The 72,089-nt window shown below is 38.2% G+C and overlaps 1 protein-coding gene across 1 annotated transcript; it reads left to right on the top strand.

Moving 5' to 3' along the window:
• Positions 1–18,292: 18,292 nt before the first annotated feature.
• LOC110696055 (proteasome subunit alpha type-2-A) lies at positions 18,293–38,106 on the top strand. The gene is made up of 11 exons (XM_021873328.1): positions 18,293–18,504; positions 18,667–18,743; positions 19,899–19,963; positions 20,279–20,325; positions 21,136–21,211; positions 21,838–21,905; positions 25,411–25,480; positions 26,233–26,318; positions 28,018–28,080; positions 36,018–36,083; positions 37,748–38,106. The coding sequence occupies exons 1-11, from the start codon at positions 18,464–18,466 to the stop codon at positions 37,794–37,796; spliced, it is 708 nt and encodes a 235-aa protein (XP_021729020.1). The 5' UTR covers positions 18,293–18,463; the 3' UTR covers positions 37,797–38,106.
• Positions 38,107–72,089: the final 33,983 nt, after the last annotated feature.

Raw genomic sequence — 72,089 nt, 5'->3', positions numbered from 1 at the left:
TGTGCTTGGGCAAAGGATTGACAAGAGACTTCATGTGATCTATTATATGTCAAAAACTTTAAATGAAGCACAACGCAACTATATAACAACGGAGAAGGAATTTCTAGCCGTAGTCTATGCTTTTGAGAAGTTTTGGAACTACCTCATTGGTTCCAAAACTATTGTTTACACCGACCATGCGGCTATTAAGTATCTTGTAGCCAAGAAGGAATCCAAACCACGCCTCCTCCGTTGGGTGTTGTCTTTACAACAATTTGATCTTGAAATTCGGGATAAGAAGGGGGCGGAAAATGTTGTAGCGGATCACCTCTCCTGGTTGGAGAACATGCTAGATAATGATGATGGGGTCCCAATTTGTGATAAGTTGAAAGATGATGTGCTTTACTTGTTGACCATGAAAGATTTTCCTTGGTTTACGGATTTGGTGAACTATTTGGCTTGTGGGGAGTTTCCTCCAAATGCTTCAAGGAACCAAAAGAAGAAGTTGAAAAGGGAAGCAAGGCACTACATATGGGATGATCCGGTCCTTTTCAAAAGTGGAGTAGATGGTTTACTCCGTACATGTGTGTCAAACGATGAAGTAAAGAGTGTTTTGAAGATGTGCCACTCCGATCCTTGTGGAGGACACATGGGTGCCAACAAAACAGCCTTGAAAGTGCTACAAAGCGGGTTATGGTGGCCTCATATCTTCAAAGATTCATGGGGTTTTGTGAAAACGTGTGACTCTTACCAAAGAACCGGTAATATTTTGAAGAGAAATGAAATGCCTCAACAACCGATTCTTGAGCTTGAGGTGTTTGATGTGTGGGGCATTGATTTCATGGGGCCTTTTCCCTCATCTAATGGGAACCAATATATACTTGTGGCGGTCAATTATGTTTCAAAGTGGGTGGAAGCAATTTCCTCTCTAACAAATGACCACAAAGTTGTGATGAAATTATTCAATAAGGTCATATTTCCTAGATTTGGGGTCCCAAGAGCGGTTGTAAGTGACAATGGTTCTCATTTGTTCACAATGTTTTCAAAAGATGTTGAGAAGGAATGGGGTCCATCAACGCTTCGGTACGACTTATCACCCACAAACAAGTGGGAAAGCGGAGGTTTTCAATCGCCAAATCAAGGTGATTCTTGAGAAAACAGTGGCTAAAAATAGGAAAGATTGGTTGGACAAGCTAAATGATGCCTTCTGGGCCTATAGAACCGCTTTCAAAACCCCCATCGGCACTACCCCCTACCGACTTGTATATGGTAAGTCTTGTCACCTTCCAGTTGAACTTGAAAACCGTGCTCAATGGGCTATCAAAAAGATCAACTTTGTTTTGGCGAGTGCTGGTGAACAAAGGTGGCTAGATTTGCAGGAGTTAGAGGAACTAAGGATGGATGCATATGATTGTGCAAGCTTGTACAAAACCCTGTCAAAGGAGTGGCATGACCGACAAATTGAAAAGAAGACCTTCAACGTTGGTGATAAGGTGTTACTTTACAATTCAAGGATGAAACTATTTCCCGGTAAACTCATGTCTAGATGAAGTGGACCTTTCACCATAAAAGAGGTCTTTCCTCATGGAGTCGTTGAACTCAATGATTTGGATGGAACGAGGTCATTCAAGGTCAATGGGCATCGCCTCAAGCTTTACCATGAAGGTGCTCATGTTGGTTTGATTGAGTTAATGCAATGTAATCACACCTTTTAAGTGTGAAGTACGTCAAGCTAGTGACGTTAAAGAAGCGCTTCTAGGAGGAAACCCGTGTATTTTGCTTTGATTGAGAAAAAAAAATGGGAGAAAAGAGAGAGGAGAAAAGATTAGAAAAGGTAGTCATCTGTGCAGGCTGCTCGGACGTGCAAATTTTGGCACGGCCGTGCTTAAGGCTGCACGGTCGTGCAACTTGTGGCACGGCCATGTAAATATGTGAGAATTTGTTAAAAGTCTTTTGTGAAGATTGCACGGACGTGCAACTTTTGGCACAACTGTGCTTAAGGCTGCACGACCGTGCTACTTTTGGCACGTCCGTGTGTGGTGTGCGAAGGCATTCTGGGCTAGCCTGCACGCCCGTGCAGAATTCAGCACGCCCATGCAAGGCTTTCTGGGCAGATAGCACGTTAGTGCAAGATCCTGCACGTCCGTGCCATATGAGCAGTTTGCTATTTCACCCCCTTTTATTTCACTTCTCCCTCTTACTCCTTTTTCACACTCACTCACACACTCTCTCTCTCTCCCCATTGGATACCCCCTTTGAAAACTTCAAACCTCCACAAAACTCCACAAATCTTCAACCTTTCTGCTTCTAATCTCCTTCTATAATCATTCCCATCAATATTCATCAATCTACTTCACCCTTTTCCTCTCAAATTCGAATTTCTAGCCATCTCCATCAAACCCTAACTTTCAAGAATCAAAATTGGGGGTTTTCAAAGATTGAATCTTTAAGTGGAATTGGTGAAGCACAAAGGTTTAGCAAGTGCAAATAAGTGTTGATTGAGTTCATTTGCGGGTTTTACACCCACATAAAGCATTGGTATACTCACTTCAATCTCCTTACTTACTTTGATTTTTGATATTCATTTATATTTGCTAACCTTGTTTCAAATTGTTGAATTATTGGTGTTTGTGATAGTAATGATTATTGTCTCGGGTTTTTTGTGATTTATTTGGTGTTTGTGTTGATTATTGTTGGAATTTGTTTTCTTTTGGCCTTAGTTTTTCACCGAACTCATCATGTCTCGTCGAAAGAATGTCTCTAACGCTAACAAAAGAACCCGTACCCAACCTACCCCTTCCGTTGCTCCACCACGGGTGGATACCCTAGGGATTGAATTTAATAATCCGGAATTTATGACCAATTTTCCTAGGATAAGCATATGACCCTTCGATAGGAAATGCTCTAGGGGTTGAAGGGGATATGAGGCAACTATTTTCATATGCTAGGATGGAGAGTTGGTTAGACTTACATGCAAGCACATATAGAAGACTTACACTTGAGTTTTTATCCTCTTTATATGTGCACCGTGACACCAACCACTCCCCGCGTTATATGACTTTTCAATTGATGAACCAACCCCATAAAATGACTATAGAGCAAATGAGCACGGCTTTTGGGTGGCGATCGGGTAGCAAGTTTGGGCCTAAGGATAAGACATCCAAAAACTTCTTTCCCGGTGCCTTTTAGCAAAAGATCACCGATAAAACCAATAAGAATCCTAGGTCGGATAAGGCCACTTCAATTGTAAACCCCGTTTTCCGCCTTGCTCAAAGGCTGATAGCCCTTACCATCTTCGCTTAGGGGGGTAGTTCCAGAGTTGTCTCTAGTAGGGAGCTTCTTTTCTTGTGGCACCTTAGTGAGGGGGATGAGAGGCTTGACTTAGGGGCTTGGTTGGTTGACCACCTAGAGGATGTTGCCAAGGGAGGTGGGGTGATCACTATTGGGGGAATGATTACCATTATTGTTGTTTTCTTTGACCTTGACTTTTCACGTGAAGAAATCTACCGGGGCCAACCCGGCTTGACATGAGGGATCTCAAAGCCATGCATTGGTTGGAGGAGACCCAGGAGGAGGATTGTTTCTTGTGGCTGATGGGAGGCAAGTCCTATGCATATCTCCCAAATCCCGAGAAGACAGTCGTCTACGAGCACGAAAATTGGCTCTTTGCTCCTAATTTTGAAGGTAACAGCGATGATGGTGATGACGATGATGATGATGGTGGTGGTGGTGGTGGTGATGAACAGGGTCAAGGGGAGGAGCAACCCCAACAACAGCAAGGCGAGCAACAATTTAGGCAAGGGTTTGATGTCCCAATGCCGGAGGCCGAGAGTAGCTCATTTAATTATGAGCAGCGCTTGATGAGTTACAACAAGGTTTTCAAGGCCTTCGCGCAGATTTTGAGGGACTATGGTTGTCCAACGAGAGCGTTAGTAGGTCTAATGAAGACATGACGGTTACCTTCACTACCATGAGGGATAGCTTCGATCGTCTTCATGGTGAGCTCACAGAATTCCGTTCCGTTTACCGCCAATTCTACCCGGGACCGAGCTCCCAAGGCGGTGGCCCTAGCCATTGAGGTATAACCCTCTTTACCTCTCCTTATCCTTTATTAGTCCTTGATGTCTAACATTAAGGACAATGTTTATACTAGCTTGGGGGGGTGAATTGTTGCTCCATAGTTGTTGTTTCTTGTAGGAAAAAAAAAAAAAAAAAAGAAAAAAGAAGAAGAAGAAGAAGAAAAGAGAAAAAGCAAAAAAATAGAGTGTTAGCTTTTATTTTTCTTTTCCCTTTCTAACCTTTTTCTTTGTCTAGTGTTTGTTTTGGTTTGTTTTCATCTCACTTGTGTAGATTTGAAGATTCATAAAAGCAACATTCGGAGAATCGTCAAATGATATGGTTACTTGGTTGTGCCTTCAAGAGCATTTGGTTAGATCTTTCTTTTAGTTTTTATTTCTTTGGTGTGCTTAGCCTAGGACAGTTTTAGGATCGAGTTGAATGGTTCGAGGATGTTTAATTGGTTCTAAGGAACCTGGGATCGTTGATGTTGATATCAACGATCATTGTTTGTCGATTGGGATTTATTTGGATTTATATTCCTTTTTTGTGAACCGTTTGATTTCTTCCTATTTTCCTTTGTTTTGATTTTCCTTAGTTTTGAGCATGATAAGGCAAGATGATGTATTTGGTTTTGGATTTTTGCTCATGTATTTGGACTCGGTTCTTGCGATGATTGTGCCTTAAAATGCTTGTTGTTTCTTGTGTCAATGATGGATTGCACGGGTTGAGAGTGCCCTTGGTTGAAATAGACGAGATTTAGCTAAGGTAGCTAGGTTAGAACTTTTGAGATCATTTGAATCCTTAGTCCACGGGTTTGTGGTAAGATGGAGTTGCTCCCTATAGTGGATTTGACCCCTTTGGTTGGTAATTGCTTAACTTTCTTCATCCCTTGTGAGGTTTTAATTGTTCTAACCTTCATCATTCTTGTTGTGTGGCACTTTTGGATCCTTGATTACGCATGTATTGATCTTTATGTTGACTTTTAGCCCCCAAGACCGTGACTTAACACCTTTAGAGGAGGAAAAGGGCATTTTCTCATCTTCGTTTTACTTCTTTTTATTTAGTTACAAATTGATTTTCTATCTTGCATCAACCTACTTGCTAGCCAATTTGAGCCTTATATTTCCCATTCTTGTTTACCCACATTACAACCCTAATGACCAAAGTTTTACCAACCCTTTAATTAGTGAAGCGTTTGGCTCGTGAGGCTGTTGTTTGAGCGAATTGCTTATAAGCAAGAATTGTGTTTTGATGTTTTGGAACTAGCAAAAAGTTGAAAGCTGGATTTGAATGTGAAAATGCAATGTAAGAAAGCTTTGAAAAAGAAAAGAAAAGAAAGATTGCAATGTGAACGTCGATTTGTATTTCTTTGAAAAAAAAAAGGTCGTCCAAAGTTTAAAAAGGCAAGGACATCAAATAAAGTTTTTTAAAAAAGAAAGATATATATATAAGTATATATATATATAAAGTGGGGTTTGTTTTGAGTTTTGATTAAATAAAGTTGGTAGTGTGACCTATTCAAGGTTAAGGTTATTCAATTGAGATTTGGTGCGTTTTTGAGTTTTGTTTTGAGGGTGACGATTCTTTTTCTTCACTTAGGATATGCCTCCAATGTTTTAAATTGAATTCTCCTACCTTTACCCATTGCCAACTCATTTCAACCTTTGAAAGACCCTTAGATTTTAGAGGTGTGTGGTCAATAGACCGGTGGAGGGAGATGAATTTCAACCCTATAGAGAGATCATGTGTAATTGAGATGTCGGGATATCTTCGTTATTTCCTCAAAATGTTTGAATCTTTTTCCGGTTCCTTCGTGAAATCATGAGGAGCTAACTAAAGGGATGATTTGATACTATGGGGGAGAACGCCGACCGTTTTAGATGGGGCTAGGGGGTGGAGAATGAATCACTAGTTCTCTATGCTTTGTCTAGATTTGTTTCTTTCAACCATGGGCATCTTAGGTCGTGCTTTCCTTCGTTTATTTGAGAAAAGGGGTTAGTATTCTTTGGTGTTTATCTATTCTTGTGAGTCCGAATCGAGCATTCTTCCCGTTTTTTAGATTTGATGTGATTCTAATGCCTTACCATGTTATGTGTTCTTCGTAGTGCTTGCATCATCTCTACTATCTATGTTTTGCTCGAGGACTGGCAAAAGTCCAGCTTGGGGGGATTTGACAACGTACTTTAGTGCGCGGTTTTAGGGTGAGTTAGTGCTCACTTATTGCCATATTCTAGCTATTTTGCTCACTTATCGCTCTGTTTCCGCACTTTCTTCATATTTGTCATGCTTCACGGGTTTTGTTAGTGTTTTGATGCATTTTCAGGTATGCTTAGACCCTTACGAGACATCCCGATGGTTGGGTAAGAAGCCAAGGCCTTGAGGTATCTTTTGCTAGGCTTGAATTTCATTTAAAGGCCTCCTGGAACTCTGCATGGTCGTGCAATGCTTGGCACGGTCGTGCAAAGAAGTTTGAAGATTGGCATAACCTTCTGTGAAGGTTGCACGGACGTGCAGAAATTGGCACGCCTGTGCAAGATAGCTGCTGAGCACGTCGAAGCTACTACCTTGGCAACACGCTCGTCCCACTATGTGGCACGCCCGTGCTATATGTGACACGTCCATGCCACTTTGTGTGTAACACCCCAATAATTCTCTCTTAAAAACCTAAGAGAATTACTGACGTGCTTCCGCCACGTGTTCAAACGTTAAGGCTAGTTCAGAATTTAGCAGCGGAAAAACTAACTCAGTTATAAATAAGTTTCAAAACCAAATTTAGTCTTACAAGTCGGAACCATTAAGGCGCTTATTCAAAACCCAATAAAAGTAGTAAATAAATCAAACCAGAGTTAAAATAAATCCAAACTTATGAAATGAAATATACTGTGGAAATATCCAACACTCCACTCAAAATCCCACCACCTTGATGCAAGTTCTGATTATGTATAAATCTGTGATTAATCTGCTCCCCAATATTACAAGTGTAAAAATTGGATCATTACAGGGTCATTGAAAAGGCGAAGGCCATGACCAGGAAAAAGACATACAAAAGCACGCAATCAGCAACGCTGAGTACATACAAGCTACGAAATATAACAAAGAATCCCTAACATGTTACTAAAAATCAATCAGCACACACAATCTAATTTTTGACTCAAACACACACGCCTCAACTGTTAACATTACTAAGACTTCACTAATTACTAACAATAATTCATTTCATTCCATTTGTTGATTGGATTAAGCAATAGACAAGGTTGTCTCCCCATGCTCCATTCCGGAACATCAATAAAAGAAACACCCCATGCCTCCTTTCGGAAACATCAATAAACATCCAATGGCAGACGGGCGCGACTCTGTGGCCATAACTAGTATGGGATCTCGTCTAACTCCTTATAGTTTAGAAAAACATTTGAAAACAAGAGACTCGTAGATCAGACGGCCTCTAGAAAGTACACGGCTAATACCCCGTGTACCCCAACCCCTGTTTGTCATTACTCTAGATGTGCACAAATCCAGAGTTTTATTGCTCATCCTTCTTGCACTTTACATGATTTACCAGTTTAAACTTGATGATGACTCAAATGCAAGACAATACAACCAATCATACATCCATCATTCAAACAATTCAAATTTCCAATTCAATTCTTGATTTATTAGTGACAAACAATATTTATTATTAAATCCTTTAACTACCTCGGTGTATAAACACCTTAAGTGCATAGGGCACCTCAATCCTCAACCTCGTATTATAAGACTTTAAATCTCCCTTTACTCATTCCAATTCATAAACATGAACGAGTAATAAGATAAATCATACCATATATTTATGTACCTTAGCCTCTTAGCTTATCTTGCAAGTTATTTCATAAATAACACTTACAAAAATAAAATCAATACGCGTTTCTCATACATAAATCAAACCAATCATCACATTAATCATCAATCAAACTCACTACCAAATAATTTCATCCAATCTACAATTTTCCTAACACGATTCTAAGTTTTTCCCATTCCTTAAACATGCTCCTAAAGTCAAGGTTTTCATATCCTTGTACTTACCTTGAGTAAACGAGCTGGTTGGCTACTTTAGGAACTAGAAATCGCCTTCTACAAAGCCCCTCCTAAACCAAATAATAATAATTCAATCAATACCCAAGCAATATAATTTACAACAATACTAACTTACTTTAAAACCTTCGAAATTCAATTAAACAACACTTTAAAACCTTCCTTTTTACTAGAATTAAAAGCTTATATATATATATTGTTCTTTAAGTTTCCTACATAAAAACCTTAAAATACATACTTACTCATGAAATTATAGCAAGTTTAGAGCTTTATAAAAATCTGAAAATTTATTTTAAACATTAAACCTTCGTTAAAAATCAAAAACTGCCCGAAAACCATATTTAGAGGCTGAATTTAGCCACGAGAGGGTGGTGCTCACTATCAAAGGTAGTGAATTTTGATTAAAACGTTGTTTACACACGAAAAACACTATTTTTTTGTAAAAATCGGACGAGTTAGAATCTAAACGTGATTAAAACATGATTAAAAAAAATTAAGAACAGAGATAAAAGTTGATTACGGAAAACTGAAAATTTGTTTTTATGCTTAATTAATCATTAGAAATTCAATAGGAACAAAATCCCCAAATTAATTGATCATTAGAACCCTAAAATCCCAATTTAACTAAATTAAAACCCTAGGTTTAAAATTACAAAATCTGAAATTAAAACAACAATTATAATCTGAAATTATTAGTTAAAACATCAAAAACATGATTTTGATACTAAATAAACTAATTTCAAGCAATAAAAACCAAAACCCAAAAATCAATTACATAAGCTTTATGAAAATAATAAGAAATAAAGGAGGAAGAAAATAAGACTAACCTTTTTGTGTGGGGGAAAATTTGGGGATTCATGGGGTATTTATAGGAGAGAATTGTAGGGTAGAATTGGGCCTCATGAAAATAATGGGTCAATTAAATAAACAAACGGGTTAGGCTTTGTTTTTATAATAATGGATTGTAGGATATAGGTTCGTAAAATATTTTAGCCTAAAATAATTTTTGACCCAAATTAATAATTTGAAAATTAAATTCTGAAAAAATACAAATAAATATTATAAATAAAATAAAATTTCATGAATAAAATATTTAAAAATACAGGGGATTACAGTGTGGCACGCCCGTGCCATATGTGACACGTCCGTGTCGTATGTGGCACGTCCGTGCTAGCCCCTGCTCCAGTTTCAAGCTCTTCTGACCATGCTGCACGGCCGTGCAGTGTTTGGCACGTCCGTGCCGATCTGATTCAGAGCAGTTTCTTGTTCTCTCCACCCCCTTTGTTTCAAACTAATTTTAAGTAGATTGATTGCCTCATTTATGAGGAGAGATGGTAGAGAGAGAAAGGCTTAGTAATAGTGCCTTAGGGTTTAAACATTTTTTCTTAGGTTTTGTTTAGTTCCTAATCAAATTTAAACACTTTGTAATTGATTTGAAGATTATTCCAAGTTTGAAAAGCATTGCAATCAAGATTATTGAAGTTTCTCATTTAATAACATTTTCTTATCTCTCTTTACTCTTAATCTCTTGTTTGTTTTATTTTGCATGGTTATTTGAATCTCTTAGTCCCTATTTATGTTTAGTTGAATGTTTAGCACTATTTTTGGTGAATTTCTCTTTGATGATTGTTGAGCAAGATTAGAACCCTAGATTTTGATTTTGTGCTTTTCAATATGATGTGTGAGTAGTTCCTTAGCTAGGGGTTGGGTGAAACTCATCCTAATGGTGATTATGTGAGTTTGGGAGTGATTTTGATGATGGATTGTGATTAAAATGGATTATATGGGATTGCTTATTAGTTCTTCATGATAGGAGTAATTAACCTAGACTGTTGAACTTGATGGCATGAAATGTTTGGTTCGACATGGAAATGTGAGTTGAATGTTTCATTACCTATTATAATATGATTATGTATCTTTTATTGCTAAGTTAATGAGGGATCTAAGCTTAATGATTTGATTTGTTTTCATATCGTTTGAAGTTGGTCTTGCATGTGGTCTTTGCTATTCCATCATCCTTGTTCCTCCCTATTTGCCTAATTGCTATTGGTCGAGTGAATCCCATTCCCCTAGTGTTTTAATCCTTTGAATTCAATCCTTAGTTGTAGTTTGTTAGTTAATCACCACTTACACCTTGATTTCGATTTAGCTTGAGTGTTAAGATTATTTAGCGATTGATTCCCGTTCTCCCTGGACCGAACCCTTGCTTGCCATTGTACTTGTTTGAGTGAGGTGTTTGTTATAAATTGTGTTTGACTTAGCCTAGATTGTGCGACTGATTTAGCGCTTGTCATAAGGCAGTTGGCAGTGGTCGCTCAACAGTTGGCAAGAAACTCGACCAACAATGGGGATGCTCAGGGGGAACTATTTAAGAAGGTGGCGCAAAGCAAGCTACCAACCTATCAAGGCGAACCTGATCCAACATTGCTGGAAAACTAGTTAAGGGAATTTGAGAAACTGTTTAGGGCAGTAGGATGCCTAGAAAATTCGTTGTAAGTAGGTTGTGCTATCTATCACCTCAGGGGTGAAGCTGACCTTTGGTGGCAACAAAATGAGGCTACCATTAAGGCACTACTTGGTTTCAATTGGACTATGTTTCAGGAGAAGGTTAGGGACAAGTTTTACCCTAGTTTCCTACAATAACAGAAAGCAGAGGAATTTTCTAACCTAGCAATAGGAGAAAGGAGATATGTCAGTCACTGAGTATTATACTAAGTTTATTTAGCTGTCAAGGTTTGCCAAAGAGTCTGTTGCTACAAAAAAGGCAAAAGCCAGGAAGTTTGAGAGTGGATTAGCCACTGTTTGCAGCTAAAGCTGTGTGAACAAGTGTTCGAAACCTTAATTGAAGTCTATGGGAGGTCTGCACACCTTTATGCGTTGGAGTTGAAGAAAAAGAAAGAATTAGCTGAAGTGGAAGGGAAGGAAAAAAGGAAAGAGATGGGACAAAACTCTAGGAACCCGCAAGGTAACTAGAACAATTTTAAGAAGCAGAAATACCACCACAATAACAACAACTTTAACAGCAACAATAACTTCCACAATAACAATCGTCAAGGTGAACGAAACTTCAATGGAGGGGCTAAGAACTCTAACCAGGGAAATAATAAGGAAGGAAGGCGTTATTTCTGTAAGAGGTGCAGGAATAATCACCCTGGAAAAGACTGCGAGGGCAACCTAGTTACTTGCCGTGCTTGCAATAAGTTAGGACATAGGGAGTATGAGTGCTTCTCCAAAGACTCCAATCACAACAAGCAGGGAAATAATCAAGGAGGGGCTCAAAGAAACTTTTAGGGAAACAACAATTATGCAGGGAACAAAGGGGCACGGTAGAATGGGGTGAAAGGCAACAATAATGGGAATAATCAGGTGAAGAGTGGATCTCCAAGAAAACTAAATATGATCAATAGGCATTAAGCTGATACTACTAACGATGTTATTACTGGTACTTTTTTTATTAACTCTATTCTTGTTAAAGTTTTGTTTGATTCTGGTGCAACTTTTTCTTTCATTTCAAAATCCATTGTTTCAAAGCTATTGCACTGTTTGAAAACCGTAGATGTCATAGATGTACCTATAGTTATTCCTACGGGAGGGGTAGTACAATGTACCAAGACTTTTAAGGATGTGTCACTAGAGATCAAGGGAAAGGTGTTTTTGTCTGACCTCATTGAATTTGGGTTGAGTGACTTTGATATCATATTGGGAATGGATTGGTTGAGCAAGTATAGTGCGAGATTCATTATCGATCGCCGAAAGTGCAGTTAAGTACAGCTGAGGGTGAGTTGGTAACACATTGGAAGCATGGTGGAGCAAAATGCCCAAGGATCATCTCTATGATGAAGTTGGCTAAGTATATAAAGAAGGGACATCCAATATATTTTTGTAGTGTAAGGAACTTGGAACCTGAAGAGACAGTTAAGCCTAAGAACATAGAAGTGGTGAATGAGTTTCTAGATGTGTTCCCAGAAGAGATTCCAGGGATGCCACCTAAGAGGGCAATTGATTTCACAATAGAGTTGGTCCTAAGGACAGCACCAATTTCCAAGGAACCATATCAAATGACACCTGCAGAAATGATTGAGTTCAAGGAGCAAATGCAGGACTTACTAGAAAAGGGGTACATAAGGCCAAGTGCATCGCCTTGGGGAGCTCCAGTGTTGTTTGTTAAGAAAAAGGATGGAAGTATGAGGTTATGTATCGACTATAGGGAGTTAAACAAGGTCACCATAAAGAACAAGTACCCATTACCAAGGATTGAGGACCTATTTGACCAATTGAGGGGCGCATCTATGTTTTCCAAGATTGATTTAAGGTCTTGATACCATCAGTTGAGGATCGCAGACGAAGATACTCCCAAGACTACATTTAGAACAAGGTATGGACATTATGAGTTCATAGTAATGCCATTTGGATTGACGAATGCTCCAGCAATCTTTATGGACTTGATGAATAGGGTGTTTCATCCATTTATGGACAAGTTTGTCGTGATGTTCATAGATGATATACTGGTGTATTCAAAGAATAAGGAGGAACATGTGGAACATTTGAGAGCAATTTTACAAACTTTAAGGGGGAAAAAGCTTTATGCGAAGTTTTCCTAGTATGAGTTTTAGTTGGAGAAAGTAGCATTTCTAGGTCACTTAGTGTCTAAGGATGGGGTAGAAGTGGATCCGGCAAAGATTAAGGCAGTGAAAGCATGGCCTACGCCAAAGACGGTGTCTGACGTTAGGAGTTTCTTAGGTTTACCAGGGTATTATAGGCGTTTTGTGAAGGACTTTTCTAAGATTGCTAAGCCTATGACCTTTTTAATGAAGAAGGACAAGAAATTCGAGTGGGATGAGAAGTGTGAGGAAGCGTTCGAACTCTTGAAGCAAAAGTTGATTACAGCACCAGTGCTAACATTGCCAGATGATAGTGGAATCTATGATGTATAGTGATGCATCCAAGAATGGTATGGGATGTGTGCTTATGTAAAATGGAAAGGTGATTGCATATGCATCAAGACAATTAAAACCTCATGAAGTAAACTTCACTCATGATTTAGAATTAGCTGCAATTATTTTTGCACTAAGGATTTGGAGGCATTACTTGTATGGAGTGAAATGTAGGATTTACACAGACATAAAAAATTGAAGTGCATATTCACCCAAAGGGATCTAAACTCACGCTAAAGGAGATGGTTTTAGAATTTTCAACGGACTACGACTTAGACATACAATATCATGAAGGGAAGGCAAATGTAGTTGCAGATGCTCTAAGTCGTAAGACCAGTCATGGACTGAACACTTTGATAGTGGCTGATGATGAGTTGTGTAGGGAAATGAGGAAAATGAACCTAGAAGTGGTAGAATGGGGAGTACCAGCAGGTATACTTGCGAATTTAAGCATTCAACCAATAATATTTGATGAGATAAGGGAAAACCAGGCAGGAGATGTTAAGTTGGATAGGGTTCGTGAGAAGATAAAGCAAGGAAAGGCTACAAATTTCAAAATTCATGAAGATGGGAGTTTAAGGTACAAGGGTAGATGGTATGTACCACAAAAATGTGAGGAAGTAAAGAGAAAATTAATGAAAGAAGGTCACAATACATCATACCCAGTACACCCAGGAGGGGACAAGCTATATAAAGACTTGAAAAAGATGTATTGGTGGCCTAGAATAAAGAATGAAGTTGCAGAAATTGTAGCGAAGTGTCTAACTTGTCAAAAGGTGAAAATAGAGCACAAGAGACCGCAAGGAACCGTGGAATCATTGGAAATTCCTGGATGGAAGTGGGATTGCATTTCGATGGACTTTGTGACTTGACTCCCAAAGTCAAAGAGTGGAAATGATACCATTTGGGTCATGGTGGATAGACTTACTAAATCTGCAGTGTTCATACCAATGAAGGAGACTTGGAAGATGGAGCAACTTGCAAAAGCTTACATCAAGAATGTTGTGAAGTTACATGGAGTTCCAAAGGATATTTTGTCTGATAGAGATTTTAGGTTTCTTTCAAAGTTCTAGAAGAGTGTTCAGGAAATTTTGGTACAACACTAAAGATGAGCACAACATTCCACCCTGCTATAGATGGATAAATTGAGAGAACTATCCAAACCTTGGAAGATATGTTGAGAGCTTGTGTCATAGACTTCCAAGGGGGGTGGGAAGATAGCTTGGACTTAATTGAATTTTCTTATAACAATAGTTATCATGCGAGCATTAGTATGACTCTATTAGAGGCATTATATGGAAGAAAGTGTCGTAGCCCGGTATGTTGAAACGACATAAGTGAAACAATGATCTAAGGGCCTCAAATGATCGAGGATACAATTAAGTAGGTAAAAGAGATTCAAGCTAAGATTCAAGCAGCACAAGATCGTCAAAAGAGTTATGCAGATCTGAAGCGTAGGGAAGAAGATTTGAAGTTGGTGACAAAATGTTGTTGAAAGTATCACCAATGAAGGTTGTTATGAGATTTGGGAAGAAAGGAAAACTTAGCCCAAAGTATATTGGTCCATATGAGATATTACAGAGAATAGAAAAAGTAACTTATAGGTTGGTCCTACATATGGAGCTAAGTAGGGTGCATGATGTATTTCATGTGTCTTAGTTAAGAAGGTATATACCTGTTAAGTCGCACGTGCTACAACCTGAAATAATTGAGTTAGATCAAAGCTTAACTTATGAGGAAAGACCTGTCAAGATCCTTGACAGTAAAGTGCGTAGTACACGCAACAAGGAAGTTAAGATTGTTAAGGTGCTATGGTCCAACCAAGAATATGAGGAAGCAACTTGGGAAGCTGAGGATGAGATGAAAAAGAAATAACCTGAGTTGTTTAAGGTATGTTGAGTTACAGGAACGTAACTCGCTTCTTTAAGGGGGTATAATGCGGTGGAATTTTCGCGCTTTTTCCCTATATTTTCAGTTATTTTTGTGCTTTTTGCACATTTTAAACGATTATTTCAAGTACTTTTGATTTCAAGGAGACATTAAAGGTAAAAGTATGTCAAAAGATTACAGCAATATTACACAAAGTGAGGAAAAAGTTTGATTTTTCGTTACCCAAGTTTCGGGACGAAACTCCTTATAAGGAGGGTAGACTGTAATACTCCGTATTTTTATACGTATTTTAATTTAAAACATTATTTTATGAAGTATTTAAATAATTCGAAATGAATTATTTATGGTATTTTATTAATTTAAAAAGGTTTATTTTAATTAAAGGTCCATTTTTATTTTTTTAATCGTTTTGAAAATATTTTATTTTATTATTTAGAAACTTTGGGGCATATTATTTTATAAAAGGATGTTTTATGGCCAATGGAATTTTAAAGAAAGTCAATGACTAGTTTGAATAAGAGAATGAATCATTAAGGGTAGAAGGGGAATTTAAGTTAGGAGGGTTTTGGAGAGGGGGTATACATACCCATCTTATGAGCAAATTAGATCTTGCCCAAGGTGGAGAATACCCAAAGGTAAATTCTCTCTCTCTCCTCTTATTTTCTCTCTCCCCTAAATTTTCCCCTCTCCCTCACAACACTCACACGCACAAACATCAAGGTGGTCGAGCGCCACCACCACTTCCCACCGGCCGGCCATCACCGCCAGCAGCAACCGGGAGCAGCAGCCGCCAGCGTGGAGGGCGGCAATAACCCCTTCCGCGTGCGTGCGATTGTGTTTAAAAAAAAACAAACTCTCTCTTTCTCTCTTTTGTTTTAAATTAATCCAACCTTGATTAGTTATTGATTTTGGGTGTGTGTGATGATTTTATGATGTTTTAATAATGATTATTATGTATATAATTTTTAGATTTGGTTTTTTAATTAAAAAGCCCCAAATTGAAACCCTAGATTTCTAAGTTAATAATTATTGATGGGATTTGATTGTAGTTGATTAAAACTATTGAAATTAGTGTTTTAAAACAAAATTACAGCAAGTTTATGAGTTTTTATAATGCTGGAATTTTTGTATAAAGGCTAGAATTATGTTTCTTGAAATGATTTTTGACAACCCTTTAAATGGGAATACAAGTAGGTGGTTTAAATTAATTTTCAGCATGTTTTAGAAGGTTTAAAAATGATTAAAAGAGTGTATATATTGCTGGAAATATATTATGAATAGGTATTAATGTCTCTTTCTAATTTTGGGTTGTAGCCTTGTAGGAGACTTCCAAGTGAGTGATTTCGTGTAGTCGTGGCGATTTTGAGATTATATTCGAGGTACGTTCGCGTACTCGGTAATTATTTAAGTGTGCAGAAGCATGCTATGCTTTGTTTAATTAATTTCAAGGTAGTATCATGATAGGTATTGATTGGAATTGTTGATTAGATTGATTTGTGAAGTATGAATTATTGAGGTGAATAGTTGATTGGAATTAATTATGTTGGGATGTTGATTATGAACCACACTTTTATTATTGGCATGATTGGGAGCAAGTTTAATTAAACTAAATGTTTAATTGAGTTGGGAATATTGAAAGGGAATTTTATTTTAGTTCATATAATTTTTATTGATGCTATAAGCATGAGAAAGGAGCTATTTAAGTGTCTACGTACACGAGGATTAAATTATATATTGGTGCCTAAGTGCACTTAAGGTGTTTTAAACACCGAGGGATAGGATTTGTGGTGCATTATGCGCTCAAGGTGTTATTTAACGCCGAGATAGTTTAAAAAGGGTTCAACATTAAATTAAATGTGGTCACTAATTATTCAAGAATTAAATTGAAATGTTTTATTACTTGAATGATTTATGTTGATTGGTTGTGTTGTGGATTGAGAGTCATCACCAAGTCTAAAATATATGTAAACAACGTAAAGTGAAAGAGATTAAGCATCAAAACTCTTGGACGTATAAACCTTGAGTATGAACATATGGGGGGAGTTATGGGGTTTTATATTTAACCATAGCTTCTACTGGGAGTATAGGACGCTGTATTTTCCTTTTTATTATACGCAGGAATTCCGCCACTTATGAGTGGTTCTTTTATAGTGGCACGGTTAGATCCCATGTTAGTACCCCTTTATTTGGGGCTGGTTAGAGGGGAAACCCGTTCGATGCGTAATCAAATTAAATAAACAAACCATTTGTTATTGGTTGGCTATGTTGTATGTTGTATGCTTGTAAACAGGTGCAACAAGGTAAGTTGTATGTTGATAGGATGAAGCATGTTAGTGTGTACTGTTTACGCTTATATAATCAGCATTGCTGATTGTGTGTTTGTATGTTTGTTTGGCCTTGTCTTTATCTGGCCCTACGACAACCCATTTCTAATGGCGAGTAGTGGGGACAAAATAAAGAGAAGCTTTTTAGGTGATGAAGCATGTTCTTGATGGCATGAGTGAAGAGCGATTCCTGTTTAGTTTCTATAAGAATATGATGTGTTTGATTCGCTTTGATTATTATATATTTGCTTGTGAGACTAACACAAAGGTTTTAATATTCATTTGGTTTTTAATAAGGAGCTACAATGATTCCAAGTTGTAGGTTGACTTCGTTTGAGCTGGGTTTGAATTTTTTCGTTTGGTTTGACTTTTTAAGTTGACTTGTTTTGAATGGTTTTAAAGTGAGTCTTCCGCTATGTGTCTTTGATAATTGTCTTAGCCGTTATCACGGTGGTGGTAATGTCTTAGAATTTCTTATTTTGTATTTTAAAAGAGCAAAACAGGTATTTTAAAGGAAATAAATTTTTAGGGTGTTACAAGCAGCCCTCCCACCCAACCCCAAAACACCAAAATTCCACCTGACCTCAGCAATGCCGCGACCCACCTGACCTCCCCTGAATTGGAGTTTCATGTGGACATTTAGGACTTTCATGTTATCAGTGTGACCTGACCTCCACCGACCTTTTGCAATTGTGGAGTTTGAGTGGTCTGATATAATTGTAAATAAATAACCATTTACGAGTTTGAGTGGTATGCTGAAATTACAAATTGCAATTGTGGAGTTTAAGTGGTCTACAACTGTGGGTCAGGCGGAATTTTCCTATTCGTGGCATGGGTATGGTTGGGAGTAGTCTGTGTTGGGCTCAGTCAAGGGGAGGGTGATTGGGTCAGGCGGGCGGCTGGTCTGGCGAGGGGAGGGGGGCTTTGGCAGGGAGGTAGGGGAAAGAGGGATTAGGTTTTTTTTTTTTTTTTTTTTTTTTTTGTCTTTATTTGTTTTTTATATTAATAAAAAAAACTGATCAGAAGGCGATAGTCTGAAATAGGTTATGAAATGACAAAAATAGAATTATTAGTTTTCATTTCCGCTATAAATCTTGTGATCTTGCTTGCTGAAGGAGTCACTCCTCTTTCGTAAAAGCGAAACCTCAGCATCTCTCCTCTCGTCTCTCTATCTCCTCTCTACTCTGCTCTGCATCATCGTAAGCCGCCATGGGAGACAGCCAATACTCATTTTCTCTCACCACTTTCAGGTACTCTTGCACTACTTTTTCTGCTATTTCATCCTCCAAATTGTCAATAAATTAACCTAAATTTTCATACTATAATCTATCAACAATAGTTCCAACTGGGTTTTTTTTTGGTATTTAATCTTTCAATTGATGTTTGGATCCTGAAATGGTGTTTTGAAACAGCCCTTCTGGTAAGCTGGTACAGATCGAACACGCTTTAACTGCTGTTGGTTCTGGGCAGACTTCTCTTGGCATTAAAGGTAAACTCCAATTCACTGATTTATGATTGATTTTGTTGGGTTTTCAGTATTTTGTGATTTTTGATTGTTTTCATTTTTATTTTTCCATTTAATATTTATTTGTAATGTTGCTTTTCAATGGGTTGCTCAAGTTCTGCAATAGAATTTTTCTTAGGGTGGGGTGGAAATGGGGGGTAAGATTTTTGAAGAATGATTAGCATGTCGTTTCAAATACTTGTATAGTATATCGTTGGCGGTTTCGAAAAGTTTATCACTTTCGTCGATGAAAATGATGTCTGATACTTTTTTGAGGACGAGTTTCATATACCGAGCTGATTAGTAGCTTTGTTTAATGTTGAAACTACTAAGTTGCAACCCCCTTGAAGCTCTTAGATGGGTGACTTCTCGTGAATCATGCTTTATTGTGCACTTTCATAATTATGGAGGTGCAAAATTCTTTATATAGCTGGGAATGTTGGCAATGCTAAAAAATTGAGTTCTCATTTGTGCCGATATTATTATCTCTGTCCCTTGAAAATAACAGTTTCTCCATTCGGTAATACTTTCTTCCTTTTTGCTTGAAGACAAGGGTTTAATTCTTGCAAGTTCCTTCTTCGAGATTGTTTTAGAGTTATGTGTATTTGTGTGTCTCGTAGGGGGAGGGGGGTGTGGAAGTGGAACTTTAAAAATTAGGGTCATTCTGCTCTATAGTCCTTAAATTACTATTAATAGATGTTCTATTTTTTAATATGTATTGTAATAGGCTGCGTTTGTAATTATGAGCTGAACTCAATTGTAAAGCTTCACAACAGGTGAGGTTGCCCTGATTGATACTCTTTTGCTAGGTAGCTTTGTTTAGAGAGAGACTCATGAAATTGTTAAACTAGTTTAACCTCATGTGATAGCCAACAGTACCCTAAAATTTTAGTTTCTTTTCCATTTGTTTTTGTATTCAATTTCAAGGCTAAATTCTTAGCTTTATATAATTTTTGGACCTGAATATATAGCAAACAGGTTATATCTGTGTTGACTTGATGACTATTTGGGACATGCTCAGATACTCTAATGTATTGGTTTACCCTTTCCATGCCTTATTGACTCAAGCTTAATTTTTTCGTTTGTTAGAACTTTGAAATATACTAATGAAAAATATACCGTCTTTTTGGGTGGTTGCAGCTGCTAATGGTGTTGTTATTGCAACCGAAAAGAAACTTCCTTCAATCCTGGTGGATGAAGCATCTGTAAGTGGTTGTAAATGCATCAGAGTGTTATAATTTTAAAGTTGTTATCTAATATTATATAGAGTAAGTAGATTTTTGAAGTTTGAACCAGCATGAAAGTTATTCAGGTGATCCGTGAGGATCAATTTCTATTCAACAAACTGTTTAGGAGTTTGATTGTATAAAGTGATGCACTCATATTTTATTTTATGTTATTTTTTTATTTTTATTTTATTTTTTTTCTTTTGCTTAGTACTTCATATAATCTTCTCATCCACCCAAATCACTATGTTTTATGCAACTCATTATTTATCAACATTTTTTCACTGACTTCAGGTTCAAAAGATTCAACTTTTGACGCCTAATATTGGAGTTGTCTACAGGTTCGCATCATCTACTCATATTTCCCTGCTCCTAATTCATGTTTTTGGTAGTTAGGTCTGTGTGATTTACTGCATTATTAGATTAAACATTCTAATATCTTAGGACCACTTGCTGCAATAGACTAGCACAATTACAAATTGTAGTGCAGTTTGCATTTGCCACAATAATGTCAATGCCCTATCAAAGTATTCAACTAAAAATTGAATCATTGCTGCATGTTTGCACTACCACAATAAGGGATTGTAGTGCAATTTGCATTTGCCATCATTTGCCATAATAATGTCTTGCCCTATTGAAGTATTTGACTAAGAATCGAATCTTTAGTGCGAGTCCAAATTTCTAAGGGGGTGTTTGGTTCATTAAGTTGAAATGGATTGGTATGTAATCTCATACTTGAGAGGTATGGATTCTAAAATCCATACTAGTCCAAAGTTGTTTGGTTTTATAGTTGGAATGGATTCTATCCTTCATTAATAGAGTGGATTGTGAATCTTAGGGGGAGGGGTGGGTATGAGATTCCATGGGTATGAGGGGGAATTAGAACCCCTTGGGTATGAGATTCCATTACTAAAAATCTCAACCAAACAAAAAAGTAGATGGAATGGATTCTAACTCCATTCCAATCCATTACAAATGATCCAACCAAACGACCCCTAAAAGATTTGTACAGTCATGGTTTTTGTCATACCTTTCCAACTTGTTGAAGTTAAAAAATGGGGGCTTCCATTTCAACCCTCCAATGCTTGATCTTCATTCATGTCTTCTTTTCTTCTGTTATTGATTATTTCTTTTTATCTTTGTATATATAGTGGCATGGGTCCCGATTCTCGTGTTTTAGTCCGTAAAAGCAGAAAGCAGGCAGAACAATATTATAAACTATACAAGGTACCTTTTAAAATTATTTGTTGCTCTCTTTTGGTTATGGATATTCAGATTCTTGGTTTTGTAGTTGTCGTATTGCAGTCCTTCGTTTATGATAATATTGTGGGGTTTTTTTTTCAATTTTTTTTATAGTATAATTATTGTGCTAATACTCACTTTTTCTGTTATATGATTCTTGTTTACATTTAAGAAGGGTTTCTTAATGCTTTGTGTATCTCTTTATTTTGTAACTTCCCTGCTTTTGTATGTGGTCAGGATTTTTTGTTGTCTTATACTGTCACTTTTATTATTTATCTATCTATTGAATGCTTAACAAGTTCCTTTTCTTCTCCTCAATAAATTTATCTGTAATCATGAATAAAAAATTGCACTTTAAAGTAATTTATTCTTTTTAGGCTCAATAAAAAAGTAAATTATTCTTTTTAATTTGCATGTGTATTTAAACATTGTTACTGAAATGCTCTATTATTTGTGTTAGAAAACCTCTTTGCTCAATTATATCCTTCCATTCTTCACTAAACATCTTGGGTTATTGTTTTTGCTGTCATTGGGCAATTTTGTTCTCAATTCCTTCTACCTATTCTCATATATGTTCAAGTAGCACTAACTATTTGCAAATTGTGTGGTAGGAACCGATCCCTGTTACACAGCTTGTTAGGGAAACTGCTGCTGTCATGCAAGAATTTACACAATCTGGGTAAGATAGAGTTTTCGAGCTATTTTGTTGTTTGTATAAATTATCAGAAAGTAAGGTTGTTTACTCTAATTAATTGGAAATTTTATGATTCCAATTCATTATATGATATTCGATTAGATGATTATATATTAGTTAGTAGCATGGTAAATTCTCTTGTGGGGAAGTATGTGGCCAATTATGTACCAGAGAAACTAATGTTAGTAAATACTGCCATTAACTGCCCCAGGTATTAAAATTTGACAACTGTGACTGTGTTAGCATGCTATAAGAGGAAGTTGGAAATTGGCTTTAATTAGGGCAAGGAAGAGAATTAAAGCAGACCCATTCTGCCAATAACACAACAAAAAGTTCATCATACGGTTCATACTGCTTGAGTTTCTTCCTATAGTTCTAATTTCACTGGTCCTGTTTTCTTCCAATCCTCACTGGGTTTGCTGCAATTCCAATAGCAGCTTGGATTTTTATAGCAGTACAGCAAGGGTAGAATATTGGAGGGGTGTACTGGTATAGAATTGGTGCTTTACTACTACATTGAAAAAGAATGGCATTAAGGTTATAATGTAGGTGGGGTATAGGATGTGATTAATGTTTTACTAGATTGATGAGAGAATGGTCATGAAACAGACTTACTAAATTTAAAGTTGGTAGTTGTGAGTTGTGACATGCTAGCAAGTCTTGGGTGTATTGTCTTTTATAAACAAATATTCCTTGCCTTGTTCTAGTTATTTCTAGAATCAGGAAATAACCAAGATGCCCCGTGTACTTGATATGAAAGGTTCATGAAAGTGTTGTTTTTAAATTTTTAATTTCTTGTCCATTGTTACTAGTGATAAGCATTGATATAAACTAGGAGGGTAGTGATCTAATCCCCATGTTTTTTGATTGAGGAGTCTTATTTGCCAAATACTGCCTTGGTAATTGCTTGAGAGTTGAGACTATGAAAGGCTTTATTAAGGCCTTGTTCTTTTCACTGTAAAAATAAAATTCAGTATATTTAATATGTTTATCAGCAAAAGAAACTGTTCTGATAAGTAAAAGTTGGTTTAAAGTTTTTAATTGGTAATAATGAGTTACCTAATGCAACAAATATCACTAGTCAGTAAAATTAAATTGTAATTAGTTATAATAAGTTTCAATCAGATAAAATAAGTTTCAATCAGTAATAATTCAGTTTTTTTTTTATCGCCAATAAAAAATTCTGTTCAGCAAAAAGCAGGGCCTAAGCTGAGACACTTTCTTCTGAAGTAGGGTAGTGTTTCCTCTTTCCTGTACAAACCCTCTGCCTTGAGTCAGTATTCCACTATCCCCTCATGGCAGCTTCAAATATACATTGTCATGAAATCTCCAACAACAATAACAACAACAAAGCCTTAGACCCAAAATGATTTGGGGCCGGATAACATGAATCGCCATATGGAATCGTCTGAAAAGGAAAAAGATTAACAAAATAATCGACTGTCATGAAGTCTCACCGCCAAAAAAAAAACCCACAAATTCTCCCTTAGTCCCCAATTAAAAGTCTCATTTTTTTAATCAGCGAAGTACCAAACCCTTGCGACCTTCTTCAACCCCAGAATGTGATGAGTCGACATCGAGGTGCCAAATGACTCCAAAAAAAAAAAAAAAAAAAGACCAAAACTTTGTCCCTAAATAAATGTCCCACCTTATATGTTTGTTAATTTACAGTTAATCAACCAAATCTCACTATCTTATTTTTTTAACTCACTTTTGATGAACCAAATCCCACTATCTTGTTTACTTTATTCACCTTTAATCAGCCAAACTCCATTATCTTACATATTGATTCACCTTCTTAAAAATATGTGGAAAAGGAAAACTAGACTTTTTACTTGGGGATGGAAGGAGTATAGAATTGACATTGTTCTGCACTGTGTCTTCATATTAGCAACAAAAACTGATGATTTTACTGAACATATTGGTCAATGATTTTAGAAGTTTTTAAATCAACCCCGTAGTCCATAGCTTTGTCTACAATCTAGGATTGCTTGCCTTGCTTTGTACGAACTGTACCTCTTAAGTCTCAATGCCACCATATGGAGTATTCTTTCTTCTTTATGTAAATCAGTTCCAACCCAGGTTTCATTTTTTAACCAAAAAAAGCAGGTTTCATTTCCATCCAAAGAAGCTAACTCTGAGTTAATGGCATCTACTATTGTTGATTCTCAAATACTTGGACACCCTTGGAATCACTTTTTTTTTGGTTACTACTGCTGGGGTACTGATTAATTCAGGCTGACTATCTGTCAGTGGTTGACAATGTGAGCAGGCTGTTCTGGTGTATATTAGGAAGTTGTTTTATCAGGAGTTTTTGTTACATGATCCGACAATCAATATGTATTTTTGAGTCCTTTTGGTCTTGTGGGTTGAGGTGGTATTGATGATTTCGGGCTGGTGCTGTAAGACTGAGTTGTTAGGTTGAAATACTTTAATTTGTTTGAGGTGCGACATGTAGTCACAGCAGATCTTGCAGGTTATCTTAGGAGTCATAGTAGTTTAATTGGTTTGAGGGACATGTCGCAGAAAATCTTGCAAGTCATCATAGGAATTTTGAGTGGTATTTTTTTGTGACAGGAAACGTTAGTCATTTCACTAATATTTGAATTTGGGTAGGGTCACTTTGATGATGTGAATAGTTGAGGTCACCATAGGAATCTTGATAATTTAATTGGTTTAAGGGCCGACATGTTGTCACAGAAAATCTTGCGGGTCACCATAGGAATCTTGAGTGGTATTATTTTGTGACCAGAAACATTAGTCATGTCAATATATATATTTGGGCTGGCTCACTTTTGATTTCGTGTACAATTGAGTTTTGTTGGTAATTTGGATAGGGTTATTGGATGTGGATTGGTTTGGCCAGGTAAATAAACATGTGGCAACACCTTTCAAATAAGTTTTATATTGCAAATGAGTTTTAAATATTATTTATTTAACAACACACAATGTTTTCAATTGACTTCCTCCAGCTGCTATTTACTATGAAAGGTCTTAACTTTATAGTTCTACTACTCCAAATTTCATGTCATATTTTTTTTTGTCCATGGAATGATGCAATGTAGTTTCATCAACTGTTTTGTGTAAGTTGTATACCCTCCTCCCCCAACCAAAAAAGAAAAAAAAAAAAAATGCAAGTTCTATACCCACAGTCATAGTATGAAACCATGTTAGTATCAATGCACTAAAGAAACAGATGGGTCTGATTTTCCTTCTCATCTTTTGAAACAGGTTTAGATTAAATTATGGAACTTATTGTTTGTTTTAGATTAATGCAAGTTCTATACCCACAGCCATAGTATGAAACCATGTTAGTATCAATGCACTAAAGAAACAGATGGGTCTGCTTTTCCTTCTCATCTTTTGAAAAAGGTTTAGATTAAATTATGGAACTTATTGTTTGTTTTAGATTGCTTCTGTTTGCTGCTTTCTTTAGTTCTTTTGGTCCATTAATGCTTAATTTTCCTGTATTTTTTTTTAATGAATGCAGTGGTGTTAGACCCTTTGGAGTTTCTCTTCTGATTGCCGGATTTGATGAAAGTGGTCCACAATTGTACCAGGTACTTAATTAGTGAACTGAAGTGATGGCTATGATTCCTGTTAAATTTTGTATGTACCTGTCTATAGATTATCAGTGTGTTGTGTAGCTTTTTATGTGGAGTGATCTTGGAAGAAGGTGCAACCCTCTTAAAAGTTTGTACTTTAATCATATATTCTTAGCAATCTTTTCATTTTTTCTTCTAATGCAAAGCTTGCTTTAAATTAATTGAAGGAATGTTTGTTCTGGCTGAAAGAATTTTTAGAAAGCATATATTATCTATTTAAGACAATCTACGTAACAATAGTATTATGAAAGAGTTTAAGGTACCTTATAATGTAGAGACTTCTTTACAGAGCTGAAATTTGTTTTAAATTTTATATTCTAAAATTTGAATATCAGCTGAAAGTCTGTATCTATTGGCTTCTGGCTGCAAAATATTAATAGTATATATAAAGGGTTTAAGGCACCTTATAATGTAGAGAAAGCTTCACAGATCTAATGTTTGTTTTGCTTATGGACTAAAAATATATGATCGGCAAGTCTCTATGTAATTTACTTCATTCTATTTACAAGTCTATTAAAAAAAAAAAAAACCTTTTTTCTTGGTCTAGTTTGGCAAACTTGTTTCTAATAAGAAAACGGCTTCAGCGTATAATTTATTGATTAATTTCAATTGTTACTTTCCCTACGTTAATTAGGCTTGAGTGATAAATGCTCGTTAGGTTCTTGACATTCTTCCACAGATCTTGAAAGTATTCAATATTTGTTTAGGTGGATCCCTCTGGTTCTTATTTCTCATGGAAGGCTTCAGCTATGGGAAAGAATGTCTCCAATGCAAAGACTTTTCTTGAAAAGAGGTAATGAGTTACTGGTTATCGTTAAAAATCATCGCTGCGTTGTTCTGAATGTCTCCATCATGTCCATTGTTAAGAAATACAGAATTATATTAACGGGTGATGAGACGTTATTTGCAAGTATTACATTTGCTAGGAATCACTTTGACTTGTACATTTTTCTAGCATTCTCAGTTTTAACCCTACACAATATCTCCCTTTAATGTTTCTCCCTATTTGTAGAACCACATTTCTCAATGAATTGACAAATTTACAGTTTTGACAGTGAGCAATTAGACTACGCATGAAGGTTTGTCATGTTTATAAAAAGGAAATGGCAGATAGATGTGGAAGGATAAAATTGTACTAGTAGATAACATATAATTGATTCAGTTCCAAGTTGATTTTCTTTTGCTCTATTTGGTCTATTGTGGGCAGGTTTTGGTTCGTGCTATAGAAATCAATATGAATTTTTCTAAACTTAGCTAGGAATGTGAGCGGTATATATAAGAAATCAAAGTTTATCCTGTGGTTACATCATTAAGACGAGTTCGCGTCGTAAGATCTTGAAGTGTTTATCAGTATGTCACCACAATATGAGTGATGTAGGGTTTATAATGAGTTCTAACTTTCTAAATCTGTGTAATTCTTAAATGTTGGCCAAAATCTTATATAAAATTCTTCATGCTTTAAGGCCGTTAGTGGCAGATTCACAACTCTCTCTCTCTCTCTCTCTCTCTCTCTCTCTCCCCCTCTCTCTCAATGCAGACTTTGACTTCAATCTTGCCAATGTTCAACTTTGACCAATTATGTCTGTTATTATATGTAAGTAAAAACTATAAACAGTTTATATGTTGAAAATCGATATTGAGATGAAATTGATTAGACCCCCGCATGGTTTGTTTACCCTCACTTTTAAATAACCAAAGTAGTCAAAATGATGTATGTGAATGGTGCAAAAGTTCAAAGTGTTACAACTAAAGAAAATAGAGGTAGTGACCGTAGCGTTACATTGAGATACCCCTTTTATTGTTTATTACTTTGTATTACTGAGTTAATTTTATTTATTCATTGGTCAACTGTTAAGAGTATTTCATTATAGATGATAACCTTTTTTTTTTTTAATTATTTATTTATTTATTTTTTTATAACAAAGCAAGACTTTTGAAGACAACATTTTGACATTTTTATTCAAGAAAAGGCGTGATATGATAATAATTCCTCTTGTTGATGAGCTTTTGCAATGATGAACTATCCTTATTGATTTCCTGTTGTAGTTTTAAATATTTGACCTTTTTCTTTTCATCTCCGGTCTTTTGGTAGGTAAACACGTACAAAACTTCTTAAATTTCTTTATTGCCTAAACATTTTTAGGCTGATATTTTGTGAAAAAATAAGCCAATTGGAGGTAATGATGGGGATAAATTGGTCCTATAAGTTAGTCTTGGACTGAAACTTCAATGTGGAGTCTTCACTAACTAAAAGATATTGCTTAGCACCATATGTTAAAGTTGTTTCTTACTAATTACTCTGAAAAAACATGAAAGAATTATACTTTGTCCCTTTCAAATCAAGCTGGTGTATCTGGTCAGATTTTCAGTTTTCCTTTCCATTGTGCATTGCGTTCACTCTTGTTATCAATTGTTGTTTCAATTGTGGCAAATGAAAAATAGATTTTATGTACTGAAAAAGTTATCAACGAAGAATTCCTTATTGGATGCAGATATACTGATGATATGGAACTTGATGATGCTGTCCATACAGCTATATTGACGCTTAAGGAAGGGTAAGAACTGTTGAGACCTTGAACCTCCATGCTGTCTATATGTGCGATTTCATGTTTGTTAGATGATCATCAGATCTTTTGGCTGTTTGATAATGCTGATAGCAGATTAATCCTCATCCCCTCCACTCAATAAATAGAAAAGGAAAAAGAAAGTAAAAAAAACCGTTGATCAATTAATATATTATGCTATTTATGTACCTCAGTAATGGGGATAGATTAACATGCTGAATGCATTTCTTGAGGCTTGGCTGTCCAAACAACTTTCAAATTAATTTACCACCATTGTTTGGCATAGTATTCGCGTTGTCTCATTGGTTTTATATTGCTTTTTAATTTTGATTACTTATTTGTCTCCTAAAAATTAATTAGTGACTAGATAATCCACCTAATGTCAATACATAGACAAGATGCTTTTTCTTAGGCCTAGGAACTCAGGGGGAATTTGGTGCGGGCATTCAGGAAAGGGAAAGAGAATTAAGAGGGTTGTTTCCCTTTGTTAGTGTTTGTAATGTAATTTTTAAAACCTTTACCCCCCCTCCCTCCATCTATCTCAAACTCAAACTCTCCTACTTTCATCCCCCCCCTCCCAAGGTATTTGAAATCCCATTCCCCAAGCCATTAACACCAAAGTTGCTACCACCATCAATAGTACCTCACTCACGACGACTACCAATCCCATCACTCATAGTAACACCGCCCCCCACTGACCCCTCAAATCACTGCTCCAACCCGCTGATAACCACTTCCAACCTGCCGGAAACTACTCAACCAATAATGAAACCATCTTCAGCCCGTCAAAAACAACCTAGCCAATCCCAACCCACCAGAAACCACTCAACAAACCACGAGATCACTCTCAAACCGCTGGAAACCACTCGTAAATAAACCAAAAAAAAAAAAAAAAATTCAATATAATTGATAAAAAAAAAACCTTTTGTATCATCAAGTTAAGGTTTTATGTGGTCAATTCGAATATGAAAGTTCCACAAATGGAATTTCATTTTCGACTTGGACCTTTAAAACCTTTAATTTACCATTTTGATGGTGGTAGACTATAATATTTTTTTTTTTAAAAAAAAAAAGAGAGAGAAAGAGGAGGCAGGAGGGACTATGGTGGAATTAGGGGAGAGGGACGTCGGCGGCAGCAGGGGAGGGAGGGTTGCCAACGTGCAAGAAGTAATGGGCAGTGGGTGGTTGTATGGTGGTTTTTTGATTTTGGGTAGTGGTGGGGTTGAAATGAAGGGATATGATTGTTTAAAACAAACTTCTGAAATCTAAGGTTTTTTTTGTTTCCATTCACCTTGTTTCCCTTTCTTTAGCTCATTCCCTTTTCCCTTTTCCCTTAGTTGAACTAAACGACCCCGTAGTATTCCCCGAGTTTTGTTATCTTTGCTCTATTCCCCTCAAGAGCTCTGTTATTATGGGGAGGAAGCTTGAAGCTCCTCTAATGGCGGAAATCTGGGTTTGGAGAGAGAAAGAAGAGAGAGAAAGAAACAGAGAAATTAAGAAGAAGAAGAGTTTGTTAGTAATGGCATAACTAACTCACAATTATTACATGACTTATAAAGGTGGTTAGTGGGATTACACATCAGCAATCCACTTACTAACTAACTCAATTTCAGCTCAAGCATCTAATTACAACTAAAAATCCTGCCAAAAACAGCTTAACAAACTAATTAGCTAATCTTCCCACATCATAGCTTCCCCCCTTTAATAGACTTGTCCTCAAGTCAAAGGGATAACAAAATCTGTAAAACTCTGCTCAAAGTGTTCAGCAGGTTCCCAAGTTGCTTCAAAAGCTGGAAAGCCCTCCCATTGAACCAAATATTGCACCTGAGCTCCAGTCTGAAACTTCACCATCTTCCTGTCCAGAATAGCAGCTGGCTTAATTCTGTCAGAACCAATCTCAAACCCTTGAAACACAGGAGGGATATGAGAGACTAAAGGCAGTTTTCCTCGAAAATTTTCAGCTGAGAAACATGGAATACATCATGTATCTTGGCTTCTGCTGGCAATTTAAGCTTGTATGCCACCTTCCCAATCACAGCAGCTACCTGAAATGGTCCATAGAACTGATAAGATAGCTTCTGGTTACTCCTTTGAACTGAGTGTTGCCTGTAGGATTGTACTTTCAACCAGACCCAATCACCAACTTGAAAGGACCTCTCAGATCTATGCTTGCCAGCCGCCTGAGCTTTCATCCTATTCTGAGCTCTCTCCAAATGAAACTTCAAATCTGCAATCATTCATTCTCTTCTCTGTAAGCTTCTGTCAAGCTCATCATTCCTTACTTCACCAGCCAAATATGGTAGATGCAAAGGTGGAGGTTGATTGCACACTACTTTATAAGGAGTTAACTAGATAATAGTATGAAATGGGTGTTATACCACCACTCAGCTAGAGACAACCATATATGCCATTCTTGTGGTTGATCTCCTGTCATGCACCTTAAGTAAGCTTCAAGACACCTGTTAACCACCTCAGTTTGGCCATCTGTGGTGATAGGCAGAAGACAGTAATAGTTCAGTGCCATGTAAAGAGAACAAGCCTTTCCAAAACTGACTCAAGAACACAGAGTCCCTGTCACTGACCATAGACCTAGGCCACCCATGTAACTTGAAAACATTTACCAAGTAACATTGAGCCACTTGTAATGCTGTAAAAGGGTGAGACAATGCCATGAAATGAGCATATCTTAGTTTTAAAAGGCACGAGGCGCACCGAGGCGCTAAAGGTCCTTGGAGCCTAGGCGCAAGGCTTTTGTATATGAGGTGCACTTTTGTTTTTTTTTTTTTTTTTATTTTTTTATTTATATTAATCTCCATTAAAAAAAGTTTGGGAAAAAAAAGTTGGTGAAGCACGTTATTACTACGGGATGAGTAGGCTGCTAAAATCCAAAAGAAAGGAGGAAACTAGGAAAGCCACGTGAAGAGCATTGAATCCAGATTATATATATATATATATATATATATATATATATATGTATAATAGAAAAGGTAGAAATTGAAAAGTGAAAGAAGAAAAATTGACGGGAGGAAAAAAACAGATTCGACCAACTTACCTCGAAGAACCACTGGAGAGACGACCACCGTCGCCGGGAACCATCGGAGAAGGCTCGCTGGCAACCTCTGTCGCAGAGGCAATGATTTATTTTTCCAATTGCTTAACAAATCGTGAAATAGAGTTTCTTAAATTTAGGGTTTTCAATTTGGGCGTTAAATTAAAGTTAATTGATTCAATTGATTTAGGGCTTTTGCTCGAAATTGTGAATTAAGTCTGGGTGAGATTTAATTTGGAGTTTTTTTATGGTTTCTTCTATAAATTCAACTTAGAGATTCTCTTTCTCTCTGAACAAAAGGCGTTGTAGGCGCTGCGCCTTGCGCCTTGGTATAGGCGCACTAAGGCGCACGCTTTTTGTAGGACCCTGCGCCTCTGGTATGCGCTTTTGTGAGCCTTGGCTAGGCGCGCTTTTTAAAACTAAGGAGCATATTTGCTCAATCTGTCAACAACCACAAATATAACCTCCTTCCCAGCACACTTAGGAGGAAGTCTAGTAATGAAATCCATGGAGATATCTAGCCAAACATCTTCAGGGATAGGTAGTGGCTGTCATATTAAGAGACCGGGATAGGCAGAAGTGTCGTATTTAGCAGCTTGACACACAGTGCATTTCCTCACAAATAGGCTTACATCCCTGGTAATTCCTCTCCAGTAAAACAATCTTTTGACCCTTCTCAGTGTCAATTCCCTCCCACCATGACCACTCTCAGGAGATTCATGGTGCCAAGACAAAATTTTATGCCTTAATTGCTCATCAGGTCCCACTACTATCTTGCCTTTCCTTCTTAAAAGAGTGCCATCCCACTGAAAACCTGAAACTAGATTTCCAGCCTGTAATGTCTGTATGATAGCAATAACTAGAAGCAATTAAGGAACCTAGATTGTGTCACTGCCATACAAAGAACCATCTGCAGCCACATTTATACTGTATTTCATAATCAAAGCCCATCAACTTTGATAACCAGAATGGTTGGAAAGGAGTTGAAATTTTCTGCTGTAGCAACCATTTGAGATTTTTCTGGTGTGTCTTGATGATGAAATGTCCTCCCACCAAATATTGCTCCCATTTTTGTACAGCAAAAACTATGGCTAACAATTCCTTGTCATATATAGAAAGCTTTTGCCACTTAGGTCCCTATGCTCTGTTGATATAAGCCAAAGGGTGTCCTTCCTGCATTAAGACAACCCCAATACCAGTCTTTAAAGCATCAGTTTCTAAGACAAATTGCTTATTGAAATCTGGTATTGCTAATACTGGTGCTAAAACCAAGGCAGACTTGAGGAACTCAAAAGCTTGCTGTGCTTCCTCATTCCAACTATAACCATTCTTCGTGAGGCTTCTAATGTCAAAGGCTTACTTAACACAGCATATCCCTTCACAAACTTCCTATAGTAACCTGTTAACCCTAGGAAGCTTCTAAGCTCTTTGACATTGGCTGGAACAGCCAACTACTTACTGCAGCAACCTATTGGCTGGGATCAGTCTCTATCCCATTCTCAGTAATATAGTGGCCCAAGTACTCCACCCTATTTGCAGCAAAAATGCATTTGCTTTCCTTTACAAACATACAGCTGTTTTTCATCAAAGCAAACACCTCACCCAAATGTTGCCAATGATCTTTTAGATTTTTGCTGTAAACAAGAATGTCATCAAAGAAGACTAGTACACACTTCCTCAGAAGTGGCCTAAGCACATGATTCATCCAGCTTGGAAGGATGTAGGAGTATTAGTCAACCCAAAAGGCATGACTAAGAACTCATAGTGTCCTGTATGAGTCTTGAATGCTGTCTTGAACACATCACTAGCATTCACTCTCATCTGATGGTATCCAGCTCTCAAGTCCAACTTAACAGTTCTATTATTCAACTCCCTGTAATCCACACACAGCCTCCAAGTGCCATCTTTCTTCCCTACTAGAACCACAGGTGAAGCAAAAGGGCTAGAACTGTTCTGTATAATTCCTCTATCCAACATCTCCTACACCAATTGCTCAATAATGTCTCTTTGCTTCAATGGGTATCTATATGGTCTGATATTTACAGGAGTGTTACCAGGAACTAGGGGTATAGAGTGATCAAACACTCCCCTCTCAAGTGGTAATTCAGTAGGTTCTTCAAACACCATGCTAAACTGCTGTTTAAGTTCAGCAAATTCTGAAAACTAAGACAGATTAGAGTTGTCCTGCTGTAGAATACAACTAGCCTCCATCACTTGCATAAGGCATAATTGTACTGCTGACTCAAAAATCTTATCACCAGGGTTACCCTATAACAACTGACAGCTTCTTAGAAGGAATACCCTTCCGAACAAACTTTTCATTTCTCAAGTAAAATTCCATTCTCAATTGCTGAAAATCCCAACATATAGGACCCAACAACCTCAATGAATACCCAACACCATGTCACAGCTTCCCAATGGAATCAACAAAACATCAGCATCAAACTTATGGCCCTGCATCTCCCAAGTGAACCCCTTACACATGTATTGGCAAGGAATATAATTCCCATTGACTACTGAAACAGCTTGAAAAGGAATCTGATCCAACTTACACCCTAATTTGTTTGCAATATTGACATCAACAAAATTAGGAGTACTGCCAGAATCAATATGAAAATCCTTGCCATTCACCACCCCCTTCACTCTCATAGTCTGGAAGGATTGATTCCCAGCTAAGGCATTTACAGAAATTTGGGGATCTGATTCTACTTTAGGTTCAGACTCCAATTCTTCTTCTTCTGTATCCCACTCACCGGGAATCTCAACTCTGAAAAATTGGGGTTTCTTGAATTGACACTTATGTTCCCTAGAGTAAGGCTGATCACAGTTATAGCAAAGACCTTTGGCAATCTTTTCTTGCCTAACATCAGCTGGTATGTGTCTGTAATTTTTAGAGTTGTGTGGGGTCTGTTACAAAGAAGAGGCTGGTTTAATTTGAGGTAGGTAACAAAGATGGTAAGGTACTGGACAGTGAACTTGGTAGGTTTATAGCTCAGATTAACAGAATTCAATGATTCTTCCTGTAATCTAGCATATTCTACTGCCTGAGCAATGGTAGAAGGTTTGAAAGCTTTAACAAATAAGTCCCCCCTATAAAGCTCTCTAATATGTATGCATCAGGTAAGACATGATTATTCATCAACATGACAGATCTCAAATTCTCAAAGTCATCAATATACTCCTCAATTGAACTAAGTTGCTGAAGTCTATTGAATGCTACGAATTAGTATGAAAACAGTAAGTAAACAAGCTAATTGAAGAGAGAAAATGGTGGCCAAGGGGGATAGTGATTTATCAAACAGAATGTTCAACAATGCAGTGCCTTCTTTCAAGAGGAAGGTGCTCTCCCAAAACAAACTTCCCAATTAATTCTTTTCATGTCTTTATTCCTCTTAATGAGGCCTATTCATAGAAAAACTCTCATAACAATCCTCTAACTTATTCCCCAAGTCACTACTAATAGACTATGACTAACATGCCCTTCCCCAAATATTAATTCCTTGCATTACCCGCCGCCCAAACTTTCACCTTGTTCTCAAGGTGGATTATAATCGGAACTCGAAGCTCGACCTTGGCAACAATTTTCAGCCTCGGTAACTGTGACTGAGAATGGGCTGCAATGATCTCTAAAAATTGACGAAGTACAAGACTGGCTTTTAAGGGTTAAAGAGTTGGGCGGTATAAAAAGTGGAGTGATGGAGTTGGAAAATGGTGAAGGACAGATTGGTCTATGAGTGTTGGAGAAGGGAAATTGGTTCTTAAGTCAATAAGTCCATATTCCCATAATTGTGTCTTCCCTTGTAAGGAAAATTGGCTTTTTGGGCAAGCAGGCCCAATACAACTCATAAGCCCACTGTTTTGGTTTGGGTTGGTCTGCAATATGCTAGCTTTTATTTGTTTATGTGATTAAAGAGCCATATATATATTTGGTATTGGCTTTTCAGCAGCCTTTTTTCTGACTCTTGGCTGTTTTGTCCAAAGCTGGTTAGTTTGCATAACATAGCCAACTTTCAACAACTATTTTTACAAAAATTCTTTATAATAATACTTCAGAGGATACTACAAAGGTCAATAACCCCAGTGAACCCCCAAAGCTAACTGTTCCACTATCCTAGAGGTCGCCAGTGATGGCTACCATCAAGGGATGATGTCACCAAATCTGATCGGCACTCTCTGTTTCCAATACAGCGATGCAGAAGTTTTGGTTTTGGCCTTATAGGCAATTTGTGAATTAGGGTTTCATAAGCAATAAGCTTTGATTTAGGGTTTAAAATTCTAACTGAAGGATTCTTATGCAATTAATTGTAATAGAATCAAAGAAGGGTTTAAAGTTAAGTTGATGAATTTTTGCTTTTAACGCTTACAATTCCTCTCCTCATGAATCCACGTCTGGTTTATGTTATCAAAGTGACGCATGTTGCGCAGTGGCTTGCACTCTGGTGGAGGCAGCCTGATGTGTGGGCCTCCTTATACTCCATGAAGTTTGCTGCACTCATGTATTCCTGATGTGAACAAGCTAGTGCCTCTCCTTACCTCAAGCCTAAAATACAAGTGATGATTTTAAGTGCTTGTTTGGTCGTTTGTTGTGAATGGATGCATAATGAAAAGGACATGCTGTAATGATGAATGATGCATGAAAGAATTCAAAGAGAAGGATGATTTAGCTACAATAAAATAAAATTTTCTGTTCTAGGTGCTCAATAGTTTTACTTTTCTGTTCCCTGTCTTTGTAATGGACAAGATAACACAATATGACCAATAGGAGTCCTCTAATTGCATGTGTAGTTGAAATAGGTTTATGTAGTCTTATTGTTTTCCTCTAAGATGCAACTATTGCAATAGTTTGTCATCTCATTAATACTATTTGTGCTTCATACAGTTTTGAAGGCCAAATTTCAGGGAAGAATATTGAGATTGGGATTATTGGCTCTGACAAAAAGTTCAGGTGCGCATTCTTTTTAATTATTCTTGCCGTACAAGTCCTTTAAGTATTATCTGCATTGTGGAAATTTGTATTACTGTTAACATCTTCTGGAGAGCTTATATTTTATTGTGAGGCAAAGCTAGATACCAGTCATGCCACTATCCAGTCATGTATGGCACTATGGTTCAAATAAACTTTGTTAATTATGATCAGAGTTACTTTTGGTGTTTAATTGGCAATGATTCATAGCTTACAATTTAAAAAAATACATGTGTTTAGTTTTTGTAAATTGTGTTATGTTATGAATTTTGCTAATACATCTGTTGAGGAATTACATCAAGATACTGGATTGTAGGAAATGCAGGTGTTGCATTGTTCATCACTTCATCCTACCCTACAGCAGCCTGCCAACCAGTGTTATCGTCCTTCTCTTCAGGATGTAACTATCCTCCTGTCTTGCTTGCTTGCCATTTATGTTACCTGCCTGGATCCCCCTCTATCTCATGTTGATTCTAGTGTGGCCTCATTTCTCCCGAGTAATTTGTTACATGGGCTACCAAAGAACCAAACAAAAACTGCACACCCTGACTGTTTCAGTCATTCCAGCTATTGAAAGTTTTAAGTCTTGCATTGACATCCTTTTTTTTTTTTTTTTTTTTTTTTTTTTTTTTTGGTGCAAACAGTGAGTGTTCTTGATTCCTTCTCTGGCACTTATAGTTCACATAAGATTTCTCTGTGCAAGTGAAGTAGCATACCTTTGAAGTTAAAAGGGAAAATTATCCGACAGCCATCAAACCAGCGTTGTTATATGGGTCAATGTTGGGCATTCAGGATCATTTACATTAGGAAGATGGGAGGAGCAGAGATGCGTATGGTTAGACGGATGTGTGGGAACTGTGAACACGTTAAAAAGAAAGATTTAGAAATGAAAATGTTAGGAGGAAAGTTAGAGCTGCGGACATTGTGGATAAAATAAGGGAGAACTGGTTGCGTTGGTTTGGGAATGTTAGGTGAAGATCGGAAGATGCACCAGTAATGAAAGTAGATTGTTAGTATCAAGGGGGTCTCAGAAGAGGGACAGACCAAAGACGACTTTGGATGTAAGAGTTAAGGACTTGAAGAAGTTGAGTTTGAGGAGCATATACCATTAGATAGAAAGGAACGGAAGGAGAGGATCATGGCTGACGAGTACATGAAATAAAAACTTGGTTCATGTGGCCGACCCCATTATTTTGTGGTTACAATAAAGTAAATTAGTGTAATTAAGGTATGGGTACATGAGGCTGCCTATTGATGAGCAGGGAGGTAAGGTTACAGAGTATGATATTCACCTAGGGACTCTAGTCTGCTTGCTTATGGAATTTTGCAATTGGAATGATGTCTCAAATATCTATTTTGTGTACTATAGGTGCTCGTGTTTGAACTAAGGGAATCCCATTCCTTGTTCCATGACTTGTTTAGTTTGGATATACTATTCATTGAGCAGATGTTACTTTAGTAGCTGTATCCTATATTTTTCTTGGGTTTCAGATGTACAAGTAATAATTTTGATGAGTGTTATCCTGAACTATTTGCTCTGCTACATATCTTGGAGTCGTCATCCAGCTTTCTGTGTGATTGAATGGTATGCATGCCTATTTAAAGTTTTTTAAGTTTATTGACAAATGTGTAAATTCAACTTGCAGGGTACTAACTCCTGCCGAAATTGATGACTACTTGGGTGAGGTTGAATGAGCAACGTTTTCAAGTGGATGGTGAACTATAGATCTTGATTTAACTCTGCATTGTGTCCTTGTCTTTGCATTGAACTGTTTGATATAGTTCAATGCTGATTTACTGGCCCATGTTTAACTGTGAACTTTGAGGTCTTAGAAAATGATTATGCAGTGTTTGCAAACATCGAGGGTTCGATGCTATCATGCTACTTTAATTGTAGTTTTTATCGTTGACAGATTGTATTAAAATATCTGAAGATTCTTGTTGCCAATTTGATACTTGGTAGTATTACTTGTGCCATAGTGTTTCTACTGAGTTTTATCTTTCATGTTCCCATTATCTTCCTTAATTGACACCCTTTGTTCCAAGATAACTGATAGTAGTCAAACATGAAACTTGACATATACTACTATTATACTGTTTTTTTTTTTTTTTTTTTTAAATTGCAACATGTTGACCGGCAATGGAGTTTTATGTGGTTGAGTAGAATTTGTTAAAATATTATGTAAATGGGGTTTGTTGGAAAATTAATAAAAATTATAATGGGGGAATAGTTTATAAACAATACTCATGGTCGAGGAAAAAGGTTCTGATAGCTATAATGAGAAATATACTTATGACGATTTTAAATCTCTTAAAGTACTCTCATAGGTCGATCCGGTATAGTTCTAAACCAATACTTATTCAAATGATTTATGATAATCATGTCCTTGTAGCACAAGAAACGGTGCTATAAATCATACTACACACTAATCTCAAGTGGTTATTAATCGTCCATCATTTAAATTACCTTGATTAGGGATAATTTTCGATTGAAATATTCAATATTCACTTAGCAGGTGTTTCTTTATCCAAGACATGGTCCTGATACCCTGTTTTGAATATTCTCAGAAATCGAGTTGACTCATTATTTAATTATAAACCACAATTAAATAGAAATGGAGTAATAATAAATTTACTGAAAATTTAATTGCTCCAAAACCGAATGGTTCAACATAGTGTTTTACATTCAAATCTCAAATTTAATTAAAACACATAACAAGAAAATCAAAGCCAATCTCCAACGTGCCAGATTCCCATTGTCTCAACGTGCTTGTTGTGCTTCACTTGAGGCAGAGGTTTAGTGAGTGGATTGGCTACATTGTCGTTCATTCCAATCTTAAAAATTCTGATTTCACCATCGGACTTTCATTCCCTTATCATGTGAAATTGCCTCTTGACATGTTTGACCTTCTGATGTTCCCTTGGCTCCCTAGCCCGAGTAATAGCTTCATTGTTTTCACAATAGAGGTCTATTGGACCCTTGATTGAGGGTACAACATCAAGTTCACCAATGAACTTACGAATCCAAACTGCCTCCTTAGCTGCTTCTGAAGTGGCCAAGTACTCGGCTTCAGTTGTAGAATCTGTAGTGGTGCTTTGCTTAGCACTCTTCCAACTAAACGCTCCTCCATTTAGGAAGAATATGTACCCTGAATGCGACTTGGAGTCGTCTCTATCAGTCTGGAAGCCCGCGTCGGTATAACCTTCAACAACCAAATCATTACTACCACCATAGACCAGAAATCTGTCCTTGTTCCTTTTCAGGTACTTTAGGATATTCTTGGTCGCAGTCCAATGTGCCTTTCTTGGGTCTGATTGGTATCGGCTCGTAGCACTCAAGGCATACGATACATTCGGCCTATTACATATCATGGCATACATGATTGATCCAACAAGTGAAGCATAAGGAATCTGATTCATCCTCTCCCGCTCATCAGGTGTCTGCGGATACTGCTTTTTGCTGAGAGTTATGCCATGTGACATGGGTAGGTGCCTTCCTTTGGCCTCTTCCATGTTGAATTGTGCCAGTACCTTATCAATATAAGTACTTTGGCTCAATCCAATCATCCTTTTAGATCTATCCCGATAGATCTTAATGCCTAATATGTACTGAGCCTCTCCAAGTCCTTCATTGAAAAGCATTTCCCAAGCCAAGTCTTTACAGACTCCAACATTAGAATGCTGTTTCCAATGAGCAATATGTCATCGACATATAAGATGAGGAATGACATGTCACTCCCACTGACCTTCTTGTAAACACAAGATTCATCTGGATTCTTGATAAAACCAAACTCACCAATGGCTTCATCGAATCACAGATTCCAACTTCTACTTGCCTGCTTTAGTCCATAAATGGAATTCTTAAGCTTGAATTCCTTCTCAGCATTGCTTGGATCAACAAAACCTTCTGGCTGTGTCATATACACAGTTTCTTCCAAAATCCAATTAAGGAAGGCGGATTTGATATCCATTTGCCATATTTCATAATCATAATATGCAACAATCGCTAGGATAATCCAGACGAACTTAAACATGGCGACTAGCAAAAAGGTTTCATCATAATCAACGCAGTGAATTTTCCTGTAACCTTTTCCCACCAATCTAGCTTTATATATAGATACATTTCCATCTTTGTCGGTTTTCAACTTGAAAATCCATTTGCAACCGATAGGTGTGTAACCTTCGGGCAAATCAACCAAGTCCCAGACTTGATTTTCAAATATGGAGTCCATCTCGGATTTCATAGCCTTTTGCCATTTTACAGAGTCGGGGCTCGTCATCGCTTGTTTGTATGTCGTTGGCTCATCTCCATCCACTATTAGGATGTCTTGATCTTCGGTTAAGATAACACTGAGGTATATGTCTGGTTGAGATCTTGGCCGTTGCGACCTACGCAGGGTAATAGGTTGAGCATTTGCATTGTCGGTTCGACTTTGCACATTGTCGGTTTGACTCTGACCAATGTAAACAGCTGCTTCTAAAGCACTTTGATTGTCAGTTTTGTCAGGTTGACTTTATTGCTCGTCCTCTCGAACTTCATTGAGTTCGATTTTCCTCCCACTTGTCATTTTGGAAAGTTGTTCCTTCTCCAAAAAGATACCATCACGAGCAACAAACACTTTGTTCTTGGATTTGTTGTAGAAGTAATACCCTTTGGTTTCTTTTAGGTATCCCACAAAGAAACACTTGTCTGATTTTGGGTGAAGTTTGTCAGAAATTAATCTCTTGACATATGTTTCGCAACCCCAAATCTTAAGAAAAGACAACCATGGAGGTTTGTTCGTCCATAATTCATATGGAGTCTTTTCGACAGCTTTCGACGGATCTCGGTTCAGTGTTAGTGTCGCGGTTATAAGTGCGTGTCCCTAGAAAGAGATAGGAAGTTCACTAAGACCCATCATTGATCAGACCACGTCTAACAAGGTACGATTCCTCCTTTTGGACACTCCATTCCATTGTGGAGTTCCAAGAGGTGTTAATTCTGATAGAATGCCATTTTCTTTCAGAAGATCGTCGAATTCGTGGCTTAAATACTCACTACCTCGATCCGATCGAAGTGCTTTGATTTTCTTGCCAAGTTGATTTTCCACTTCACTCTGAAACTCTTTGAATTTCTCAAAAGATTAAGATTGTTCGACATAAGGTAGACATAACCTTATGTACTATAGTCGTCTGTGAAGGTGATGAAATATCGATAACCTTGCCTTCCGTATGTATAAGACCTAATAAGTCACTAGCCCTTTCTCCTAACTTGGAGAATGGTTGCTTTATCATCTTGCCTAATAGACATCCTTCATAGTTTTCAAACGACTCTAAGTCGAATGAGTCAAGAATACCTTCATAAAGAAGTTACTTGATGCGTTTGATGTTAATGTGGCCAATGGTCTGATTCAGCTCAATGGTCTTAGCTCTTTTGGTGGTATCATTAACATTATAAACTTGTTTGTCTAGAGAAAGCACATAAAGACCATTTTCTAAATATGCCTTACCATATAAAACATTATCAAAATAAAACGAACAACTATTGTCTTTTATCCGAAATTCAAATCCTTTGGCGTCCAATGCCGATATTGAAATAATATTTTTGGTAACTCTTGGAACATGATAACAATTGTCAAGTTCTAAAACAAGCCCAGAGGGCAAAGACAAACTGAGAGCTCCAACGGATACGGCAGACATCCTACCTTCATTGCCGACTCGAAGCTCGACCTCTCCCTTCTCTAGCCTCTTACTTATCCTTAGTCCCTGAGCATTGGAACAAAGGTGTGAGCCACATCCGGTATCTAATACCCATGATATTTGGCTAGCGAAGTTTAAGTCTATAACAAAAATACCTGATACAGAAGCAATGTGCCGTTCTTCTTATCTTCCTTGAATTTGAGGCAATCCTGCTTCCAATGTCCTTTCTTCTTGTAATAGAAACATTCGAAATCGGATTTAGAAGAGGCTACCTTCTTGTCCTTGCTGCTCTTAGAAGTACTTGACTTAGGCAGAAAAATCTTCTTCTTATTCCCTTTAAAGCTTCTCTTCTTGCCCAAGCGCTTGAATGTCTTCCCTTTTTTATCATGAGCATGTCAGCTTCCCCTCATCCTTGAGCGTTTGCTCGCCTTGCCTCAACATCCCATGAAGCTCGGTAAGGGTTTTCTCCATGCTGTGCATATTATAGTTCATCTCGAACTGATCATAGCCTTTGTGCAGCGAATGGAGAATGATGTCAATTGCCATCTCGGTTGAATACCCAGCGTCAAGCCTTTCCTTGTTCTCAAATAATACTATCATTTTAAGTACATGTGGGCTGACTGGCTCTCCTTTCTTGAGCTTGCTCTCACGGATCTGCTTGTGGGTTTCGAACCTTTCAGTTCGTGCCTGCTCTTGGAACATGTTTTGAAGTTCAAAAATGATCTCAAAAGCCGTCTCCTTTTGAAAGAAAGTCTTTTGGAGGTCCGGAGACATAGTAGCCAACATGATGCACTTGACATCTCGATTGACAGTTTGCCATCGATTAAGGGCAGCCTGAGTGACAATCTCATTTGGAGCATCGGGCATTTCCTCCTCAAGGACGTATTCCTTTTGCTCTTGCATGAGAACAATACGCAAGTTCTTTTGCCAATCAAGAAAATTTGGCCCACTCAACTTCTCCTTGTCGAGAATTGAGCGTAATGAAAATTAGTTGTTTGAGTTATTTTCAGACATGTTTCTACAATTGAAAGAATTTGAAATGAAAAACCATTCATAAAACCAATAAGTTCGAAATTTAAAGCATAAATGCAAAAATTTCAATCTTATTGAGCGTTTTATCCACGCATTAATATTAGCCCCTTTTAGGCGGGAATAAAACGATTCCAAGATCCCAAAATCAAAAAGTGATTAAGCATGCTTTGGCTTGTCTTAACACTTAATATTTTAAGGTAAGCAATCCAATTGCTAATAGCTCTAAGCTAATCTTGGTTCGATAAAACGTCGCATCTAATGCTTTCTTGACATTTTATCTCCATTGCCACGACATCCAAGGACTCCTTACTGATATCGTCGAACTTAACCAAGACCAACTTGTATACCTAGTATACCTTACGTTCCTAGGGAAGTAGTGATGACTCGCTTTGGCGTAGCCCATCACTACGCGCTTTAGTTCGGTAAGTGTTGTTCTTGGAATGGCAAATTTGGCTCAATATTATAGGGACCCAGGGTTTCTATGTTGGTTGATTTAAGTGAACTTAATTAATCATCGCAACATTCGAAATCCTAAACATGCATCTAACATATCATTCATATATACATAAGCATAATTATATATAGAAAACATAAGTAAAAGATGCATTTGGCAACTAGCATGACCCCTTGAGTCTTCAAGTCTTCACGGGTCTTCTGTGCATCCTCTTGGCTTGTCTTCTTAGAAACGCCATCTTCGAGACATCTCCACCAAATATGCAACTACTAGTTATATGATTAGGACTAATCTAAATATTAAGCTACAAAAATATGCAACGGTACGCAGACCGTATTTAGAATTACAAAAATACATAACGGATCGCAATCCGTATTTACTACCCTAATCAGGCCCCACTAGTTGCCATTTTCACAAAACCTGTGATACAATTTACATTCCATTCATCCATTCACTATGTGTGAATGGCCCATGCATTTTACAACGAAAAACAAGTAACAATGCATAACACGCGCAAACTAGTGACTAACTTAGGTGGTTAATCCGATTAACACGCCTAATTAAAACTAGTCAAAGTTGTTAACCGATTATGTGATTAAAACACAATAAATTAGCTCAAGTAATTAACGAAGCTCCCACTAAATTCCGCATCCAACTTAATTAATCCAATTAATTAAGCCGGTTAACCCAAACTTTGCCAAATTATTTTGCAAGTGTCGGCAAAACCGAGGCCTAGCCCCATTAAAATAATGAAATAATTAAAACGGCAAAATAGAAAAAACACATAGCCCAACGATGCATTACGATCCCTAAGTGCTTAGCACTAAGGCTTGAGGTGCCTTGCGCGGCCGCACCCGCACAATCACTTGTGGCCCAAGCACGCTAGAGTGATCTCAATGTCGCATACGTGTTACACCGGCCATATCAGCGGACTTGCACACACACAAGACATGGCCTCAAAGGTCCTAAATCATGCGAGCTTATGTTGCCTAGCAACACATCGCAGTACCCTTATCGTAGCACCTTGTGCGCATCACCCTTGCATCCTTGATGCACAAAACACGCACACACCGCACTAATGCGCGTAGCAATATGCGTGCACCTAGCCCCACCCGCCACACAGCAGCATCGCTTCCAGGCATAAGCAGGCCCATGCACAACACGGCAGCCACCTTGCAGCCCGGCTAGCCGTATGGTATGCTTTGGCGGTCATTGCCTCGATTTGCATGCTTTTATCTTGGGATTTAATCACGATATATGTGTGACATAAAATTTATTTTAAATGTGTTTGAGAACCAACATTGAGCAAGAATGAAAATATAACAAGTGTAACTTAAATAAATTCAATTTTTAAAGTGCACAAACCAAAATTATTTAGGAACCATTCTTTATCAATTTTTAGGCTCATCATGATGCTACAAAAATGAAGGGCTATACTCACAATTAATTTAACCATTAATAATGAGATTTGACAAAATTAAAGGGGTTGGAAAAATAAACCCATTCATCTAATGAAAAAATTTCCAACACTAACTTGTATATAATTGAAAAATTACATCTTCCAATATGAAGATTAATTAAATTTCAATCACAAGTTTTGAACTTTTAGGACTTTAATTAACTCAAAACTGATTAGATCCAAAAATTAGTTCAACATGGAATTTAGAAAGTAAAGTTCCAACCAAATAAACAATTAAAGATTGAATCTTTAACATTTTTAAGGGACTTCAAAATTACAAATTCACCATAAACATTCACACTTGAAATAATTTATTTGCAAAAATGTGAAATTTCAAGTTTATGTGAAAAATGAGCTCACCAAATTAAGCATCAAATATGACATCATAAACATGCTTAATAAGGTTTATTATTGCAGTACATAGTGATGCAACCATACATTTAATCTACCTTTAGCATGCCATAATTAATCAAGGTTTAAAGATTTAAAATTGTACATCAAAAACGAAAAACCCCTCGAAAAACATGTTTCTAGGTGGATTTGACTTCTGGACAGTCCTTAAAGAGAGTAAAAAAACGATTTAGAACATCGATTCCACCCAAAATTCACTATTTTTATTGTAAATACGAGATTAAAACTAATTAAAACAAGTTTCTAATCTAATTAGAAAACAAAAAGAAATTTAAATCCATTTTAAATCACCTCAATTAATTATTAGTTAAAATAATTAAAATGAGCGCGGCTCCGATACCGCTGTTGGGTTTCGTAATGTCTAACACTACGCGGAATGAAACTCGCCCAAGATCCGCACACTAATTAATGTAACTAAACATGCAATCACATAATTAAACAACAAAAGAGACACTAATTAATGTAACTAAACATGCAATCACATAATTAAACAACAAAAGAGAGAGAAAGAGAAAAGACGATCTTACGCTCGACGCGTGCTTCGCTTGCTTACGAGCTCTTACTTAAAAGCTATAGCTTCGCAAGTGCCTAAGCCTCCGATGGCTCGCACCCTCGACCCAACTCGAGCGGTCTCTACCTCGAAGGTTAGTCGAGGCTAGACCAACAAAATACTTGAGTATTACGAACTTAAATGTTTTCTCACGTATAAGGAGATGCCTTATTGAGTTCAACACAAGTGCTTTTTCCCAAACCCAAAACTTGGGTATTTATAGGGAAGGGAGCCTTGATTTCCCATCTTCCTTCAATGTGGGAGAATTGCATTTTGCTCAATTTAAATTAATTCAAAAACAAATTAAAATGCAAATGAATCAACAAGCGTCAAGTGAAAAATTGTGAACAGGGGTAGGTGAGGACCACTAGGGGGGGGGGACCAAAATCCCCTTGCTCCCCAAGCAATCCCCCATAAACCGGTCCCCTCCAAACACCATGAGCTGCCCACGCACATTTGGCTGCCAGCTCGCCTTGCCAAGGCTGCCTAGCCGGCGCCTGAAACCTTGGCTGGGCTAGCAGGCTAGCCCGCATATGCAAGAACGCTGCAAGCAAGACACACAATGCGGGCTACTGCTGCTGCGTTGCGTGTGCTAGCGTGGCCAAGCTGCTGCTTGTGGCTGGTGCTGGTGCTGCTATGCTAGCAAGCACGCACAGCCACAACACACGCACGCATATCGTGCTGCTTGTGATGCTGCGAGCTATGTTGTGCGATGTCTAGCTGCTGCGATGGCTGGTGCTGCAATGCTAGCAAGCACGCACAACCATAGCACACACACGCATGGCACGATGCTTGCGATGCTCGTGTTGTGCGATATGCGAGTGCTGGGCGATGCCCACCATGCTAGCATGCATGCGGTTGGTGACCTTGCCTAGCCTAGCACTCGCATGGCTAGGCCAATGCGAGACTACGGATTGACTCGTACTTGTCTCTTACTTGATTCTATGTCTCGTCGAATTTTAAATTCGACTTGACTTGTGACGCTCGGTTCCGATGCTCTAAGCTCGATATCCGACGTCTTTGTTCGTAATACTCTATTGAATCATCTGATCATTCGGATTGATTCGTCGTCTCGGATTGGTAACTCGATTGGTGTGCGACCCGAAGGGTTCAGTCAAGATTAAGCCGTAACATTAATTATACATTAATATTACTGATCAGAAGCGGCCTCCACCTAGGCATTCCGATCACTTGACCTCACTAAAGAATTAGCTTTCTAATAATTCCGAACCCTCTATCGGAATGATACACTTGTTAGAAGGACACCATTCCTTTCAAATAGGATTCTACCTTTTTTTTAATTGTATATAAACTATGTTAAACCCTATTAATCTTTGGTGTCTCTGGGCTTGTTGCTATTTGCTTCGAGCATTGTTTCTGATTTTTTTTTTTGTGGTAGGGGTGTCTCTTTGATGTTGTCAGCTTATTGGGCTTCATCTCCCGCTTATCTGGATCTCTTGTGCGAGCTTGCTTTTTTTTATGTTGCCAGTTTATTTAGCTCCATTACTTGCATTGCCGACAGGTGTCGGACTTTGGATTCCTTATGGGATATCAATCTCATAAAACTCATTTAGTAGATAAACCCATTATTCTGGTTCCTCAACTCATCGCTGATGGTCTCTTTGTAGATAAAACCATTATTCTGGTTCCTTTTCTCCTTTAGGGCCCCTTGTACGAACATGGATGACAATCTCATCTGAAGATTGTCAATCTCTTTTTTATGCTTGGACTTCCACCAGTTGTGTGAGCCTCGACAAAGTATGTAGTTAAGCGACCTTATTTTCCCGAGGACGTGTCGACCTTGGAGTTTTCGGAGTTGTGGGAGGGGTAGATTTTGATTTCTAAGCATCACCTCCTCTACTTCTTCTTTGATATCTATCAAATTTGTTGGACGATACACGAGAGCCAACCTCCGTATTCTTTAGAGAGTTAGGAGCCACCATTGTAGTGTGTGGACGTCCCACTTAAATCATTCTTAGATTGATTCGACTTCCCGACTGAGTAGTCCATCAATCTCTCAGCAGCACACATGGCAACAAGGGTATCAACTTTCCGCCTCAAAACCTCTCACTGCGCCCATTCCTTTAACCCCATTGATAAAGTTTAAACACGTTCTTTCTCGTTCATGTTTGTGATGTCAAACATAATCGGAGAGTATTTCTTCACAAAGTCACAAAGAGAGCCATTTTGGCGGCACTCTTGTAACTTCATCCGAGCAACAAAATCTGTGTTGTCGGGATATAATTTTTCTTTAATTTCCTTATTTAACTCCGCCCATGTATCCATGTTTACTCTTCCTGCTTTGATGTCTGCATGCTTGGTGCGCCATAAAGCTTAGCATCTTTGAATAAATACATGACTGCTTTCTCCACCTTCTGGTCGTCACTCAATTGACATATCCGGAAGTACTGCTCCATGTCGAAGAGGAAGTTATCAACCTCTTTTGCATCTATAGCGCTACTATAATCGCGGGGTTTGGGCGGTTTGATCTTTGCCGCTGTAACACCCTAGAAATTCCTTCCCTTTTTAATTACCTATTTTTCCTTCCCTTTATGGTATTGTATGTCCAAGTCGTAGTCCGTTGCAAATCCTAACCATCTCCTTTGGTGTGAGTTTAGATCTTTTTGGGTGAAAATGTACTTCAAACTTTAATGGTCTGTGTAAATCCTACATTTTACCCCATACAAGTAATGCCTCCAAATCTTTAGTGCAAAAATGATTGCGGCTAATTCTAAGTCATGAGTAGGGTAGTTTACTTCATGAGGTTTCAACTGTCTTGATGCATATGAAATCACCTTCCCATTTTGAATAGCACACATCCTAGACCATTCTTGGATGCATCACTATATACATCATAGATTCCACTATCATCTGGCAATGTAAGTACTAGTGTTGTAATCAACTTTTGCTTCAAGAGTTGAAACACTTTTTCACACTTCTCATCCCACTCGAATTTCTTGTCCTTCTTCATTAGAGAGGTCATAAGCTTAGCAATCTTAGAAAAGTCCTTCACAAAACGCCTATAATACCCTGCTAAACCTAAGAAACTCGTAATGTCAGACACTGTCTTTGGTGTAGGCCATCCTTTCACTGCCTCAATCTCTACTGGATCTACTTCTACCCCATCCTTGGACACAAATTCTCCAACCAAAACTCACACTTGGAAAACTTCGCATAAAGCTTGTTTTCCCTTAAGGTTTGTAGAATTGCCGTCAAATGTTCTACATGTTCCTCCTTATTCTTTGAATACACCAGTATATCATCTATGAACACCACGACAAACTTCTCCATAAATGTATGGAACACCCTATTCATCAAGTCCATGAAGATTGCTGGATCATTCGTCAACCCAAATGGCATTACTGTGAACTCAAAATGCCCGCACCTTGTTCTAAATGCAGTCTTGAAGATATCTTCGTCTGCGATCCTCAACTAATGGTATCCAGACCTTAAATTAATCTTGGAAAACACAGATGTGTCCCTCAATTGGTCAAATAGGTCATCAATCCTTGGTAATGGGTACTTGTTCCTTATGGTGACCTTATTCAACTCTCTATAGTCAATACATAACCTCATACTCCTATCCTTTTTCTTAACAAATAACACTGGAGCTCCCCAAGGCGATGCACTTGGTCTAATCTAGTAAGTCATGCAGGTCCTCCTTTAACTCACTCATCTCTGTAGGTGCCATTCGATATGGTTCCTTGCAAATTGGTGTTGTCCCCAGGACCTACTCTATTATGAAATCAATTACCCTCTTAGGTGGAATTCCTGGAATATTTTTTGGGTACACATCTAGAAACTCATTTACCACTTCTATGTTCTCAGGCTTAGCTGTCTCTTTGTGTTCCAAGTTTCTCACACTACAAAAATATACTGGATGTCCCTTCTTAATATACTTTGCTAACTTCATCATAGATATGATCCTAGGGCACTTTGTTTAACCATGCTTCGAATGCGTTACCAACTCACCCTCAGCTGTACTTAACTGCACCTTCTGCGATCGACAACGAATCTCCGCACTATACTTACTCAACCAATCCATTCCCCAAATAACGTCGAAGTCACTTAACCCAAACTCGATGAGGTCAGACAAAAATACCCTTGATTTCAAGTGGCACATCCTTAAAAGTTTTTAATAGACTGTATAACCCCTCCCGTAGGAATAACTATTGCTACATCTATGTAATCTACGGTTTTCAGACAGTGTGATAATTTTGAAACTGGCTTTTGAAATGAAAGAAAAAGTTGCACCAGAATCAAACAAAACTTTAACAGGAATTGAGTTAATAGAAAAGGTACTAGTAATGACATCCTTCATAGTATCAGCTTCGTGCCTACTAATCACATTTAGTTTTCCTGGAGCTCCACTCTTCACCTGATTATTCTCATTATTGTTGCCTTTCACCCTATTCTGTTGTGCCCCTTTGTTTCCTGAATAGTTTTTATTCCCCTGAAGTTCCTTTGAACCCCTCCTTGATTATTGCTCTACTTGCTTCGATTTGAATCTTTGGAGAAGCACTCGTACTCCCTGTGTCCCAACTAGTTGCAAGCGCGACAAGTAACCAAGTTACCATCGCAGTCTCTACCACGGTGGTCATTTCTACACCTTTTGCAGTAATAATGCCTTGGTCCGTTGTTATTTCCCTGTTAGAGTTCTTAGCTCCTCCATTAAAGTTTCTCCCACCTTGGCGGGTTTCTAGAGTTTTGCCCCATCTTTTTTCTATTTTCCTTCCCTTCCACCTCAGCTAACTCTTTCTTTTTCTTCAACTCCAACGCATAAAGGTGTGCAGACCTCCCATAAACTTCATCCAATGTTTCGAAAACTTGTCCACACAACTTTAGCTGCAGATCTGTGGTCAATCCACTCTCAAATTTCCTAGCCTTTGCCTTTTCTGTAGCAACAAACTCTTTGGCAAACCTTAACAGCTCAATAAACTTAGTATAATACTCAGTGACTGACATATCTCCTATTGCTAGGTTGGAAAATTCCTTAGCTTTTTGTTTCTATAGGAAACTGGGGTAAAACTTGTCCCTAACCTTCTCCTAAAACATAGTCCAGTTGAACCTAGGTAGTGCTTTAATGGTAGCCTCATTTTGTTGGCACCAAAGGTTAGCTTCACCCCTGAGGTAATAGGTAGCACAGCTTACTTTCGAATTCTCTGGGCACCCTACTGCCCAAAACATTTTCTCGAACTCCCTTAACCAATTTTCCAGCACTGTTGGATGAGGTTTGCCTTGATAGCTTAGTGGCTTGCTTTGCGCCACCTTCTTAAATAGCTTTCCCTGAGCAACCCCATTGTTGGTCAAGTTTCTTGCTAACTGTTGGGCGACCACTGCTAACTATCTTACAACCTCACTCAGCTCATTCCCTTCATTATTGCTCCCACCTCCTCCTGCCATCTTCCTTCGCCTGAATTAAAACAAGGGATCTTTATTAATTATGGTCATGGTTAGCTCTCAAGTTAGACACCCATCTAACTAACTTATATCTTTTACTCACACACATTTATTTTAAAGCTAACAAATTGAGATTGCAAAATTACAATTCCCAAAATTGCAGCTTGATCAACCAAATTTCTGTTGCTAACCAACCATACATTTAATAAAGCATCACATCAATAAATAAAAATAATTCCCATGATTTCCCAAAGTTTAGAAATGAATTATTGGAATATTTGAGTAAGAAATGGCTTATTGGAGTAGTGATATGAATTAAATGATTTGGAAATGAAACGAATTATTTGGCAGTAAAATGAATTATTTGGCAAGGAAATGAATAAAAATTTTATTGCTGAGTAAGAAAATTATTGGAAAAATGAAATGAAATGAGTTCGAATAACCTACGCAACTCAATAGGTTTGTTGACTCTCTGTGGCCATGCCACTTATTACTTTACTGACAAAAGAAAATGATTAAAATGCGGAAATGAAACTAAGAATTCTAAAGGAAATGAAACTACAAAAATCTAGTCCTTTCGAACATTGTCCTTCTTGTCCTAGTTGGCACCGGTTCACAGCTAAACCGGTGCCAACTCCCAAAAAAAAAACCGGTGCCAACTCCCAAAAAAAAAAAAATTTGGAAATCATAGGAGTTGGCACCGGTTCCACTTAAACCGGTGGCAACCTTAGAATTTAGCACCGGTTCAAACCGGTGCCAAATTAAAAAAAAAAAATCCGATTTGCAACGTTATTATTTTCTTCTTCATTTTCATTCAATTCAATTCTTTCAATTGTTTCTGCTTTCATCTCCAAACGCGCGCATTCCATCTTCCCAAACCCTCCCTTCATTGAAGCTTCCATTGAAGGTTCCATTGAAGGGCTGCGAGCTTTCTCATCCTCCATTGAAGTAGTACTCCATATGTATCCCTCCATTGAAACAGCTTCAAGCTAATTAAGGTAAGTTTTTTTTAGGTTTTACTTACTCCATTGTTCAATTCCTTCGTACTCTTGAGTTTTTGGTGGATTTGCTTTACAATTTAGTAATTACAAGTTTCATGTAATCTAGGGTTTGTCAATAGACGCGCATTGCCCCCCTTCTGTAGGGTTTCTTAGTGACCCGACACTACGCGGAAGGAAACCCACCAAGAACCACCCCTTAATTAAAGCAATTAAACAAGCATAATAAACTTAATCAAACAAGATTAAGGGCAAGAATTATACCTTTGACGCGTGCTTCGCTGCCAAAGAGCTCTTACTTCAAAATCCCGAAAAGACGAGATCTCCGACGGATCGTACCCTCGACCCGACCCGAGCGTCCTAAGTCTTGAAGGTTAGTCAAAACCCGGACAAAATAACTATGAGTTTTACGAATCAAAGGTTTACTCTTTTCTAGTGTTGCCTTTTTAATTCCACTAAAGGTTAAATCAAATCCCAAAACCAAGCTTGGTATTTATAGGGAAATGATCCCTTGATTTCCAATCTCCCATCAATGTGGGAGGGTTGGAAAAATGACAATTATTTAATTCCAAAATTAAATAATTGATCAACTCAATCACAAATCGACACTTCGCTCAATTATAGAGAAAGCCAAGTGAGGACCAAGGTTTGGGGGGACCATTTCCTTGATCCCCAAGGCCATATATTGGTCCCCACACACCATGCCCAAAATCGGGTCAAGGTGTGCTAGCTGGCTGCCAGCTAGTGTGCCAGCTGGGGCTGCCAGCTAGCGTGGCCTTGCTGCCCAGCACCCAGCCAGCCAGCCAGTGCATGCTGCTGCTGGGCTGTGCTGGTGCTACGTGCTGGCGCTGGGCGCTGCTAGCACCTAGTGCTGGCGCTGGCCCCCAGCAGCCCTATGCACACACGCACACTTTTCGCGCCTTATTGCTAACACAGCCAGCATGCGTGCTGCTAGCGAGCCACGCATGCTGGCCACACTGTCCCTCGCACCATGTGCACACACACACGCCTCCCAACCTACACGCATCAATGCGCCTGTAGTGCGAGGCTGCTTGTGTGAGGCCTAGCATCATGCTGGCGCCCAGGCACTCGCATGTGGTGCGATGCTTGGTGATTCCTTGCAAAGGCTAGCACACAAGCATCCACGCACATGGTGCGCCATTGCCAGGCAGCCAACCATGCTAGCACTTGGTGCTTGCGATGGTGTTGCCATGCCAGGCACGCACGCACGCAGCACCCAGTGCTTGCCAGGGTGCGCTTGGTGCCTGCGATGGTGCTGCCATGCCAGGCACGCACGCACGCAGCACCAGGGCCTGCGATGATGCGCCTAGTGCGCCCATTGCTGGCGATAGGTGCCACATGCACCCAGGCACCCACGCTAGCAAGCTGCTAGCTGCGATGGGCTGCCTGGTGTTTGTGTGGCTTGCGATGGCTGCCATGCGCACCCAGGCACCCATGCTAGCATGTTGCTAGCTTGCGACGGGCTGGTAGGGCGCGCCTAGGCTGCGATGGTGCCTAGCACACCATGGTGCGCCTAGCACACACATGGCCCGCCTAGGCTTGCGTTGAGCTAGCCTAGCCTAGCTATGGCTACGCTCATACTTGTCGATTGTGATTTTGCGACGTTCGGTCTCAACGCCCTAGGCTCGATTTCCGACGTCTGTATACGTAAAACTCTGTCGATTCATAAAATTCTTTTGGATTAATTCGTCGTCTCGGATCGAAGATTCGATTGGGTTCGACCCGAAGGGTTCAGTTAACATTAAGCTGTAATATCAATTGTACCTCGATATTACTGATCGGAAGCGGCCTCCACCTAGGCATTCCGATCACTTGACCTTACTGAAGAATTAGCTCTGTAATAATTCTTAACCCTCTATCGGAAGAATAGACATGTTGGAAGGACACCATTCCTTTCACCCTCCACAACTACGTTCTTGCTCTCACAGTTGGTTAAGGCGCAAGTTTCAGGTACTTTGCATGCATCTTTCTGGATTTGCCCTTGGCTGTTTGTGTATTGGTTTGTTGTGCTTGGGTTGTATAGGTGTTGGGCTGCTGTTTATTTTTGGCTGTTTATGTTTTGGTTTGCATTGTTCTGGTAAGATGATGGGCGTTAGTGTAAGTTCTTATTTCAATTCGATTTTTGAGCCATGTTACTTGGCTTGTATATATACTTGGCTTGTATATACTTGGCGTGGCTTGTAAATGTAAGTTCTTATTTCAATTCGATTTTTGAGCCATGTTACTTATTGTTGTGTATGTGGTATGTAAGGGAGAGGAGAGTTGAGAGAAGAGAGAGGTTCAATGCAGAGAAGGGTGTCTACTGTGAAGAATAATAGTAGATTTAACAATGTAGATGTGGAAGAGGATGAGGGGAGTGAGTACAGGAAGAGCAATGAGAAATCTGAACAAAATACAGGGGGGGTTTTACCATTATACGTGTGACATTTATTTTATATATATGCATGCTGGTTGGGGGGTTTTGGGGCTGCTGCTTGCTGGTTGTTGGGGGCTTCCAGGGCTGCTGCTGGTGTTGTTGTATGTGTGGATGCTGATGTGAGTTGTTGTAGTGGCTATTGTAAGTTGCTGCAAAGGGTGGAGATGGTCTGGTTTTGAGGGGATGTTGCTGTGAGTTGTTGTAGTGGCTGTTGTGAGTTGTTGCAAAGGGTGGAGATGGTCTGGTTTTGAGGGGATGTTGCTGTGAGTTATTGTAGTTGCTGCTGTGAGTTGCTGCTGTAGCAGACCTGTCACAGAGTAGAACATATGATTCCAAGTTTGATTCATAAATTATATTGTATTTGCATTGGAATATTGATAAGATTATAAAACCAAACATTAATATGGAGTATGATGTTAATAGTTTTTTTTTTCTTTTTTTTTTTTTTTTTGCTGAGTTTAGTCTATAAGGTAGAAACTCTTTGAGGCAAACCTGTCAACATTAGTAAGCTATCGTAATTTGTAAACATAACTCATTAATCAGGATCAGAAACCAATCTCCTGTAAAAATTTGACATTTCAATATATATGTGAAGAAGATATGTTTGGTTTAATGCCCCATTTTCTCTCTCATTCCTTAATCATATGCCCCAATCTTTTCTTATTACCCATTTCTCATACTTACTAACTTTTGTTTATTCTTTTGTTTTTTCTTTTTGCGTTTTTTATAGATTCATATGTGATTTGAAGTTCAAGTTTAGCTTGAAGACTACATATTTAGCTCAAGTGCGTGGGAAGTTAGAAAGATTACATCCATTGTATTGGTATGAATTATAAACTTCTCTAATAAGCTATGTATATATCCTTCTCTTTATTGTTTGAATAAAAGTTTTTTCATGACAAAATAAATACAACAATAAATATATGAAATGGTTGTATCATCATATGCCTAGATACCCGTTCAAGGCTTTCTCATTAGGAGAAAGTCTTGAATAGTCCCCGGTTGGGACTGTTCTTGAACGTTTACTCTCACTTAGGCGGTGAATGTATGTCCTTTTTTTCGATTTTAAGGAACATCTTGGCTTACCATTTCCTCGATCACCATGTTCTCTGGGTACATATGTGGGTAAGTAATTACCTACGTCGTGTACTTGGAGAACTAGGAGGCAATCTGCCGGATTTTCCTTAAAATTGGAAAGTCGACATACATTCACTAGTGAGAGTAAACGTTCAAGGATGGGTTAGGTTGGAGTGATAAGGGCCCTTTGGAAGCATATATGCATTTTTGTATCTATATGAATGTTATATGCATGTTGTATGTTTGATTTTGATTTACATATATAATAGATGGTAGCAATTATACATGATTCGTGATATGTTGCCATGTTTAGAGACAATTTACTTAATGGATATCAGCGCAGAATGGGTTTCGATTGCCTCTATTGTCCTTGTGTTGATTGTAATAATGTGAAGGTGGTGAATAGTGTTGATATCATTAGAGATCTTGTAGTTTGTCGTGGGTTTAGGCTTAAATATAATGTGTGGATTTGGCACGGTGAAGAAGGAGAGTACAGTGGGGATGTTATTAGGAATGATGTGCATGATGATAGAAGCAATGACATTCGTGTGGACGAGGAATACAAGAATGATGAACATATTGTTGATACTGGTGCTGAGGATGGATTTGAGGATGATCATGTGGATGAGGTCGAGGATGAAGGGTTGGATGAGATGATGCGTGGTTTTGAAGGTGACGTGTTTGAGTCATTATCGGAGGCTTCTAAAAAGCTTTTGTATCCTGGGTGCAAAAAATACTCTAAACTTTCAGTCGTGCTAACACTTTTTAACATTAAGTCGAAGCATGGGTGGACGGACAATAGTTTTACTTCTTTGTTGAGCGCGTTAAGTGAGATGTTGCCCGACGGGAATGAAATTCCTAAGTCTTACTATTACGCAAAGAAGCTCATGTGTCCATTTGGTTTGGAGTATAAGAAGATACATGCATGTCCTAATGATTGTATTCTTTATCGAAATGAATACGAAAAATTGGAGGAGTGTCCACGATGTAAGATGTCGCGCTACAAGCGCATGAGTTGCAATGCTGGTACGAAGGGACCGCCTGCTAAGGTGTTGTGGTATCTTCCTATTATTCCAAGGTTTAAGCGTCTGTTCTCTTTACCACAAGACGCTAAAAACTTGAGGTGGCATGCAGAGGGAAGAAAGAAAAACAGAATGCTGAAGCACCCAGCCGACTCCCCGCAATGGAAGAACATTGATATGAAGTTTGGGGAATTTGGTGATGAAGTCAGAAATTTAAGGCTTGGTTTGTGCACGGACGGGATGAATCCATTTGTCACTCTTAGTACCCAGCATAGCACATGGCCGGTACTTTTAGTGATCTACAATTTGCCTCCTTGGTTGTGCATGAAACGGAAATACGTAATGCTTTCACTTTTGATATCGAGGCCAAGGCAACCAGGAAACGACATAAATGTTTATCTTGCGCCACTTGTTGATGATTTGAGAAAGATGTGGGACGAAGGGGTTTCCGTGTTTGATGCTCATAAGAATGAGATGTTCACATTGCGTGCAGCTCTTATGTGGACCGTTAATGATTTTCCTGCGTATGGCAACTTGTCTGGGCATAAGAACAAAGGGAAAAAAGCATGCCCCATTTGTATTGATGATACGCCAAGCAGACGCCTTGATCATTCTCACAAGGAGGTGTATTTGCGAACCAGAAGGTTGCTCAGGCGCGATCACCCGTACCGTAGGCAGAAAAAGGCTTTTGATAGGACAGCGGAAGAGGGGAGTGCCCCTAGGCCGTTGACTGGTGAGGAGGTTTACGCTCGAGTTAAGGGTGTACGAACAGTCTTTGGGAAATCAGAAAAAGCGGTGGAGTCAACTACTCTCTTTAAAAAAGAATCAATTTTTTGGTTGCTCCGTACTGGAAAGAACATGACGTTAGGAACTGTCTTGATGTAATGCATATAGAGAAGAATGTGTGTGATGCTCTTGTGGGAACGCTGATGAATATTCAAACCAAGACAAAGGACGGAAAGGGTGCACGGGATGATTTGAAAAAGATAGGGGTGCGTCCAGAATTGTGGGTTCAGCAAAGGGTTATTAAGGGAAAGGAACAGAAAAAGGAAAAGGAAAATGAATTGAGTTCGAAAACAGGAAAGGGGAAGAGCAAGGGAAAGGGAAAGGCCACTGATGCGTCGAAGAAGAAAAATGAGGGAAAAGCCAAGGAGGGCAAGGCCTATTTACCTCTGGCTTGCTACACATTGTCAAGGGTAGAAAAACGAATGTTTTGTGCATGTCTGTATGGCATTAAGGTTCCATCAGGGTACGCGTCTAACATGAAGAGATTTGTATCCTTAAATGGAGAATTGAAGCTGACAAGTATGAAATCTCATAATTGTCATGTTCTGATGCAAGTTTTCCTACCAATTGCAATACGTGGTATTTTACCAAAGCATGTGAGGGAAGCTATTACAAGCCTCTGTTCATTTTTCAATACAACATGCAGCAAAGTGCTTGATCCTTGTACACTTGATGCTTTACAGGCGGATGTGGTTGTGACTTTATGCAAATTTGAGATGTACTTCACACCCTCGTTTTTCGACATAATGGTGCATTTGATTCTTCATTTGGTGCGTGAGATTAAGTTGTGCGGTCCAGTGTTCATGCGGTGGTGCTATCCTTTTAAAAGACATATGGGTACATTGCAAGATAAAGTGAGGAATCAGGCTCCCCCGGAAGGAAGTATTATTCAAGGGACCGTGGCTGAGGAGGTCGGTAATTTTGTGGCCGACTATATAGCCGTTGCTAAACCTATTGGTATTCCTACTTCTCGACACGAAGGGAGACTTGATGGTCATGGCACAATCGGGTCGAAACGAATGTCACCTGATCGAGATAAGTTCTTACAAGCGCACCTTTATATGTTGCACCATGTTGCAGATGTTCACCCATATTTAGACGAGCACATGGCTAGTTTGCGTGATGAATTTCCATCGAAAGGTGAACGGGCACTGATGCAGTTGCATAATAAGAAGTTTGTGAGTTGGTTTCGTGATCGAGTGATAGGTGGAAAGTATGAGAGTGTCACAGATACAGTAAGGTGGCTTGCTTATGGTCCTAGGGATGACGTTCGCTCATTTGAGGGATATGACATAAATGGGTACACATTTTGGACTGAGTGTCAGGATTTGAAATCATCCTCAACCCAAAACAGTGGTGTAACGCTTGTGGAATCGTCAAGGGAGTTTGCAAGTGCTAAGGATAATTACCTGTTGATGCAGAGTTGTCATACTACGGTCAAATTCAAGAAATATGGGAGCTTGATTATTGTGACTTCACTATTGCTCTTTTCCGGTGTAAGTGGGTTGATAATATCAGGCGTAACGTCAAACATGATGACTTTACTCTTGTAGATCTTGGCCACCTGAATGATAGTGCTGAACCATTCATCCTTGCATCTCAAGCCAAGCAAGTGTTTTACGTAAGTGACCCAGCCGACTCAAACTGGTCTATTGTGCTAGCCGGCAAAAGAAGAATCCTTGGTGTTGGAGATGTCGAGGATGAGGAAGAATATGATGCGTTTGATGACTCGGCACCTTTCACTGTTCCTAGACCTGTTGTACCAAATGAGATAGACGACCAAGCCAATTACATGCGATCAGACCACGACGAAGGAATATTAGATTGAGGTACTATTTTTTGTTAGTCTGAAATTGTAGGCGTCGAAAGTATTATTAAATCACATTTTTAGGTGAAAATGAATGAAATTGTTAACTTACTTGCCCATTTTTCGTATTTTCTTTTAAATGAATGAAGTAATTAGTTCCGCATTTTCTATGTTAATTTGTATTATAATTCAGCAATTTATATTTGATTATAAGTTTACCTTACAAATTTATTTATATTACAACTAATAACGTGTTATGTTTGTAATGACAGGTTTTACATCTCATGGCGGATGATCACTACCGTATTGGAGTGGAGGATGTAGAGGATGATGATGATTATTCATCTGGGGATGGGGACGAGTTGTATGATGTGAACAAGGAGCCTGACTTGGGTGAGGCAGAAGATCAGGCTCAAGATGTTTTGGATCGTATGCTTGATGAGTTTGAAATTGCAGCTGAACAAGCGCCTCCTATCAAAAATGCAATGTCTGAGTCGTTTGATGAGAATCCTAGTGGAGGGGGGGTAAAGGCACCGGCGAACAAAAAGCTGAGGTGTCCGACGACAAGCTTTAAGAAACCTGTCGGTCCAATGGTCCTGGAGTATGACAGGGTAGGCCAACCTACATGCAAATGGCGTCGTCAGTATGCTGTTCAAGTTGGGATTTGTGCGCGCAAAATTCCCATTACTCTTCGTTTGAGCGAAGTACCTACAGGCTTGATTGACACGTTTTGGAATGATACTAGGGCAAGTGTTTTTTTTTTGCACATTTACAAATTCCTTCAATTTATAGTTATTAAATGGGCAAACTAATAATGACTGTTATTTGTGCTTGCAGAGTCTGTTTAACATTCCAAATGAGTACGCCAAGCGAAGGGTGTTTGAATCCTTACTTGCGGCAAGATTCAGAGGCTTCAAGACCACCTTAGTTCGTCGGTTTATCACAAAGAAACTTTTGAGAAAACCAAAGAACAAGAAAGGAGGTGGCAATGATGATGAAGTCATCGATGAAGAGAAACTCCCATGGCAAATATGGCCTAGCGTATCAAAGGAAGATTGGGATGCTTTCGTTCTTCAAAAAAGCAAAAAAGAAGCAATTGTAAGTTCAAGTAACTCTGATGACAAATGTATAATATATTTGATATTTTGGTAGTTTTGAAACTAATATGTCTAATTATGTAGGAAATAAGGGAGCAGAATTCCAAGAATGCATTGAAGAAGCAATACCACCATCGTATGGGGTGTATGACATTTGACGAATGGAGGGAGACGTGGGTGAATGAAGGAGTATACCCCACTGCGCTTCTAGGATCCTCCATAGTGCCCTCTGACTCCACGACCAGTACTTTGGTGAGTCATGCCGGAGATTTCTTTTGTTCTTTGCATTCTCGTGACAAGAAAACCGGAAAATAGTCCATCAAGGCTCCGGAAACGAAAGAAATGGAAGATAAACTTGTAAGCAACTATGACTTGTGAACTGCATGAATCTTTTGCATATATATCACTTTACATAAACACTAACTTGATGTTGCCTTTTTGTTTTTGCTACAGCTTGAGTACACTGAAGAGCTTGTTGAAGGCAAGCTCGTCCCAACAGTGGAGAAGGACCCTTTCACCTTGGCTTTGGGAAAGCCCTACCATCCAAGACGTGTATTGGGTGCGGAGGGGAGCTTGCTAGGATGGGAGAAGGTGATGGGTCCGGAATATACCAAATCAAGAAGATCCCGGGCAAGTGTGAACTCACCGGTCAACTTGGATGCCACGATGGCATCAATTAAGGAACAAGTGCGCAACGAGATGCGAGAAGAGTTCAATGCATGGGCAAAGCAAATGAACTTGCCGAGCTTGCCTTTCTCCTCGGCTACACCGGTCGACTCTTCTAGTCACCCACGAAAACAAGGAGAAGATGAGATACATGTAGACGAGGAGGTACATGATCAAGTGGTTTATAATGTATAAGTTTTGACTTTTTTGAGTTACGTGGGGTCTAATTAGCCTCGCACTATCAATACACTGTTGCAGGTTAGTAATCCTGTACATGCGTACTTGAGGGAGCTTGAAAATCCAACACCTCATGACTTTCCAGTTCTACAGGTGAGTTGTTTAGTTATTTCTTTGGATGGTAATATTGGTTATTTGATTCTGCTGTGAATTTGTGTTGTTTCTTTATATTGGATGAAGTTTGCGGTTTTATGTGCTGTAAATGTTCTTCGTTTCTTCGTTTGTTTCGTGTTTCTTCGGCCCTGTAAAAACCGATTTTTGTGCTGTTTCTGTGCTATTGTTGTCGTGTTTCTGTGCTGTCATGCTTTTTCTGTGCTTGCTGCCTGCCTGTTTCTGTCATGCCTTTTCCGTGCTGTGCTGCCTGCTGTGATGTTATGAGTTGTGTTGTGAGCGTGATGTGTTGCTGCTGTATCTGTGGTGTGAGCTGTATCCACTGTTTCTGTGGAGCTGTGAGCTGTGATGCTGTGAGTTATGCCTATTTTGTGCTGTGTTGCTGCTGTTTTTGTGTCTGTGAGTTGTGTCTGTCCTGTGAGTTGTGAGTTGTGTCTGTGCTGTGAGTCGTGTCTGTGCTGTGAGCTGTGCCTGGCTGCTGCCTGCTGTGAGCTGTGTCTGTACTATGAGCTCACTACTCTTGTGATGTGCTGCCTGTGAGCTCACAGCACAGCTCACAGCACAGACAGCTCATACCACGCAGCAGGCAGGCAGCTGTGCAGGCAGGCAGGCAGCTGGGCGGGCAGGCAGGCTGTGCAGGCAGGCACGCAGGCAGCTATGCAGGCAGGCACGCAGGCAGCTGTGTAGGCAGGCAGGCAGCTGTGCATGCAGGCAGCAGGTTGTGCAGGCAGGCAGGCAGGTGTGCAGGCAGCAGGCAACAGCTGTGCATGCAGCAGCAGCAGTTGTGCAGCTGTTCTGCTATTGTTGTTGTTCTGTTTTTCATGCCTGTTTTGCTCTTCCTTTTTTTTTTAACTTGTTTCTTACAAGTGATATTCCAAATTGGTGCAGGAAGAGACCCGTTGTGAAATTCTTCAACCGGGCGAATCGCTTAGTGGAGCTTTGATTGTCGTTGCATATGGTAGTGCACAACCGGCCGAACAAGGTACGGTCCATTTGTGACTGCTTCGACCTGAGCATTATTCGGTAGGGATCCATTCTGTGGTTGCCGGGTTCGAGGACATCCTAATACCTGTGCCCGTAGAGGAGGATGAGTTTACTACACTTTGGGCGGCAAAAGGTAGTTTTGTGCAATGGCCATGTGCTTGGATACGGTTGGTGAACCAGGTAATATAGATTTAAAGTTCACGCTTTACTCCATACCCGATTTTCATCCCAAGAGTTGGATGAAATTCTTTTCTAACCATTTGTGTGATTTGCCTTAACCATCAAGGAAAAGCCAAACTCCAAAGAAGAGGGTGGAGGGGCCAAAAAGCATTGATCAACATATGCCAAAGAAGAGGAGTGAACATGGCTCGGTGAGTGGAAAAGCGTCGAACAAGAGCTCTTCACGAGGTTCAGCTATGCAAGCTACTCCACTAGTTGAAGACACGGTGCTTCAATCGCTCTCTAAGGAGTTAACTTATCTGCACAACCGTGTTTGCGTGTTGCCTAGTGATAGCCCCATTCAAGTTCCACTACCTAAGGAAATGTTCCACTACGATGATGATGCAATGGCATGGCTATTCAAAGAAGATGTGAAGGAATTTCTAAGTGGTGCAATGCTTCACATTTCCCTCATTCAAATATGCATCAGGTAAATCAACTAGCACTCAATTTATGTTATTCAGTTTAGTGGTGATTGTCGGTTGGTTTTCGATTAACATTCTATTATCATGCATGCAGAGCAATCCACGAGCACTTATGGGAGCTTGGTTCTCCATGTCAAATTGGGTGGTTATGCCCTGAGCAGGTCTCCACTGCAAGAATCTTAGGCAACCACTCTGACGTGATGTACTATGTTGAACGGGGTATCAAGGAATCAGTGCGTGCTGGAGACATGTTTATATTTGCCCCTTATTATGAGGAGTACGTCAGATTATGCTTGTCGAATACATTTGTTTTCCCAGTTTATATGATGTACTTGCCTAATTATTGATTTGTTTGTCTCGTGTGAATGTATGTATGTAGTTATCATTGGACCCTGCTGGTGATTTGTGTTTCAAGTAACATAATTTTCTTCTTTGATTCTGCTCGGTTATCTCAACCAAGAAAGCGCCTCGTGAAGTCCATAGTGCAAAAGTAAATATACGTAGCTTCAATTCTTGTTATTGATTATCATAACCTAACTCATATATATTAATTATACTTATCTAATTTGAACTTACTTTTCCATGTAGTGTTATGAAGAAGATTAATTCTCGAGCTCCTCGAGGTCCTACATGGAAATCAACGATGGTAATGCCACATGATAAAGCTTAACATTTTCGTAATATACAATGCGTAAGATGTTGCGAATTTGCTATGGATGTTTGATTCATGTACTTTGTTCCTCATGCTAGTGCGAACAACAAGATAACGGATTCGATTGTGGCCTATACGTGATGAGATCCATGTTTGACATAGTGAATCATTGTAAAGACACACAACAGCCTGAAGAGGTATGCAAGTTTGGTTAAAATTGTGTTCCAAAACGCCTTAATGGCTCTTTTCTTGTAATTTCAACCCTTGACCACCTATAACTAAGTGATATTGACATGTTATGACTATTTATGAGTTCACTTGACAAGAAATGTAGGAAATAGGCATCCTAGTAGCCAAAATGGCCTTACTCAGGCCATTTTGGTTGAAAATGCGTCCTACAAGCTCTCAATTTCTATGTTCTTGTTATTTCAAGCCTTAGTCACCAATAACTAAGTTATATTGACATGTTATGACTATTTATGAGCTCACTTGTCAAGAAATGTAAGAAATAGGCATCCTTGTAGTGAAAATGGCCTTACTCGGGCCATTTTGGTTGAAAATGCGTCCTACAACCCCTCAATTTCTATGTTCTAGTAAATTCAAGCCTTAGTCTCCAATAACTAAGTAATATTGACATGTTATGACTATTTATGAGTTCGGTTGACAAGAAATGTTGGAAATAGGCATCCTTGTAGTGAAAATGGCCTTACTCGGGCCATTTTGGTTGAAAATGCGTTCTACAACCCCTTAATTGCTATTTTCTTGTAATTTCAAGCCTTGGACACCTATAAATAACTTATAAAGCCATGTTATCACTATTTATGAGTTCACTTGACAATAAATGTAGGAAATAGGCATCCTTGTAGTGAAAATGGCATTACTCGGGCCATTTTGGTTGAAAATGCATTCTACAACCCCGTAATTGCTATTTTCTTGTAATTTCAAGCCTTGGCCAACTATAAAAAAGTGATAAAGACATGTTATGACTATTTATGAGTTCACATGACAAGAAATGTAGGAAATAGACATCCTTGTAGTGAAAATGGCCTTACTCGGGGCATTTTGGTTGAAAATGCGTTCTACAACCCCTTAATTGCTATTATCTTGTAATTTCAAACCTTGGCCACCTATAAATAAGTGATAAAGACATTTTATTACTATTTATGAGTTCACTTGACAAGAAATGTAGGAAATAGGCATCCTTGTAGTGAAAATGGCCTTACTCGGGCCATTTTGGTTTAAAATGCATTCTACAACCCCTTAATTGCTATTTTCTTGTAATTTCAAGCCTTAGCCACCTGTAAATAAGTGATAAAGACATTTTATGACTATTTATGAGTTCACTTGACAAGAAATGTTGGAAATAGGCATCCTAGTAGTGAAAATGGCCTTACTCGAGCCATTTTGGTTGAAAATGCGTTCTACAACCCCTTAATTCCTATTTTCTTGTAATATCAAGCCTTGGCCAACTATAAATAAGTGATAAAGACATGTTATGCCTATTTATGAGTTCACTTGACAAGAAATGAAGGAAATAGGCATCCTTGTAGCCAAAATGGCCTTACTCTGGCATTTTGGTTGAAAATGCGTCCTACAACCCCACAATTGCTATGTTCTTTTAATTTCAATCCTTAGTTACCAATAAATAAGTGATATTGACTTTTTAAGACTATTTATGAGCTCACTTGACAAGAAATGTAGGAAATAGGCATCCTTGTAGTGAAAATGGCCTTAATCGGCCATTTCGGTTCAAAATGCGTTCTACAACCCCTTAATTGCTATTTTCTTGTAATTTCAAGCCTTGGCCACCTATAAATAAGTGATAAAGACATTTTATGACTACTTATGAGTTCACTTGACAAGAAATGAAAGAAAAAAGGCATCCTAGTTGCCAAAATGGCCTTACTCGGGCCATTTTGGTTGAAAATGCATCCTACAACCCCACAATTGCTATGTTCTTTTAATTTCAGTCCTTAGTTACCAATAAATAAGTGATATTGACTTTTTATGACTATTTATGAGTTCACTTGACAAGAAATGTAGAAAATAGGTATCCTTGTAGTGAAAATGGCCTTAATCGGGCCATTTCGGTTGAAAATGCGTTCTACAACCCCTTAATTGCTATTTTCATGTAATTTCAAGCCTTGTCCAACTGTAAATAAGAGATAAAGACATGTTATGACTATTTATGAGTTCACTTGACAAGAAATGTAGGAAATAGGCATCCTTGTAGTGAAAATGGCCTTAATCGGGCCATTTTGGTTGAAAATGCGTTCTACAACCCCTTAATTGCTATTTTCTTGTAATTTTGAGCCTTGGACACCTATAAATAACTTATAAAGACATGTTATGACTATTTATGAGTTCACTTGACAAGAAATGCAGGAAATAGGCATCCTAGTAGTGAAAATGGCCTTACTCAGGCCATTTTGGTTGAAAATGCTTTCTACAACCCCGTAATTGCTATTTTCTTGTAATTTCAAGACTTTTCCAACTATAAATAAATGATAAAGACATGTTATGACTATTTATGAGTTCACTTGACAAGAAATGTAGGAAATAGGCATCCTTGTATTGAAATTGCCTTACTCTGGCATTTTGGTTGAAAATGCGTCCTACAACACCACAATTCCTATGTTCTTTTAATTTCAATCCTTAGTTACCAATAAATAAGTGATATTGACTTTTTAAGACTATTTATGAGTTCACTTGACAAAAAATGTAGGAAATAGGCATCCTTGTAGTGAAAATGGCCTTAATCGGGCCATTTCGGTTGAAAATGCGTTCTACAACCCCTTAATTGCTATTTTCTTGTAACTTCAAGCCTTGGCCACCTATAAATAAGTGATAAAGACATTTTATGACTATTTATAAGTTCACTTGACAAGAAATGAAGGAAATAGGCATCCTAGTTGCCAAAATGGCCTTACTCGGGCCATTTTGGTTGAAAATGCGTCCTACAACCCCACAATTGCTATGTTATTTTAATTTCAATCCTTATTTACCAATAAATAAGTGATATTGACTTTTTATGACTATTTATGAGTTCACTTGACAAGAAATGTAGAAAATAGGCATCCTAGTAGTGAAAATGGCCTTAATCAGGCCATTTCGGTTGAAAATGCGTTCTACAACCCCTTAATTGCTATTTTATTGTAATTTCAAGCCTTGTCCACCTATAAATAAGTGATAAAAACATGTTATGACTATTTATGAGTTCACTTGACAAGAAATGTAGGAAATAGGCATCCTTGTAGTGAAAATGGCCTTACTCGGACCATTTTGGTTTAAAATGCGTTCTACAACCCCTTAATTGTTATTTTCTTGTAATTTCAAGCCTTAGCCACCTATAAATAAGTGATAAAAACATGTTATGACTATTTATAAGTTCACTTGACAAGAAATGTAGGAAATAGGCATCCTTGTAGTGAAAATGGCCTAACTCGGGCCATTTTGGTTTAAAATGCATTCTACTACCCCTTAATTGCTATTTTCTTGTAATTTCAAGCCTTGGCCACCTATAAATAAGTGATAAAGACATATTATGACTATTTATGAGTTCACTTGACAAGAAATGTAGGAAATAGGCATCCTAGTAGCCAAAATGGCTTTACTTAGGCCATTTTGGTTGAAAATGCGTCCTACAACCCCTCAATTGCTATGTTCTTGTTATTTCAAGCCTTAGTCACCAATAACTAAGTGATATTGACATGTTATGACTATTTATGAGTTCACTTGTCAAGAAATGTAGGAAATAGGCATCCTTGTAGTGAAAATGGCCTTACTCGGGCCATTTTGGTTGAAAATGCGTTCTACAACTCCTTAATTGCTATTTTCTTGTAAATTAAAGCCTTGGCCACCTGTAAATAAGTGATAAAGACATGTTATGACTATTAATGAGTTCACTTGACAAGAAATGTAGGAAATAGGCATCCTTGTAGTGAAAATGGCCTTATTCTGGCCATTTTGGTTGAAAATGCGTTCTACAACCCCTTAATTGCTATTTTCTTGTAATTTCAATCCTTGGACACCTGTAAATAAGTGATAAAGACATGTTATGACTATTTATGAGTTCACTTGACAAGAAATGTAGGAAATAGGCATCCTAGTAGTGAAAATGGCCTTACTCGAGCCATTTTGGTTGAAAATGCGTTCTACAACCCCTTAAATGCTATTTTCTTGTAATATCAAGCCTTGGCCAACTATAAATAAGTTATAAAGACATGTTATGACTATTTATGAGTTCACTTGACAAGAAATGAAGGAAGTAGGCATCCTAGTAGCCAAAATGGCCTTACTTTGACATTTTGGTTGAAAATGCGTCCTACAACCCCACAATTGCTATGTTCTTTTAATTTCAATCCTTAGTTACCAATAAATAAGTAATATTGACTTTTTATGACTATTTATGAGTTCACTTGACAAGAAATGTAGGAAATAGGCATCCTTGTAGTGAAAATGGCCTTAATCGGGCCATTTCGGTTGAAAATGCGTTCTACAACCCCTTAATTTCTATTTTCTTGTAATTTCAAGCCTTGACCACCTATAAATAAGTGATAAAAACATGTTATGACTATTTATGAGTTCACTTGACAAGAAATGTAGGAAATAGGCATCCTTGTAGTGAAAATGGCCTTACTCGGGCCCATTTGGTTTAAAATGCGTTCTTCAACCCCTTAATTGCTATTTTCTTGTAATTTCAAGCCTTAAACACCTATAAATAAGTGATAAAAACATGTTATGACAATTTATGAGCTCACTTGTCAAGAAATGTAGGAAATAGGCATCCTTGTAGTGAAAATGGCCTTACTCGGGCCATTTTGGTTGAAAATGCGTTCTATAACTCCTTAATTGCTATTTTCTTGTAATTTCAAGCCTTGACCACCTATAAATAAGTTATAAAGACATTTTATGACTATTTATGAGTTTACTTGACAAGAAATGTAGGAAATAAGGCATCCTTGTAGTGAAAATGGCTTTGCTCGAGCCATTTTGGTTTAAAATGCGTTCTACAACCCCTTAATTGCTATTTTCTTGTAATTTCAATCCTTGGCCACCTGTAAATAAGTGATAAAGACATGTTATGACTATTTATGAGTTCACTTGACAAGAAATGAAGGAAATAGGCATCCTAGTAGTGAAAATGGCCTTACTCGAGCCATTTTGGTTGAAAATGCGTTCTACAACCCCTTAAATGCTATTTTCTTGTAATATCAAGCCTTGGCCAACTATAAATAAGTGATAAAGACATGTTATCACTATTTATGAATTCACTTGACAAGAAATGAAGGAAATAGGCATCCTAGTAGCCAAAATGGCCTTACCTTGGCATTTTGGTTAAAAATGCGTCCTACAACCCCACAAATTCTATGTTCTTTTAATTTCAATCCTTATTTACCAATAAATAAGTGATATTGACTTTTTATGTCTATTTATGAGTTCACTTGACAAGAAATGTAGGAAATAGGCATCCTTGTAGTGAAAATGGCCTTAATCGGGCCATTTCGGTTGAAAATGCGTTCTACAACCCCTTAATTGCTATTTTCTTGTAATTTCAAGCCTTGTCCACCTATAAATAAGTGATAAAAACATGTTATGACTATTTATGAGTTCACTTGACAAGAAATGTAGGAAATAGGCATCCTTGTAGTGAAAATGGCCTTACTCGGACCATTTTGGTTGAAAATGCGTTCTACAACCCCTTCATTGCTATTTTCTTGTAATTTCAAGCCTTGGCCACCAATAAATAAGTAATAAAGACATGTTATGACTATTTATGAGTTCACTTGACAAGAAATGTAGGAAATAGGCATCCTTGTAGTGAAAATGGCCTTACTCGGGCCATTTTGGTTGAAAATGCGTTCTACAACTCCTTAATTGCTATTTTCTTGTAAATTAAAGCCTTGGCCACCTGTAAATAAGTGATAAAGACATGTTATGACTATTAATGAGTTCACTTGACAAGAAATGTAGGAAATAGGCATCCTTGTAGTGAAAATGGCCTTATTCTGGCCACTTTGGTTGAAAATGCGTTCTACAACCCCTTAATTGATATTTTCTTGTAATTTCAATCCTTGGACACCTGTAAATAAGTGATAAAGACATGTTATGACTATTTATGAGTTCACTTGACAAGAAATGTAGGAAATAGGCATCCTAGTAGTGAAAATGGCCTTACTCGAGCCATTTTGGTTGAAAATGCGTTCTACAACCCCTTAAATGCTATTTTCTTGTAATATCAAGCCTTGGCCAACTATAAATAAGTTATAAAGACATGTTATGACTATTTATAAGTTCACTTGACAAGAAATGAAGGAAGTAGGCATCCTAGTAGCCAAAATGGCCTTACTTTGGCATTTTGGTTGAAAATGCGTCCTACAACCCCACAATTGCTATGTTCTTTTAATTTCAATCCTTAGTTACCAATAAATAAGTGATATTGACTTTTTATGACTATTTATGAGTTCACTTGACAAGAAATGTAGGAAATAGGCATCCTTGTAGTGAAAATGGCCTTAATCGGGCCATTTCGGTTGAAAATGCGTTCTACAACCCGTTAATTTCTATTTTCTTGTAATTTCAAGCCTTGACCACCTATAAATAAGTGATAAAAACATGTTATGACTATTTATGAGTTCACTTGACAAGAAATGTAGGAAATAGGCATCCTTGTAGTGAAAATGGCCTTACTCGGGCCCATTTGGTTTAAAATGCGTTCTACAACCCATTAATTGCTATTTTCTTGTAATTTCAAGCCTTAGACACCTATAAATAAGTGATAAAAACATGTTATGACAATTTATGAGCTCACTTGTCAAGAAATGTAGGAAATAGGCATCCTTGTAGTGAAAATGGCCTTACTCGGGCCAATTTGGTTGAAAATGCGTTCTATAACTCCTTAATTGCTATTTTCTTGTAATTTCAAGCCTTGACCACCTATAAATAAGTGATAAAGACATTTTATGACTATTTATGAGTTTACTTGACAAGAAATGTAGGAAATAAGGCATCCTTGTAGTGAAAATGGCCTTGCTCGAGCCATTTTGGTTTAAAATGCGTTCTACAACCCCTTAATTGCTATTTTCTTGTAATTTCAATCCTTGGCCACCTGTAAATAAGTGATAAAGACATGTTATGACTATTTATGAGTTCACTTGACAAGAAATGTAGGAAATAGGCATCCTAGTAGTGAAAATGGCCTTACTCGAGCCATTTTGGTTGAAAATGCGTTCTACAACCCCTTAAATGCTATTTTCTTGTAATATTAAGCCTTGGCCAACTATAAAGAAGTGATAAAGACATGTTATCACTATTTATGAATTCACTTGACAAGAAATGAAGGAAATAGGCATCCTAGTAGCCAAAATGGCCTTACCTTGGCATTTTGGTTGAAAATGCGTCCTACAACCCCACAATTTCTATGTTCTTTTAATTTCAATCCTTAGTTACCAATAAATAAGTGATATTGACTTTTTATGTCTATTTATGAGTTCACTTGACAAGAAATGTAGAAAATAGGCATCCTTGTAGTGAAAATGGCCTTAATCGGGCCATTTCGGTTGAAAATGCGTTCTACAACCCCTTAATTGCTATTTTCTTGTAATTTCAAGCCTTGTCCACCTATAAATAAGTGATAAAAACATGTTATGACTATTTATTAGTTCACTTGACAAGAAATGTAGGAAATAGGCATCCTTGTAGTGAAAATGGCCTTACTCGGACCATTTTGGTTGAAAATGCGTTCTACAACTCCTTAATTGCTATTTTCTTGTAATTTAAAGCCTTGGCCACCTGTAAATAAGTGATAAAGACATGTTATGACTATTAATGAGTTCACTTGACAAGAAATGTAGGAAATAGGCATCCTTGTAATGAAAATGGCCTTATTCTGGCCATTTTGGTTGAAAATGCGTTCTACAACCCCTTAATTGCTATTTTCTTGTAATTTCAAGCCTTGTCCACCTATAAATAAGTGATAAAAATATGTTATGACTATTTATGAGTTCACTTGACAAGAAATGTAGGAAATAAGGCATCCTTGTAGTGAAAATGGCCTTACTCGGGCCATTTTGGTTGAAAATGCGTTCTACAACCCCTTAATTGCTATTTTCTTGTAATTTCAATCCTTGGCCAACTATAAATAAGTTATAAAGACATGTTATGACTATTTATGAGTTCACGTGACAAGAAATGAAGGAAGTAGGCATCCTAGTAGCCAAAATGGCCTTACTTTGGCATTTTGGTTGAAAATGCGTCCTACAACCCCACAATTGCTATGTTCTTTTAATTTCAATCCTTAGTTACCAATAAATAAGTTATATTGACTTTTTATGAATATTTATGAGTTCACTTGACAAGAAATGTAGGAAATAGGCATCCTTGTAGTGAAAATGGCCTTACTCGGGCCCATTTGGTTTAAAATGCGTTCTACAACCCCTTAATTGCTATTTTCTTGTAATTTCAAGCCTTAGACACCTATAAATAA

Source organism: Chenopodium quinoa, unplaced genomic scaffold, assembly GCF_001683475.1.
Source record: "Chenopodium quinoa cultivar QQ74 unplaced genomic scaffold, ASM168347v1, whole genome shotgun sequence".
NCBI classification, from domain to species: Eukaryota; Viridiplantae; Streptophyta; class Magnoliopsida; order Caryophyllales; family Amaranthaceae; genus Chenopodium; species Chenopodium quinoa.
This window is presented reverse-complemented; position numbering and strand designations above follow the sequence as displayed.

What these genes read in the sequence shown, in the direction of transcription:
- LOC110696055 (XM_021873328.1), top strand. Translation starts at nt 18,464, where the DNA reads ATGGGAGACAGCCAATACTCATTTTCTCTCACCACTTTCAG. An exon ending in TCCTGGTGGATGAAGCATCT is followed by an intron (nt 19,964 to 20,278) that starts GTAAGTGGTTGT and finishes CACTGACTTCAG; the next exon opens with GTTCAAAAGATTCAACTTTT. An exon ending in AATATTATAAACTATACAAG is followed by an intron (nt 21,212 to 21,837) that starts GTACCTTTTAAA and finishes ATTGTGTGGTAG; the next exon opens with GAACCGATCCCTGTTACACA.